This window comes from Apodemus sylvaticus, chromosome X, assembly GCF_947179515.1.
Source record: "Apodemus sylvaticus chromosome X, mApoSyl1.1, whole genome shotgun sequence".
NCBI lineage: Eukaryota > Metazoa > Chordata > Mammalia > Rodentia > Muridae > Apodemus > Apodemus sylvaticus.
The window spans coordinates 3,392,530-3,464,618 of record NC_067495.1 but is presented as its reverse complement, the minus strand read 5'-3'; the positions used below and the strand labels follow the sequence as shown (position 1 = coordinate 3,464,618).

The 72,089-nt window shown below is 41.3% G+C and overlaps 1 protein-coding gene across 1 annotated transcript; it reads right to left on the bottom strand.

The window, feature by feature from the left end:
* Positions 1–19,709: 19,709 nt before the first annotated feature.
* Positions 19,710–68,282, bottom strand: Dipk2b (divergent protein kinase domain 2B). The gene is made up of 5 exons (XM_052171577.1): positions 67,943–68,282; positions 56,502–56,766; positions 28,711–28,884; positions 25,620–25,908; positions 19,710–24,539 (listed from the first exon to the last, which is right to left on the bottom strand). The coding sequence occupies exons 1-5, from the start codon at positions 68,179–68,181 to the stop codon at positions 24,199–24,201; spliced, it is 1,308 nt and encodes a 435-aa protein (XP_052027537.1). The 5' UTR covers positions 68,182–68,282; the 3' UTR covers positions 19,710–24,198.
* Between the last annotated feature and the right edge of the window lie 3,807 nt (positions 68,283–72,089).

Below are 72,089 nucleotides of genomic sequence, written 5' to 3'. Positions count from 1 at the left end.
TGAGCTTGTGTGTAGGATGTGTGTCCTGGTTGAAGTCTGGAGTGTGACAGTAGATCTAGCTGAGTGGAGAGGTTGGATATAGTATTTGAGGGACCTTTGGCATGGGAGCAGGCAGGGTAAGTTCTACCTCAAGATCCAGCTATACTACTCCCGGGCATATACTCAATAGATGTTCCACAATCCCACAAAGACATTTGCTCAGCTATGTTCACAGCAGCCTTATTCATAATAGCAAAAAACTGGGAACAACCCAGATGTCCCTCAACTGAAGAATGAATAAAGAAAAGGTGGTACATCTATACAATGGAATACTATTCAGTTATTTAAAACCAAGACATCATAAATTTTGCAGGCAATGGATGGAACTTGAGAATATCATCCTGAGTGAAGTAACCCAGACCAAAAAGGGCACAGATGGTATGTACTCACTTATAAGTAGATATTAGCTATAAAATACAGGTACTGTGTTACACCCCAAACACCCAAAGAAGCTAAACAAGAAGGAAGTCCCAAGCGAGGAAGCTTGAATCTTGCTTAGAAGGAATAAAACAGTCATAGGAGGCAGATGGAGGGAGGGATCTGGGAGGGGGGATGGAGGCATTCAGAATCAGGTGTGGGGAAGGACAGGAAAAATGACTAGATGGCCATAAAAATTAATGGAAATCTATAACTGATGGGGGGTGAGGAGGTGGAGGCCATCTCCAGGAGAAGACAGAGACTTGAGATAAGGGAGGTGCCCAAAAATCAATGGTGATGATCTTAGTTGTGACTCACTACACTGGGGATATGGAACTCAAAGAAGCTTCATCTACTAGCCAGACAGGAACCCCAGTAGAGTGATAGAGACACCAACCCGCCCACAAAACTTTTAACTCAAATTATATCTTGTCTACAAGAAATGCAGGCACAGGGGATGGAGCAGAGATTGAGGGAACAGCCAACAGATAAAGGGCCCAAATTGAGACCCATCCCATGGACAAGTACCAATTCCTGACACTATTAATGATACTTTATTATGCTTGCAGACAGGAGTCTAGCATGGTTGTCCTTTGAGAGGCTCCACCCAGCAGCTGAATCAGACAGATACAGACACCCACAGCCCAACAGTGGTGGAGCTTGGGAACTCATGGAAGAATAAGAAGGATTGTGGCCCTGAAGTGGGTAGGAATTCCAAAGGAAGACCAACAGAGTCAACTAACCTGCACTCTTGGGGGTCTCAGAGACTGAACCACCAACCAAAGAGCATACACGGGCTGAATCTACAGATGTACAGCTTGGTCTTCATGTGGGTCCCAATTGGAACAGAGGCTATCCCAAAAGCTGTTGCCTGCCTGTAGGATATCCTCTTCTAACTGGGCTGACTTGTCTGGCCTCAATGGGAGAGGATGTGCCTAGCCTTGCAGAGACTGGGAGGCAATGAGCAGGATGAAAAGTGAATAAGTAAAAAAAAAAAATTAAATAAAAATTGCTTAGAGACACCATGTGAATGCTAGAAATCTGTCCTCTGGAAGAGCAGCCAGTGCTATTAACTGCAGAGCCATTTCTCCAGCTCTTTTAATTAGTATATGTAGGTAATTCCCTTTCTTGTGCTTTGCTAGGCCCCTGGAGGTACTTCATACTTATGCTGATTTGTTAAAAAGTCTTGAAAGAAATTCTAGGTAAATCTTTAAAACTATTGTTCTGTGTATTTCTATCTACTCTGGCACTTTCCCCTATAAACTTTTAGTTGTTTTGGATTCCTTGAAATTTCAACTGTTTCTTTCAAGGAAAGCATTGGTTTAGATTTAACTTGTCTCTTCCTGGGATGTGACCTAGAAAATCTTTGCTAGCACTAAGAAGGTACCATTCTAGGCCTCACTTCATAGATTTTTGTTTTCTTAGGGATCGCTGACTTGTGATGCTCACAAGTTTTCATTTTTAGGCATTTTAATATCTGAAAACAAGCTTTATGTATTTTGTTCAGTTTTTTTTTTTTTTTACTAGTTTCACATGAGAGGGCAAATAAATCCTTTTATCCCATGTTTGCTGGAAAGAAAAGACTACTTTATTTTGTTTTTGTTTTTAATTGTTGGGATTCAGAAATCACCCCAGACCACTTGGATACAGATCACAGCCAAACAAAGAGATTTTGTTGAACATACTCCCCGGGATTAATTGATCAAGGACACAGGTCAAACTCAGGAGCTGAGACTGAGACCCCGACTGTTTCCCAGAGGCAGTGTATTAAAAAAAAAACACAGAAGCTATTAGCAACCATAAAAGCTCATATTCAGGTGCAGGAAGCACTGCTGGATAGTTGTGGTACTTGGTTTGGGCCTACACTTATTGTAGCTAGCTATACAAAGAAGTTCTAACTGACCTTTATTGTGATTGTCTCTAAAGGATGTTGGGGGGTCTGGGGAATTTCCAAGAATGCCAAAGCATAGAACTTAACAGGATATGCATTTAATGGTTAACTTGGGCATAAAAAATGTCCTCTGTAATAATGTAAAATAGCTGAGAATAGGCATAAAACAAAATGGCTACAGAAATGTCAGAAAGTCAGCAGTTATCTAGGTCTTAACACTAATATAAACTAAATTTTAAAGTTCTTTGAATAATGAGCTAGGCATTGTGGTGCATGCTTATAGAGGTACCTCTCAGCACTAGAGAGGTAGAGGCAGGCAGAGTCTGTGAGTTCAAGGTTAGCCTGATCTATATAGTGTGTTTCAGACCAGCCAGGACTACATGGTGGGATCTTGTCTCAAAGAAACAAACCCAAACGCAAAGCAAACCCAAAGCAAAGCCATATATATGTATTATGTATGTGTATATATATAGTCTTGTAGTTCAAAAACTAGTGTCTTAGATACTTTTCTGTTGTTGATATAAAATACCCAGACAAAAACAACTTAACAAAGAAAGGATTTATTCTGGCTCACAGTTTAAGAATATAGTTTATGATGTCAAGAAAGTCATAGTAGCAGGAGCTTGAAGCAGTTTGTCATATTGCATCCATAGTCAGGGAGAAGGTAGTGATGCTCAGCTTACTTTCTTCACTTTTATATAATTCAGGATCCATCAGGAATAGTGCCACCTAGAGTAGGTTGATTTTCCTACCTCAACCTACTCAAGACATACCTAAAGGCCTATCTTCCATGTGATTCTAGATCTCATCAATTTGGTAATTGAGATTAACCATCAAACTGACATAGCATTGACAATTATCCTAAACTTGTATCAGCTATATTGTCTTATTTTGTCCTGAGATCCCGAGAAAGAAACTTAGGATGTTATGATTGCTAAGACTTTAGATTCATTTGTTTATTGTATACAGAATTCTGCTATAATTAGCTCAGGCTGTCTTTGAAAACCAAAACAATATCTGAACTTTTGTTTCAGTTTATATTATTGAGACAAAGCCTTGCTATATAAGCCTGCCAGATCTAGTACTCACTATACAACCCAGGATGACTTTTAAATATGAAGTCTTCTGTCTCTGCTTACCAAGTAATGAGATAGTGTATGTACCACGAAAACTACCTGAGCTTATTTATTTATTTGTTAGAAAATTTTACCAATATATACTGTATTAAGTTTCACTATGGCATTTTCAAGCAAATTAACTTTTTTTTTTTTTTTGGTTTTGGTTTTGGTTTTTTTTTGTTTGTTTGTTTGTTTTTTTTTTTTTTTTTTTGGATTTGGTTTTTCCGAGACAGGGTTTCTCTGTATAGCCCTGGCTGTCCTGGAACTCACTCTGTAGACCAGGCTGGCCTCGAACTCAGAAATCCAACTGCCTCTGCCACCCAAGTGCTGGGATTACAGGCGTGTGCCACCACCGCCTGGCTGCAAATTTACTTTTTATTAATTCTCTTCCTCATGCCTTCTCACTCATCACCCTTGTCTCACTTCCTCTTATGTCCTTCAACTCTCCATGCTATCTTTTACTTTTTCACATCATTCATGCCCTATTTCTTCCCTGTCTTTCTTCAGGCCCTCAATTACCCCTCTTGTGGTTTTCCCCCTAATTTTGTAGCCTATACTCACACTCAATCAACTAGTATACATATACACATACACACATGCACATATACATAAACATTACATGCTAGGATCTACGTATATGAAAGAACATGATTTTTTTGTTTCTGTGTTTGGGATAACTGAGTTTATTAATAATATATACTACAGACTAATGGTGCTTAGGGTACTATCATGGGAAAATGGTAGTAAAGGAGTATAAAGTTCAAGTTGTGCAGGATAAAGAAGTTTTAGAGATTTAAGACACAGACAGCATGGTGACACAGTTAAGGGTACTGTGGTACTGTATGTATTATCTTGTAGATTTGAAATTTTCTAAGAGATTAAATCTTAAATATCTGTATCACAAACAAAAAGTATGTGAAGTGACATGTAGGGATAATCTCCTCTGTTCTGTTTGGAAGCATCACCTGTCAATAAAAAAGGTGTTGGCCTCTTAGCATAGGCAAGAAATAGAAGGAGGAAGTTCCAATAGAGAGAGAGGATTCTGGAAGAGATTAAGGTATAGAAGGAGATTCACCCTAAACTTGGAGAAAGATGGTCACATGAAACTGCATGAAGAGAGGTAACCAACCACTGGCAGAACTTAAAATAGAATAAATGGGATAATTAAGTCACACACTAACAGGAGTGAGACAAAGCTTTTGGCCTAAGCATTTATTCATAGTAATTCAGTCTCAGAGTTGTTATTTCATGAACTTAGGTGCAGGTGGAAAAGTCCGCGATTATAGTGATGAATATGCTAATTAGCTTAAATGTGCCAGTAATCTCACAATGTACAGATATATCAAAACATTGCATTATATACTGCAACTATTTTTATATATCTTTTTTCCATAATTCTCTCTCTCTCTCTCTCTCTCTCTCTCTCTCTCTCTCTCTCTCTCTCTCTCTCTCTCTCTCTGTCAAAAACAGGGCATCAAATGAATATAACATAAAAGCCATCCTAGTACTCAAGTGAATGACTTTATTTTCAGTTTTCTACTTACAGATGGCCTTCATGAGGCTCTACTTCAATGGTGCTTTCTTTCTTCAGTACTACATTTTTAAATGCAAATGTAGAATTAAAAATGTTCTTTTTACTTATTTTCCATTATAATGAATGATCTTACTTATAAAAATCTTAGGGGCCAGTCTGGAAATTAATGAAGAAAGTCTCTTTTCAAAGTTAGATTAAATAGAATCCAGGATCCAGAAGCAGATTGTCCCCAGATTGTATGCTATTCAGCCAAAGAACTCCTAGAGAACTACCAGTCTTCCGTCTATATTGGAATCCTGAAGATGTGGGTTCTAAGACTAGTGTGAAGGAATGCCTAAACAGAATGGATGAATTTGCCAGCCAGAGTGAGGGCAAACAGGCAAAAAGCAAAAGCTGCTTTCTTCCACATCCTTTTATGTGGGCTGCTACCAGAATGTGTGGCCCAGATATAAGGTGGGTCTTCCCACTTCTAAAGATCCAACCAAGAAAATGTCTCTCAGATGGCCCAGGGGTTACATGATTATAACTGTAGTCAAGTAAACAACCAAGAACAGGAATCATGCCTCGAAACTATTAGAAATGTTAGGGAACTTTCTTGACTGAGGCAAAATGAAGCAATTTCTTTGATACTAAATCTATTAGTAAATCTCAGACTCTGCGAGACCTCTCTCCACACCCATTGTCTTGTTGCTATTTTACTTAATTTAAATTTTGTATTTACATTGACTCTCATGTAGCCCAGGCTAGCCATCCATTCACTTTATAGCCAAGAACAGCTTTGAACTCCTGAGTGCTGGGATTACAGGTGTGTGCCACATAGTGGCCTTGGACCCAGTGTTATACTGCCTTATTGCCACCTGGGAGAATGGATTGCTTAGTTGTGTAAGATGTGTGTATGTCAAAAACTTGCAGAAAAATATTCATCATAGCTTTAATCATATGCCTTCGAACTAACAACAACTCTCTATGGATGAATCAATCTGATATGATCTCTAGACAATAGAATTCTATTCAGCAATAGAAAACAAATGAACTATAGATACACAAAAGTTGTTGAGGTTTGGACTTTTGTTATGCTAAATACTGTTTGCTTATAGAGACTGCACGAAGAACCAGGTGATGCTATGTTACCTTGACCCCACAAATTATCCCTGATTGGTGAATAAAGATGCTGATAGCCAATACCTGGACAAAAGAAACATAGGCAGGATTTAGGGTTCTTGGGCTTGGGGTCAGAGGAGAACCAGGAGGGGGGAAAAAAAAGAAGGTGGAGAGAGGAGAAGGCACAGCGGTGTAAGAATCTTAATATAATGGCCATGTAGGTAGGCTAATTGTAGTTAAGAGCAGCCCAGATGAAATATGGCAAATTATATAATGGGATTCTAGTCTGGGAAATAGACATAATAGCATAGAGGGTAGATATCTGCCTAGTTCTTGGGTTGATTGAGGCTTATTGTAAATAATAAAAGTTGTATGTCTTTTATCCAGGAACTGAATAATCAAAGGCCGGGTAGAAACCCTGGATTGAGATTAAATAGTTTTGCAACATAGAGCCCTTAAAGGACATTTCATGCAATACCATTTAGATGAAGTGTAATAGCAGGTAAAACTAAGTCTTAGGTGTAGTGGCCTCCTGCATGTTAGGTAGAGCTACACCCCAAGGCTCGCTCTCTCTCTCTCTCTCTCTCTCTCTCTCTCTCTCAACATTTTATTTTGAGACAGGGTCTCAAATTGCCAAAGCTGGTCTTGAATTTGTTATGCCATCCTGAAAGGCTTTGAATGTGAGATCCTTCTGCTGTAGCCTCATGAGTAGCTAGGATTACAGGCCTAAGTTACCAGGCCTGCATGACATTTCTTGAAAAAAGGAAATAGTTTACATCATTATGATACTCGTGTGTGTGTGTGTGTGTGTGTGTGTGTGTGTGTGTGTGTGGTGTGAGAGAGATAGAGAACTTTCAGACAAAAATATTTTCAAAATGCTCTTATACTGCAACTAAAAGGAAGGAAGAAAGAAAGAAGGAAAGAAAGAAGGAAGGAAGGAAAGGAGGGAAGGAAGGAAGGAAGAATGAATGAGAAAAGAAAGAAAGAAGAAAGAAATAAATAAAGAAAAAGAAGACCAAAGAGCAGGAGTGCAGAGTGGGAAATGAAGCCATTAATATGCCCAACAAAGCCCAAAGGATGCTAGTAGGACCTGCTGTGCAGCAGTGTGTGCTAAACTGAACTGCTAAACTGAGCGGAGGCAGGCAGCTGCTCTGTGGCATCCTGTGATCCTGTGTTGGGAGTCTGTTCTGGCCCACAGGCCCTGCCTGGTTGCTTTCTGCTGATGCCTACTCTAAAGCTGGCCCAAGGCTCAGGGGAGGGAGCTGTGGCTTGCTCTTGAGGCAGGGATTGTCTTTACCAGAACACTGGCTCCTCATTCTCCAGAACCAGTTATTATCGCCTTTCTGGGAAGACAGATAATTCTGTAAAATTGATAGGAGTTTTTGCCAGCCCAATTTCAGTCTCTTAACCTCCTGGCAGCTGCTTCTGGAGCAGTGCAGAGCCGGCTGAAACAATTTCCACAGCACAACAGAGCGGGCACTAATCCCACAAAACTTTCCTGCCAAGCAGGAAAGAAAAAGAAAGAAAGGAAAAGAAAAATACAGTGTCTCCCAAAATTGCAGTTGAATTCCAAGCTGGGTGTGGAACTCTTCTGACTTTCTGACTGACAGAATAGGGAAGAAATGACTGGGATTGCAAGGTGTGTGTGTGTGTGTTGTCACACTCTTTCTCTGCCCTCTTCCTTCCCTCCATCTACCTTTCTAATTCCTAACACCATTGCCTTACTTCTGGGTCTATGGTGAGATTTCCTGCCTTTCCCCCCCTCTCCTCACCACCCCTTTCCCTTTATGAAGTGCCAGGGCATCAATGTGAAGCAGGAAGTGCTCTGCCCCAGAACTGTACTTCTGGGTTTTTTTTTTTTTTTAATCGCAGCTCTTTTACTCCCTTTTCCTCAGCCTAGAGTTGTCCTTGGTTGTCTCTGATTCCTCTGCTCCTAAGAGCATGGTGGCTTGGAGAGAGAAGTCCTTACTTCTCTCTTATTGCACAGACATCTGGGTGAATAATTATCCATAATAGAACAAAAACCAGATAGTAAGCACATGCAAAACAGATGCTCGCAGACAGGAGCCTAACTTAACTGTCCTCTGAGAGGTGCCACCCAGCAGTTGATGGAAGCAGATGCAGACATCCCCAGTCAAACATTATATGGAGCTCAGTGGAAGAGTTGGAGGAAGGATTGAGGGCCCTGAAGGGGATAGGACGTCCACAGGAAGACCAAGAGTCAACTAATCTGGACCCTTGGGGGGCTCCCAGAGACTGAATCACCAACCAAAGAGCAACCATGGGCTGGCCCTAGCTCCCCCTGCCCCTCTCTGCATATATGTACCATATGTGCAGCTTAGTCTTTATGCGGGTCTCTCAACAATTGCAGCTGGGGGTGGGGGTGGGGGTGGTGGGGGATGCTGTCTCTGTGTTTGTTGCCTGCCTGTAGCTCCTGTTCACCTATATGGGCTGCCATGTGTGACCTGAGTGGGAGAGGAGGTGCCTAGGCCTGCAGCGACTTGATGTGCCAGGGTGAAGTGATCCTTCTTTCCAGCACATGTGTTAATACTTCTGAGACTTAAAAAATAAACATGAATATTGAATCACACTTTTGGTTTCCTTTTGTTTCGAGACAAGATCTTGCAGTGTGTTCCAAGTTGACCTTAAAGATGGTTGCCTCAACCCCAACCTCAACTTCAACCTCATTACAGCAGCAGGTACGGAGCTGCTTCAGCTGCTTTGTCATACATTCAGCACCACAAAGGCACATGAACCTGTTACATCTGCTCGAAACGATCAAAATCAATGGTGATCTTGGTCCCTCTGACAGTCACGGCCATTCTCAGGCTACTTTATGCATATCAAGGAGACAATCCCATATTTAATATGGGTTTTTTTCTGGATTTCTTTTACCATTTACTTAGTCCATATTAATATTTTTCAAAATTCTACAATGAATATACCAATATTATCGGAAATATATGTGTATATGTATATGTATATGTATATGTATATGTATATGTATATATATGTATATATGTATATATACACATAGCCCTGGCTATCCTGAAACTCACATGAAACTCTCTCTGTAGACCAGGTTGTAGTAGAAAATTATTTAAACCCGGGCCAGAGTTTCTACTCCACCTTTGTTATTGGGTTCCTGGATGAAAGACATGCTTAGCCTTTATATTTTTAATAAGCCTTAATCAGCACAAGAGCTGGGCAGATAACAAGCCTCCATGCTATTAGAATCTGTCTTCCTATCAATCACGCCTGGTTATTACTTACTATGTTTCATCTGTACTACTTAGCTCCAATTGCACAGCCCTCAGGGCTACACTCTCTTGACTCTTAATCCATGGCTGCTTTCTTTCTCCTCCTACATGGTCCACTTCTATTTCTACTTCTCTGACCCTGCCTAAACCCTATTTGTCTCTTCTTCCCAGCTACTGGCTGTTGGCATCTTTATTTACCAATCACAATTAACTGGGGGCAGGGTCACTCAGCTAGCATCTAAGTGTGGACCCTCTCATCTCTGGGGCAATCAATCAGTTTGGGGGCCCCAAATTAGCACTAGACTACAAGCAGCATCAGGTCAATCCACTACACCAGGCTGGCCTCGAACTCAGAGATCCATTTGCCTCTGTCTCCTGAGTTCTGAGATCGAAGGCATACACTACCATATCTGCTTATTTATTCTTGTTATATGTGTATGAGTCTTTAGCCTGCATGTATGTCTGTGCCAAAGAAGGCAAGGAGAGAGCACTGGGTCTCATGGAACTGGAGTTATAGATGGTTGTGAGGTACCACTTTGCAGTTTTAGAAATATTTTAAAGTTCCAAATCAACACTTGTTAAAGACAGAAATATAGTTTTGCACATTCTGAATTTAACCACTGGCAATGCTTTATCTTACTTCTATTCTTTCTATGCAAAACTATTTAAAATCAAAAACTCCGATTCAAAACCCCAAAACCCAAAATACTGAAACTATCTTGCCACAAAATGCTCCAATCTGGGCCATAAGTGTTTTCTTGTGGCATAATCACTTTCTAAGCAATATTTCAGTTTACTTATATACAAAATTCTGTGGATGTATCGCAAATTTTGGAGCCATTTCCCTACTCATTTGAGCTGAAAAAACTCTGCTATTTAAAATAATATGTTATCAACTGAAACAGAGTATGTATGAAGATGCCATATGAAACCTATTGCTTTGTATGGTAATTGAAATATAATGGCGTGATTATCATTTTAATGCACACTTCTTCTATTTTTCAGTTTCAGTTAAATTGTTAGTGTTGCATTTCTAAAAACAGTATATTTTCTAGAATTGTGTAGTACTGCAGAGTTGGTTATAAAAACTAGCTGCTCGTTGTCTCCCTCTCCCTTTGCTTTGCCACATAGGCAACAACGGACAACTTTTAGCTATTTCCTCTTCCTATTGAGTGCACTTCTTTAAATACATTTTTTAATGGAAACTTCTTAGTTATGTCTGTGGCAAACATTTTCCTTTTGAAATTCCACTACAGAAAATGAAGATCCATTTCACTATATTATCTTCTCCTTAGCCCACCTCTCTCTCTCTCTCTCTCTCTCTCTCTCTCTCTGAATTGGTGGTAAATTCTTTTTTTAATTAGATATATTCTCTATTTGCATTTCAAATGTTGTCCCCTTTCTTGGTTCCCTCCTCCCTGAAAAATCCCCCAACCCATCCCCCCTCCCCCTGCTCACCAACCCACCCACTCCTGCTTTCCTGTACCAGCATTCCCCTATATTGGGGTGTCTAGCCTTCTCAGGACCAAGGACCTCTCCTCCCTTTGATGTCCAACAAGGCCATCTTCTGCTGCATATGCATCTGGAGCCATGGGTCTCTTCATGTGTACTCTTTAGTTAGTGGTTTAGTCCCTGGGAGCTCTGGGGGTACTGGTTGGTTCATATTGTGGTTCCTCCTATGGAACTGCAAACCCCTTCAGCTCCTTGGGTCCTTTCACAGGCTCCTCCATTGGGGACCCTGTGCTCAGTTCAATGGTTGATTAAGAGTGTCCTCCTCTGTATTTGTCAGGTTCTGACAGAACCTCTCAAGAGACAGCTGTAACAGGCTCTTGTCAACAAGCACTTGTTGGCATCCACAATAGTGTCTGGGTTTTGAAACTGTTTATGGGATGGATCCCTAGGAGGGGCAGTCTCTGGATGGTCTTTCCCTCAGGCTCTGCTCCATATTTTGTCTCCGTATCTCCTCCTGTGGGTATTTTGTTCCCTCTTTTAAGAAGGACCAGAGTATCCATACTTTGTTCTTCTTTTTTCTTGAACTTCATTTGGTCTGTGAATTGTATCTTGGGTATTCCAGACTTTTGTGCTAATATCCACTTATCAGTGAGTGCATTCCATGTGTGTTCTTTTGAGATTGGGTTACCTCACTCAGGATGATATTTTCTAGTTCCATCCATTTGCCTAAGAATTTCATGAATTCATTGTTTTCAATATGTGAGTAGTATTCCACTGTGTAAATATAGCACATTTTCTGTATCCATTCCTCTGTTGAGGGGTATCTGGGTTCTTTCCAGCTTCAAGCTACTATAAATAAGGCTTCTATGAATGTAGTGGAACATGTGTCCTTATTACATGCTGGAAAATCCTCTGGGTATATGCCCAGGAGTGGTATAGCAGGGTTCTCTGGTAGCATTATGCCCAATTTTCTGGGGACAACCAAACTGATTTCCAGAGGGGTTGTACCAGCTTGCAATCCCACCAGCAGTGGAGGAGTGTTCCTTTTTCTTCAGATCCTTATTAGTACTTGCTGTCTCCTGAATTTTTGATCTTAGCCATTCTGACTGGTTTGAGGTGAAATCTCAGTGTTGTTTTAATTTGCATTTCCCTGATGACTAAGGATGTTTTACACTTCTTTAGGTGCTTCTCAGCCATTCAATATTCCTTAGTTGAAAATTCTTTGTTTAGTTCTGTACCCCATCTTTAATAGGGTTATTTGGTTCTTTGGAGTCTGCTTCTTGAGTTCTTTGTATATTTTGGATATTAGCCTTCTGTCAGATGTAGGGTTGGTAAAGATCTTTTCTCAATTTGATGGTTGCCATTTTGTTCTATTGACAGTGTCCTTTGACTTACAGAAACTTTGTAATTGTATGAGGTCCCATTTGTCAATTCTTGATCTTAGAGCATAAGCTATTGGTGTTCTGTTCAGGAAAATTTCCCCTATGCCCACGTGCTCAGTGCTCTTCCCCAGTTTCTTTTCTATTAGTTTCAGTGTGTCTGGGTTTATGTGGAGGTCCTTGATCCACTTGGACTTGAACTTAGTACAAGGAGATGAGAAGGGATCGATTTGCATTCTTTTGCATGCTAACTAGCACCATTTGTTGAAAAGGCTATCTTTTTTCCACTGGATGGTTTTAGCTCCTTTGTCAAAGATCAAGTGACCATAGATGCGTGGGTTCATTTCTGGGTCTTCAATTTTATTCCATTGATTTGCCTGTTTATCACTATACCAATACCATGCAGTTTTGTTTTTTTTTATCACTATTGTTCTGTAGTACTGCTTGAGGTCCAGGATACTGATTTTCCCAGATGTTCTTTTATTCTTGAGAATAGTTTTAGCTATCCTGGAATTTTTGTTATTCCAGATGAATTTGAGAATTACTTTCTCTAACTCTATGAAGAATTGAGTTGGAATTTTGATGGGGATTTCATTGAATCGGTAGATTGCTGTTGACAAGATGGCTATTTTTACTATATTAATCCTGCCAATCCACAAGCATGGGAGATCTTTCCATCTTCTTTGATTTTTTTCTTCAGGGACTTGAAGTTCTTGTCATACAGATCTTTCACTTGTTTGGTTAGAGTCACACCAAGATATTTTATATTGTTTGTGACTATTGTGAAGGGTGTCATTTCCCTAATTTCTTTCTCAACTTGTTTATCCATTGAGTTTAAGAAGGCTACTGATTTCTTTGAGTTAATTTTATATACAGCATTGCTGAAGTTATTTATCAGCTGTAGGGGTTCTCTGGTGGAGTTTTTTGGATAGCTTAAGTATAGTATCATATCATCTGCAAATAGTGATAATTTGACTTCTTCCTTTCCAATTTGTATCCCTTTGGCCTCCTTCTGTTGTCTAATTGCTCTAGCTAGAACTTCCGAGAACTATATTGAATAGATGTGGAGATAGAGGGCAGCCTTGTCTAGTCCCTGATTTTAGTGGGATTGCTTCAAGTTTCTCTCCATTTAGTTTGATGTTGGCTACTGGTTCACTGCATATTGCTTTTACTATGTTTAGGTATGGGCCTTGAATTCTTGATCTTTCCAAGACTTTTAACTTGAAGGGGTGTTGAATTTTGTCAAATGCTTTTTCAGCATCTAATGAAATGACCATGTGGTTTTTCTTTGTTTGTTTATATATTGTATTACATTGATAGATTTTTCATATATTGAACCATCCCTGCATCACTGGGATGAAGCCTACTTGATCGTGATGAATGATTGTCTTGATGTGTTCTTGGATTCAGTTGGCAAGAATTTTACTGTGTATTTTTGCATCTATATTCATTAGGTAAATTGGTCTGAAGTTCTCTTTCTTTGTTGGATCTTTGTGTGGTTTTGGTATAAGCATAACTGTGGCTTCATAGAACAAGTTGGGTAGTGTTCCTTCTGTTTCTATTTTGTGGAATAGTTTGAAAAGTATTGGGGCTCACACCTCTCATAATGGTCTTTTCTATATTCCCAATATAGATTATACCATTACTTCAGTTAAATCAGTGTTTTTGTCTCTAAAGCATCCCATCTGCATAAATACCATTCAAAGGTCCCCCACAAGGTATACAATAGACATTTTTTATTTTTTGCATTTTTTAAAATTTTTTTCTCGGAACTTAATTGCTAAAATGCCTTTACTTGTGTTTTTCAACTATAATTACTTTTAATTTAATCTAAATTCTTCACCAGCTTAAGTTTTCTCTGAAAACAGTAGACACTTGGGTTTGTGTTTTCTGCCTGAGGGAGTACCTTTTAATTCATTTGATCTCTCCTGAGTGTGTCTATGCCTGATGCAAAGCTGACTCTAGGACCTTACTAGTGTCCTAGAATCCTTGCCCATCTGGATTCTAGCTCTCTGCCTTCCTACAACTCACATCTTCTTTATTATGACCTATTTTGCTCTTTAAGCAAAACACATCCTCTGATAGTTTCCTATGACAGGCCATTTAAAAAGAAAAACTCAGACCTTGAATACCTGGAAATATTTTGGATAGTTTGGATAGACATATACAACCAACTATTCAAAGTTGGAAATAATCTTTCTTCAGAAATTAGAAGTCATCATCTTAAGGTATCAAGTGTTCCTGACAATGCAATCACCACCTCTGAGAAAAATTTGAGCATTAAAACAAATACCAATGAACTATAACCTTTTCAATATGAACTCACTAGTCCATACATAAAATAGTAAGTAGGTGGAAAGGAAAAGTTCTTTATGTACAAAGATTGCAACCAATCAATGGAACCAGAATAAAAGAATTTGTAAGTCACAATTTGGCAACCATTATAGTGACAGATGATTTAGATAAGAGCTACTAATGGATGCTGATATTAGTAGGTGGGAAGTTTGAGGAATAGAGGCTGTTTTGATAATTTAAAAGTATTACCTCTAAAGTTATATGTTAACTTTACAGTGGAGGTTTGTGAGTAGAGGTCATCTTAACCACATGAACATCACCAATCATCTCATAAACTGATGTCATACACCCTGTGATAGGACATAGTGACAAAGTTGCAGTGTCACTTCTTACTCCAATTGCAAAACCCGAATTGAATCAGACAACCCGAACTGAATAACATTCTACAAAACAAGCAGCCTCTCCACTTTAAAGGAAGACATTGAAGTGATGAAGCACATATACACAGGTGGAGAAAGCATTTCAAGTTAAAGGAGACCAGGGACATACAACAACTATGTGCAATGTGTGGTTCAGGATTGGATCCTGAGACAGGAAAAACAAAACTCAAAAAAACAAATTTTCTTCAGGAACAGTTTGGGGGACATTTATCAAAATTGAAGACGTGCTGGAGTCAGCTAGTAGGATTCCAGTGGTACTGCTCTGGTCTGGGTCCTCAGAGTGTGGTTATAGAAGCCTTTGCTTTTAGGATATGGACTTGAGCATGTAGGGGCACATTTATAATCTCTCCAAAATTTTTCAGAAAAGAGTGTGGATATAAAAGGCGGAGCATGAGGCATCAGAGCCATCCAGGAAGGGAGACAGGGAGACAGGTGAAGAGGGCAGCGAGAGCTGACAAAGCAGGCACGGGGAAGAAAGCAACAGTGAGCGATGCAGATGTAGGATGCATGGAGGAATTTGGACTTTTCTATCAGCTTTTCTGAAGGTTTGATATAATTTCAAAATAATGTCGAGACTCAAAACCAGAAGGAAAACAAAAGTCAGAGGAAACTGAAAAAGATGACTCTGGAAAGCCCAGAGCCCTCCTGGTGGTCACCTGGTGAGTGCCTTATTCAAGGAGCTTCGGATGTCAATCTCCTGCATGAGGTTCTGGAAGCCAGATACTCCCTTATTCTCCAGCCTAGAGGTTTGAGAGAGGGTGGGGAAAATACAGTCTTCCCCACTTATTTCCCTTCCCCTGCATATAAACTTTCAGGCCCTCTTTGTGTGCACACTGTCTAGGGAAGAAGTGTTGTTGTTGTTGTTGTTGTTGTTGCTGCTGCTGCTGCTGCTGCTGCTGCTGCTGCTGCTGCTGCTGTTGCTGTTGTTAATCTTTGAGGGCCCTGACTTTGGATCTGAAAACTGGGGATGGGACAGAGATCCAATTCCTTCTAAAAAGAAGCCTTATCCAGACTCCAGCCACTTCTTGGCTCTCGTTTCTGATGTGATCTGGTACTGTCAGTCTCAAACTTTTGGAGAAAAGGGATTTTTTTTTTTTGGTATGAATTAAGCTGGTTTTCAAATTCTTTGCTGCCAGTTTAGGATCCTGTTCTCTTGGTCCTAAACTATTTGCTTTTTGGCTTCCAAATTTGTGGTTCTGTTTTCTCCTTTTCCATGTTATACTGTCTTGTAGTTTATACTTATTAAAATACCACTTATTTTCATTTAGTAGATGTCATGGATATATAATACAAGATTTCTGCAGGCAGCCTGTACATACGTTTCTCTGAATTCTTGAAGACTTCCTTTGGCTTGCATCCCAGAAGTGGAATTACTGGGTAAAATGTGCCATCCCCCTTTAGGCTCTTTCTCCCTGCTCTCACCACCACTCCCCTTTTAAGACTCTTGATAAACTTTGCCAAATTGCTTTTCAATGGGATGATATTCTTACAAAGTTTTCATGGCTTGCCTCTTTTCCTGAAACTTTGCCTGCCCTGGGTAGGATCATTACAAAAAATACATTAAAATATTTGCCATTTTGACAAGCCAAATACTACTGACTTAATTTTTGGCACAATTCCTCTTAAAGAGTAATTTTTCTTCTCAGGGAATTGTTATAGGCACAGGCAAGATTCAAACAGATAGATTTGGCCAAATGATGACTGTGGAGATGGCAGGATAGGGAGATGGGAGTGGGTTAAGCTGTGCTCGGCAGCTGCTCTCCAAGGGTCACTGTGGTTTGTGTATAACAGGGAAAGGATCTGAGATGGGCATAGGGAAGCTCCATGTGTCTGCTGTCTTCAACTGTGGTCCAGGCAGCACTGGTCTCAGGATGGATACATTCACATAAACAGATTGGATCAAAGAGATGGAGAGAAATGGCAGTAACAATGGAAATGGACTAGACAGTAATGTTTCTATCCGATGAACTCTGCCCTAGACTATACCTCCTATGGGAGACCCAAATCCTCTTGTGATGCCCGGTCAGTTTCCATGTGTTTCTCATAGTCAGGGCCATCTTGTCACACAGATAGTGTTTTGGATTTTTGAGATGTTTTTGTTTTGTACAGCACAACCCTGACATGCAAGCTAACCTCTCTACGTGGTGCTAATTAATTTCTGCTCTATGAGCTAAGGTTTAAAAATAAAATAAAATAAAACCCTTAGAGCTAGCAAGATGACTCAGAATGTAAAAGGTTCCTGCTACCAAGACTGGCAACCTGAACGAGTCACATGGTAGGAGGAAAGAATTGACATTCACGTGAATGCTGTGGCACACATAGATACACCACACATATACACATACATAAAACACACACATATGCACATACACCACACACATATACAAATATATAACACATACACACAACATACACATATACACATTCACCATAAACACAACACACACACATATACACATATACCATACACACACATACAATACACATACATACACATGTCACACACACAAACACATACACAGGGTTAACTAATGTTTTTTAAAATTCTGTCTTTATTTTTGAATAATTTTATACATATAGCAAAGCTACAAAATAGAATGCAGAATCCATTTATATTGTTCAATTAGGTGCCTCACATGTTAACACATCTTTTAACTTGAATCTTCACTGATACTCAGAAATTAACATTGATAATAGGCCTGTTTATTGACCTACAGATTCTATTTGAATTCTACCAAGTGTCCTACAGAAAAGGAGATGCAAATCCTTGAGAGGTGGCGTTGGGTTGGCAAGATAAGTTAAACCTTAGCCTCGATGTTGCCTACAGCTGGCTTTGGCCAGGACAGTACAGCCCTTGTTTTCTCCTTAGACATAAACAATTTCTCAGATTGCCAAAATCAAACAAGGCCCCTCTTTGACTAAGATGGATCAAGGCAAAACAAGGCCACTCTGTACTCTTGTCTTAACACAAACAACAACATGAACATTGTGCAGACAGAATGACCAAGCATCTCCTACTCCCACCCAAACCAAAGGCTGCCATTTTCTTAATGGAGCTCCAGGCACACTTGTCTCCTAGCCTGGACTGTGGATGCACTAAGATATACAATCAACTCATTACTTCCAATTTCTCATAGCATCTAGTTTAGAACATTTCAAGTGAGCAAGCATGTAAATAGGCTTTTACATGTCATCTTTCCTACACAAAAATTAACTCCCTCTACATACCCATGGTGTTTTTCCTTGTGTGAGTTCTTGGAGCCCTTCATCATTCCTCTGTACAGGGCATGGCATGCTGTTGTGTGGATACACTGTAGTTCATTTTGCCTCTGTTCTGTGTAGCCACCTTTTTGGTGTTTCCAACATTTTGCAATTATAGTGCATAATTATTTGTCACAAATATGTTTATTACTCAATTGCAATTAATATCATTCCCGCAAAGAATAACTTTGACGTACTGATTTTTGCAAATGACTGTAGCAGGATCCCAAAGGGTCCATGTCTTCTCCCAGAGCCAATTTTCCCTTGGGCTTGCCATGCTTGCTCTCCGGTCTTAGTCTAGGCTTGAAGCCATTCTTTGGTCACCTGAGTGGAACAGGAATGTTGTTGTTTCCTTACTGTCTTTTCAAAGTTCTAATGTATGGGTCATTGGCATAGCCTGCCTTCACTGAGCAATGCCTCCAATTTGCTTTCTTGGAGAGCTCTTGCATCAGCAAATGCTGTTGTCCCCTGCTTGGGTGTCAACCTTTTCCTGTGCTTTAAAGTTTCTTCAAGAGCTGCAAGCTGGTCAGAGAATATCCTATATTCTTGTAAGCTCAATTGGGCCAAAGTCTGTGGACAACAGGGGTAGAGTGGGTAGGGGAGCCATATCACCATGATCCAGGTGGACGCTGGTGCTCTCTGGGAGGAGATGTCCTCATTTATCTTCATATAATGAGCACAGGTAGTCTTGGCAAGGCTCCCTGTACCACATTCTCTGGAAGTTTTACTCCTGAGCCTGCTGGATGGCCAGAATATGGAGGGAGGGAGGGATGGAAGCTGCCCAGCTATCTTTCATGACTGTACCCCAAATGGCCACAGTCAGACTATCCAACAGCCAGAGGCATTGTGGGGGCTCCCTGGATTGGAATCAGTATTGAGGTTTGGTCTTGCTGTCTATTGTAGTGCTAAGTGTGAGCTCCCAAGACCTGAAGTCTGCACGTAGACCCAAGTGAGCCTGTCCCCAATTTTTTTCTGATTATTTAATAAAGATGCCAACAGCCAATGGCTAGGCAGAAGAGACATAGATGTGGATTAGGTTTCCCAGGCTTGGAGTTGGAAGAGAACCACAAGGAAGAGAAGGTGAAAGAGGAGAGAGAAGCCACCATGGGTTAGGTGAGCCATAAAAGCCTGGTCCCGTGGGCTGGCCAATTGGAGTTAAGAGCAGCCCAGATGAAACATAGTAATAACTCGGGGTTATCGAAAGGATTCTAATAGCATAGAGGGTAGATATGTGCCTAGCTCTTGTGCTGTTTAAGGCTTACTGTAAATAAAGATTGTGCATGTCTTTTATCAGGGAACTGAATGATTAAGGCAGGGTAGAAACTCCTGTTGGAATTAAAAATTTCTACAACAAATCAGGATTTCCTCCAAGATGCCATTGTGTGTCTCCATTCATGGAGACAGCCTCTGTTCTTTTCCTATGTTTGGCCTCAAATAGAGACATCACATGACTTACAGAGAACAATATTCTTCAAGAGTAAAGCTAATCCTCTGTGTGCACACAAAAAAAGCAAGTCCTGGAAAAGGTAAACAACATAGAATTTATTTTTTTCATAGCATTTATCTTAACTCCAGAGAAAATGTTCAGGTTTAGGTGTTCAAAGACCACAGGCAGGAGACTCAACAATTACCATATTTACCAAACCACTGAAACCAGCATATTCCTGTACAGTTATACTCATGGGCTGGGGTGTTGTTACACTCTCCTGAGTCTGATCTCATAGGCTGTAAGCATGTATTATATTTCACCTCTGTCCTCCACTTGCTCCCTTTGGCTGTGGAAGGTAAAGGAACCTCCAACAAATGGTAGCAACACTCAATGCCAAGTGTAAGGAGTGTATCTGCAGCCCTCGCCTACTTGGTGAGCCTGTAACCTACATGGCAAAGAGCCTCGGCTTAGCTTTGGTGTCTCTTCTTATGACTATGAACTGTTTCTGAATAGATCCATCTCACATTGCCATTTTTCTTTGGTTCCCACAAATCAAACAGCCCAGCCTACAGGCTAAAAGGTGTGGCTGATATAAACAGGCAAAATAATGCCTCCACTCAAAATCCCAGTCAGTAGAATATAACTGATTATAATTCTCTTCCGGTTGAAGTCTCTTGCATGCTGACTCACTTGTCTCTTGGCTATTGAGAAGTGGCTCTCTCTGATTGGTAGCCAGGATAGTGCATGCACAGTGTAGGGAAGGGCTGAAGAAGACAGTCATTATTCTCAGTAGGAGCATTTCCTAGCCTCTGCTTTGTGTCTAGCCCTGCCTTTTTATTGGAAAACACAAAGCTCTTCACATCACACCCCCCCAACCTCAGGAAGCTCTGAGCTGGATGGCAAGCAGGACACAGATCCTCCTGAAGCCAAACTCAAAACTCAAAGGAGGCACAAACATGTAGACCAGAATTTCAGGGACAAGGTTCAGAAAGTTCTCTCTGGTAGCTGGACTATCAAGAAAGCCTCTGAATAATCATAAGACTGAGCAGGGTCTTCATTAATGTCTAGAGTTTTGGAGGAAGGTAGTCCTCAGCTCTGGATAAGGATCCATCCTATACTTCCCCATACCAGGCCATGCTTTTGCTGTACTGGGGGATGAAACTAGGGCCCCAGTTTGCCAGGCAAGTACTCTACCATTGCAGTACATCCTTAACTCAAGTATTCCTTCCATTTGCTCACAGAGGACTGTGGGTGAATGTTGTAGGAGAAGCTCTCTGGATGCTAATATTCAGTAGACTTCAGAGTGTGTATTGGATTCCTGCAAGTGCTAAACCAAATTACTATGAAGGAGGTGGTGCAGCCCAATAGAATTGTATTCTTTCACAATTCCTGGGTCTCACTGGGTTGAAATCAGGGTATCATGAGAGCCATAGTTCCTTTGGAGGATCTGGCAGAAGGATCCCTCCCTTGCCACTTCCTGGTGACTGTTAGAGTTCCTTGCCTTATAGTAGCATTGTGCCAGTCTTGACTGACGTTTGTCTTCACATCCCTGGTTCTTCCCTCTCAAAAGTCCTCCTGCCTCCATCTTATGAGGACACTCAGGCTTCCATTTAAGACCTACCTAGACAATTCTGTACAGTCCCATGATCCTTAACCACATCTTTTCCCATATAGGCAATTGTCACAGCTTAAGATGTGATTAAGACGTGAACATGCTTTTGTGGAACAACCATCTTGGCCACTCATTGGTGCTTATTTAGTCAACACCTGTGAAAAGAATTCATAGAAAAAAGAGGGGGGCAGGGTCAGTTTGACTATGCTGCAGGCCCAGCAGAGTCTTGGTCTGATGCAAGTAGAGTTTTAGAACAAAAAATTACCCATCTGGTTTATAGCTAAGTGGGTCAAAATGGTTGAGGCAACACATTTCATTACAAGCCCAGTGACTAGGTATTGATGTGCCTTAGGACAGGAGTGGTCTCAAGTGAAGTCACAGAGTGACCAAGGCAGAGCCCAAAGGGCTGACAGTCAGTGCTGCCTGCCACCTGCACTCCTGCAGTGGAGGAAGAGGCGTCTCTTGTGGAGGGAGGCCTGGCATCTCTGTTCTGTGTCTATCACAAGGAAGGATGGGCAGAGAATCAACAGATGGCAGGGAGTGAGTAGGGAAAATATGGTTTGGAGAGAGCACCTAGGAGACAGTCTGATCTTTGATCATGATGGCAAGAAAAGGTCTGCTTTTGCCTGCAAAATGGATGGGTAAGGGACTTCTTAACCTTCTCATCTTGCAAAAGATGGGGAGCCATTTCTGGGTCACTCCAAAGTGTTAGGCTCTGCCTGAAAGGTTATGTCTTCCTTTGGCCTGAACTGAAGATAAACACTCAACTGCACAAACCCATAGCGTTTGTTTTAGTTAATACTAAAAACAATCTTCCACTCACCTCCTGGGGATATTCAGGTAGTTTTGTTCTGTGCTTGTTTCTGGGTATTTATCAAAGAGGACAAAGGATTTCTTTGTTTTGACTCAGTAGGTATCTAGGGCTGTGTTTCCTTCCTAGATTTAGCTGCTCCATGATTTTGAAGTGTAATTTTTCAGAGTCCCAGACCACTGGTATAGAGGACCCATTCCCTCCTTCTTGCCTTCCCCAGAGATATATAGTAGAGAGGTAAGAGGAGGGTTATTGTAAGTCCCATTTTTTCAACTCTGTGGAGCCTAAATCAAAGTTGCTTACAGTCTTCTGTGGAAAAGTAATGGTTCTATTGAGATAGGCTGATCCTGACATGAGGGGGTCTGATCCTGGGGGCAGTCTTATGTCCCTGTGCATCCTTGGAGAGTCTGAGGCTATAGCCCCTTCTCTGGGTTCTCTGGTCAGAAGGCTGCCTAGAATCACATATTCGAGCAAGTCAGTAGGGAGAGAAAATCATGATAATGCAGGTAGGAGATGTGGTCAAACTTCATTCTCCATAGCCAGCAGAGGACACCAGTTTTAAAGCTTCTCAGGCATGGTACCAGCTTGGTCTGTTATCCTCACTACTGTGGTAGCCATGGGACAATATCTGGAGCAGTTGTGAAAGAGCAACATTGAAAGACTATCCGGTATACCACAAGATGGGATCCTTGGGATTCAACTTTAAATGTGAATGAAAATAGAATTGTATAGTTCATGATGAGAGTCTGAGACTGGTGAATAAGGGAACTAGGGAATGGACTGGTAGGGAGAGTTTCATCAGTATCTCAGCAATCACAGCCTCCCTGGGCCTCTGTTGCTCTCTGTATGCAGTGAGGCGTGTTAAGCCAGGTATTCTGACTGCCAAGGTTCTGATTTAGAGGTAGAAGAAAGGAGGTAGACCAAACAATCCCCACAAGTAGAGGCCTTGTAGGGAGGCTGATAAAGGTCTAAGAGACCTTGTGATTGTTATGGAGGGCAGACAATATTATGCACAGAGACCCATAAGCCATGTACTTTAAAGGTACAGGAAAGTAGTTGTTGAGTAAAATGAATTCCATTGGTTGAAAACAAATGTTTTTATAATGACTTGCAAGGCCCCATTTGGATGAGAGTTCTAGGACTCATCAACTCGTGCAGAGAGAGCGAGCCCTGGTCCCAGGCTGCAGCTATAATGGCAATGGAACTTGTTTAATGCCTGCAGGCTGCTGTGTTCTCAAATCTGTTTTTGCAACTAAGCTGCAGTCACACTTACCACAGCCTATTCTGCCTAGCCCTGAACACAGGTGGACATATTCATGGGAGATATGGGGCTCCTTTGGTGTATGGCTCAGTCTTGGTCTTGTAGATGCCCAGACAGTCTTTCCTGCTTTGCCTACATTTTGCTGATGGTTAAACTGTAGCATGAGTTCACCTTTCAGCTTTTGCCTGTTTCCCTCCTTCTACCTCCCCTGTATGCATATCCTCTAAGAAAACTCAGGTAATTGGGTTTTGACCCTTGCTTTTAGAGGATCAAAGCAAGCACATTGGTCCCAGTTGTCCCCTTTCTCTTTTTACCCTTGGCTCTTTTCCATGTCCTGAGGTGACTTCTGCACATACATAAGGAGTCCCAAGTGCCCAGAGAGTTCAGGAGCTGGTGGTGGGTGAGGACAGCCTTTTGGCTAATAGTCTCTTCTCTTCACAGATGCAGGAGCGTGGGAATGGGGGGGCTTGAGTTCCAATGGCCCGAAGCCCCGCCTTCACCCTGCCTGCTACCTACACCAGCCTCCCAGCACACGGGACTTTCTCACTTGCCCTATCTGCGTATGCTTCTGGAACATGCTTTGTGGGTGACAATTGTGTTTCTGGGCTCCTTACATCTCTGTTTTCTTTAAACTTGCAAAAGTCTGGGAAAATATACAGAAAATGGAGCTTCAAAGATATTGAGTGCTCACACCTGGTCTTCCCATGACCACTTCCTGACTCAGCCATGGTGTCCTAGCCAATGAGGTCGGTCATGCAGTGTCGGAGTTTCTCCCACAAGTTTTGTGTGTTTCTTAGGAAATCAATGTCCTTAAATATTCAAAACGGAATTGCTTCTTACAATTTGGCAGTAACTCAACTGGGGACACGTGGAGCTTGCAGATCTTCCCTTCAGCCACTCAGAATCTATCATTATACTTGCAGTCTGGGTAGCGGTAGGCAAATCTAGGATCACAGGTTCTCAAAGATCTCAAGATGTCCTTCAGCCGACTGGTGGCCCCAAGAACTTCTAGGTCTGTGCTGGTATCCTTGCTACACAGGCTGAGAGCGGAGTCTATCTCCTTTTGCACAGAGGAGGGAAACTTTCCCCGAAGAAGTTGAGGCAGCAGCTGCTGACACACCAGCACAAGGCTTTGCCTCTCAGGGACGGTATCACAGGAGGAGAGCTGGACCTGGCAGCCAGAAACCAGGCAGCTAAAAATGTCTTCGTTCTCTCCGCTCCTGGCAGCTGCTTGGCTGCCTAGAAGAGAAATGGAAACTATCAGACACTGTACAAACTATTCTTGCAGGTGGGAGGTGGGGTAGGGTAGGGTGGGGCACTGACATTTAGAACTGCTGAGAGAAGTGCTTTAGTCTCCAAGAATTTTCCTATCACCAGAAGATTTAGGGCTCAGGACCACAACAGTCCCTTCAGAGAACAGCACTGAGTAACATTCTCTGACAATCAGGCTAAGGCTCAAGCGTGGGAAATCCACTGTAACCCTAGAAGCTGGGCTATAATTGTAGAAATATGAATTACTGAATTAGGGAACTAAGGATGCTATTAGGATTGGTTTCATTGCACATTTAAAATAGAAAGTTGGTGGGGCATGTCATTCAGAATATGCCTTCAGCAGATTGCATATGTTTGCATAGCCTGAATATTCTGGAATCAACCTTTTTTCTAATTTGATTATTCTTAATAAAGGTAAATCAGGAAGTGAGAAAAGGTGTTTCTTTTCTCTATCTTTGCTCTTTGAAAAAAAAAGTGTTATAAATGGGAAAAATTTCTTGTCCTATTATTGTGCTCAGCAAATTGGTCACCTTGAGAAGCTGGGGTTAATGGGCTCTAGAACACTGGCTGAGCCTTCATAAACAGTGAGAAACATAACTGTCATACACATCTCATTTGGTTCCTTGTTTTGTAATTTTCAAACTTTACTGAGTCAGTGTATCAACACTGATTGCAAAGTGTACTAGTGCAATGGGCTGACAATTATGTCTTAAATTAAGGTTAAGAACATTTAAGGAGAAAAGCTCAAGGGGAGAGGAACTCGTGACTTGTGTATGAGTAAGATACAGAACCGTTCTGGGAGGGCTCATCTACATTCATACCACAATGGACCGTGTTTCTCACAAGCAAGGAAATGAAGATGAAACTGAAATTCAAATGGGGGAGTGGGGACATTGTTTGATGACTGACAACATCCACAAAACTGGATTACTCTGTGACACACAGAGTGCAAAGGCCCAGGAGTGTGACCCCCAGGTCATTCCTCCTTAGCTTTGGTTACCCTGACAACCCTCTTGACAGCTGCTCAGCCAAACCCATGCTGAGTACCTTCCTGCTTGTCGATGATGCCTAGGGCACTGGCATCCCGGATGAACAGATGCCCATTGTCAAAGATGCCAAACATGCCTGCATCCACACGGGTGAAGTAGAAGAAATAGTTCAAATCATTGCTCCTCAAGGATTCCAGGACCCTGAGGAGTTGGTAGGCAAGGTCAGCAGCCTGCTCTGGAGAAGCATCATAAAATTCTTGCAGCGGTCTGGTGCTGGTACTGACCAGGAATCTACCACAGGAGCCCAGGTACTTGGGCATCGGCCAGCCCTCTGCTCCAGGGAAGATCTGCCAAGCCAGAAGGAACAGGCATTAGACACAGAGAAAAATCTCCCAGAGGCAGCTTGCTTTCTCCCTCTCCCTCACTGCCAGCCTGGATCTCATCATTTTATACCTTTGCCATGTGATAAGGCCCCTGCCCTTCCTCCTCTTTGGTAGTGCATTGCTAATGGAAGAAAGAATTAAGGAAGGAGGAGGCTGCTCTCCTCTGTGCTGTGGATCAGATTTCACTTTTTCCAAGTGGGACCTGAGAATGCTAACCAACCTTCAGTGATTTTCAGTGATATTCTGGATTCAGGGAATATGTTTCTTTTAAGTTGTGTCATTTAAAAAAAATATGCCTAGTCTGCAATTTCCAAGATATCATTGCTTAGTGGCCATGGGAAAAATAATACAAGATCAACTTCATGGTAACTTTAATAATAATAATAATAATAATAATAATAATAATATAACAAACTATTGCAAACAGGGTATCACATATGTATATAGTTTTAGCTTTTCAGGAGGCTGAGGTGGGTGGGTTGAGGCCAGCTGACTCAACAGAGCTCATGAATAAATAGAAGAATACAAGTACCTTGTTCTGGGCTAGGACAGGGAGCATGTAGATGGCTGTTCCTTGGATGTCCCCACTGCTAGGGTTGAGCAAGTCTGCCTGGCTCCAAAAACTACATAATCAAAGATTCTTCTCAACTGGAGGGAAGTTTCCAGATAGACAAATACTGATCTGGGGGAGTGCGCTCAGCCTGACTCCTTGGAAGTGTTCTAACCTTGTGGATTTGGGAGATGGAAAGTGGGGAGGGAATCCTACCTGGATTTTTCTTGACCAGTTTTTAAAATAGTGTTTTTTAAGCACCTTATAGATGAGCACTGCAACTCTATCACTCCCAGCCCTCCCTTCTTCCTCTAATTCCTCCTGTGTCCCCCTTCTTTCTCCAAAATCCATTATGGCTACACACAGATACACTTATTTATGAACGTATATCTTCACACATGTATATATAACCTACTGAGTCCACTTAGTGTTGCTTATATGTATATGTGACCAGAGCTGACCATTTGTTATTGGACAGTCTCTGTGGGAGTTCTTCCTGGAGGAGACTGATTTTCCTATTGGCCTCTTGTAGCTCTTCATGTCAGGGTAGGACCATGTAGAAATAGTCCATGTCTATGTTAGAATCTCAACTGTTGATCATGTTTTAATGAAGCTGTAATGAACTGATAACAAAAACTATAAATACCACATTACCCTTTGATTACCTTCTTAGAAAACAAAGTAAGTCTAGTTCATTCATCTTAGTAGCAGACTGCTTATCTGGCACACACAAGGCCCTGGGTCCCATCCCCAGCACTATAGAAAACAAAACAAAAAGTAGACTTCAAAGCCTCCTCGGCTCCCCAACATTTTTTCTGGTATCTTCTACCCATTTTAAGTCATGTTATAAAGGATTCATGCTCTTTGTTCTTTGAGTTTCACCTATCTGGGGCACCTACATACTTTGTGTCTCACAGGAGCATCCTACACCTACTGACCTTGTCTAAATGTGCAAAGCCACTCCTGGGTTCTAGCCCCCACTCTCTCAGGGTAAAGCCAAGGGTTGAGTGGAATATTTCATCTCCCTGGTCCCAGGCTAGGAATCTCAGGAACCAAGCCTTAAGGTAACTAAGGTGCCAACAAAAGTTAGAATTGTGGGTGAAAGATCTCCAAGAAGACCCCTGAGCCTGCAGGGCAAGTGGCAGCTTCTTCTCTGCCATTAGTATATTTAGGGCCAAAGCTACTGGGCAGGTTTTAGGGGAAAGAGTACAGCCTCTGTTGTCTCTGACCTTTGGTATTGTCTGACCTGTTGTCAGATACCTTTGGATTTAGGTTTCATGGCTGAAATTTTCTGAGTTCTGATGGCGATAAACACTCTGGGGGGGGGGTGTAGTGAGCTCTGACAGTGATAGCAAATCTTCAGCATAACACCTGGCATGTAGCAAGAATACAATAAGCAACACTTGCAGTTTGGCTAATTTTTAGGAACTGTCTTTGTTGTGACTCCTTTCTTCTCTACTTGCATCTAATATAGTATTGTAAAAGATGATCATATTATATCCACCATGCCTCACTTTCCTTCCTCTTTTCCTTGCCTCCCTCCCTCCCTCCCTTCTTTCCTCCCTCCCGTCCTTATTCCCCCCTCTCTCCCTCTCTTCCTCCTCTCCTCTCCTTCCCTCTTTCTCTTCTTCCACCCATTCATCTACCCTTTACTCTTTTTTCAGCCTCTTTTCTTCTGTTTTCAACCTCTGGCATCCTTCCTGTCCACTATGTAACTTATGTCCTGACCCTTGGTCAGAGGGATTTAGCCCCCCAGGTTCTATGCATGTCTCTTAATATGGTAAGTGTCTCTGTCATTTGGACTAAGCATGTCCCCAGCCCCAATACATCCTCATTTATTTGACCACTCTTCAATTATGTCACTCCCAGTTTTTCTCCTTTCCAAACATAGTTTCAGGGTGCATCTGTGGGTGGATGTTTCACCAGCCCCCGAGCTTGCTCCAATCTTACATATCTTAGTGGCAGAGATTAAATTTGCCTTCCTCCACAGCGCCCTTCTTGGCTGCCTCAGCTTGTAAAGTTGGCTGCTGTTCCCTGCTACCCACACCCTCAGCCCTGCAAGCCCATACCTATTTCCTCTACAGCTGCCAAGGCTGTCAAACATTTACCTGCTGTTGCAAAGGTACTGGCACAGCTTTGTGGCCCCAAGATATGCAGCAAGAAGGGGAGAAAAATCAACCCAGGGAGTGGAAGCTGGGGGGGGGGTCACTGAGTACCTGCAGGATGATGGGGTGTGCATTGACAGCCAGTGTGTAGAGGAGACGCAGCTTGTCACGGTCAGTGAAGTGGTCCATGAAGATGCTGCCTGCATCGACTACTTCAGCATAGCGTCGAACCACACGGTCCAAGAGTCTTTGTGAAGGGCAGCGCAGGAAGGGACTGGGCAAGCCCTGGAGACACACAAAAGAGACCCAGGACACTGAAGTGGTGCTGAATTTTTGTAAGTGATACAGACACTGCAATGGTAGCCCAGGTGAGTAGTAGAGGAGACACTCATGGGTGGTTGCGGAGAGCGCGGAGCAAGAGGGTGGAGACCCCTGGATGGGGTGCAGGGAATGGAATACTCCTGTAGGCTGGGCCAGGAGAAGGCATGGCAGGCTATGGAGGAATGGGGGCACTGGGGACATGGAGGCTCTGTTTCTTTGAAAGTTTGAAGATTACTTTTTCTTTCTATGCAACAAGGATAGCTTCAAAAGAGAATTAACAGTCCCAGCCGTACTGCTGTCAGTGTGTTTCAAGGGCAAGCTCTTTTCCCATGGCTGCCTCCTTACAGATGTAGGATAAGACTGTCTTTGTGGGATATGGAGTGTCCAGTGTACAGGCCATTCATAATGTTGTCCGGTTGGCAAAGTTAGCTCATTATCAAGATTTTCCCTGAGGATTTAGATTTAGAGATCCATCTGAGAAATAGGATATATGATAGAGCTATAAAGAAAGCAATGGATGCTATGAACAAAAGGGACTGGGGACTTAAAGAAAATTCAGAGAAAAACAACCACTACCACCGCAACAATGATCCCCACAATTACTGCATTCCCAAGCTCAGGCCTATAAGCTGCCATGCTAAATTCTGGTTCAAGGATGGTGCTATGATTTGACTTTGTCCATCAAAATTTCATCATTGGAACTTCAATTTCCAAAGTCATATGTTAATGATATTTGGAGGTGAGATCTTCAGGTGGTAATTAGGATTGGATGAAGCCAGGAGGGTATCAGAGAGGCTCAGTGGTTAAGAGCACCGACTGCCCTTCTAGAGGTCCTGAGTTCAATTCCTAGCAACTACATGGTGGCTCACAACTTTCTGTAATGGGATCTGATGCCCTCTTCTGGGGTGTCTGAAGACAGCGTCTGTGTACTCACATACATAAAATAAATACATTTTAAAAGGAAAAAAAAAAAAGAAGAGGAAAAGAGACCTAAGCTAGCATGCTTGCTCTGTCACATCATGTGATGGTTCTGACAGGTCATAATACAGCATGAAAGCCCATGCCAGATGCTAGTATCAAGTTCTTGGACTTTCCAGCCTCAAAATCCTTTAGTGAAACAAATAGCTATTCTTCAAAAATTGGCCTGTGCTGTTCATGTGTTGCAATAGAAAACAGACTAAGTTGACATCATCACAAATTCCTTTTATAGAAACTGGGCGCACTGCGCCTTTGTTCCTTGTTCCAGGGAAGCCAAGAAACTTTACCAACCCAGAGAAATGTGTCTTTACTGAGGCACTCAAGGAATAGGGAGTCCTGAACCCATTGAAACTTAACTTTGCCTCAGGAGGATAGTGGTGTCATCTCTATCACATCACAGGAATGAACCTTAAAAAATTCTTTTAAAGCCTTGAGAACCCCAGGTCCCCCCAAATCTTATTATGTTAGAGTTAATTTATATGTTAATTACCCAAGAAGTTCTGAGTAACTTTTGATGTTTTCAAAAGCAAATACTGCTTAAAAGGTGAAGATTTATCCCTGCTGAACACATCTGAATATTCACTCTGATGGAAATATAAATCTATGAAAGACAAGAACATTAGTTGTTCTTAGAAAAAAATCTTATTTTTAGAAAGAATAAGAACTTTTCACTCTAAGATTGGAAGCTGGCTTTTGTCAGTAAAGTCACCTCCAACAACTGGGTGTAGAATGTTGAATGAAATGTCCAACAAATGACATTTCACTCTGTGTGAACTTAGCTGTTCTCAAGCTTTCTTAGTTCCCAGGGGGAGAAGAGAAAACTTTAATTCTAATAAACCTACTTCCAGTTATACCCTTTAACACCTTTCATATGATTTTGCTGTTAAGTATGCTGTTAAAACAGAGCTGACGTCAATTATGCATCACAGTTAATCAATAGGCTCTCATGAAGACCTTCCTTTATCCAAAGCAGGAAACTCCTGTTTTGTTTTATTAAAAAAACAACTAAAAAAAAAAAAACAACTGACAGTTTTATGCCTACTCTAGTTTTGTTCTTTTTGGAGGGGGCTGAGATAGGGTTTCTCTATGTAACCCTGGCTGTCCTAGAACTTTCTCTATAGACTAGGTTGGCCTCGAGCTCATAGAGATCCATCTGCCTCTGCCTCTGCCTCTCGAGTGCTGGGATTAAAGGCGTGTGCCACCACCACCTGGCTAATTTTGTTCTTTTAATAAAGTCATTTTGGGCTATTTCTTTCCTCTGAAGTGCCAACACAACAGGGAGTGTTTTGATGTGTCAATTTCCATCTATAACTATCTACTAGTATAGTGATGGTTTTGAAGTAACCGCATGGATGATTTTAAACAGTTAGAAATTTGATAACAAATTTGCTACTCTCAGACAGGTGACTTTATAGGCAGAGCTCATCTTCTTAGCTCACTGTTACATGTACTGGAGGAGGGTGAATTTAATAAGTATATGGTCCCTACGCCATTTTCAATTTTGCTTTGAAATCTGTAAGTTAGGGCAGGCTTATGATAGGTCTCTTTCCCCTTAGGAAGTTGCCCTCTGCTACGTAGGTTGATCAACCCAGATTCCCTAAAATTAAGTCACTGGCACTAAGTCAACTGCAAAGAATAGATGCAGAAGAAAAAATGAGCCCCAGGGGTAATGTTAAATTTGGAGTTTGTCTTAGATCATGTTAGAGTGGATAGCATACCCAGGACAGTTGAGCAGACATTAAGGCTGCATTAAATCACCTGGATGACTTTGTGGGATGGGCTAAACAATATGGAAAGTATTCCCTGCACCACAAGTTCAGTTTCTCAAAGACCCAAGTTTCTATGTAAGAGAGGTCTTCTCACTTCAGATGGTATCTTCTCCCTAGGCAGCCTGTCTGTCTGTTTATATTCTTGGTGCTTTGCAGAGGCTCTAAGTTGAAGCCTGATGGAGTGTTCTCTGAGGAGCAGAGGGATTGAGCTTTTGTTCCATCTTGGTTGCTGGGGAGGGTTCCTAGGAGAGGAGTAATGAGCCACCTATATGTGGAGTTGCATGGGTGGCTGTATCCTTTCTCCTGCTTCTACTGGAGTCTTCTAACACAAGCTGACTGCCTGTTTCCTGTTATTCAACCTTGTACTCTGCTGACCTGAGGAGAGATTTCTGCTTGGGTGGGTAGACAACACTCACGTTAAGCTTGTCTTTCCAGAAGGCAGGATGATGAAATAGTTATACGCATATCCTTTACAGTCCAGGTGCTGGGGTTTGAATTCCAGATCTGTCCGCTTAATGTCTTAGTTAGGGTTTTACTGCTGTTAAGAGAGACCGTGACCAAACCAACTCTTATAAGGACAAAATTTAATTGGGACTGGCTTACAGGTTCAGAGTTTCAGTCCATTATGATCAAGGCAGGAACATGAGGAGCTTAGGGTTTCATTCAAAGGCAGACAGGAGGCGACTGGCTTTCAGGCAACTAGAAGGGTCTCAAAGCCTGTGCCCACAGTGATACACTTCCTCCAACATGGCCATACCTGCTCCAACAAGGCCACACCTCCTAATAGCACCACTCCCTAGGGCAAGCATATTCAAACTATCACACTTAACAACTGCATGGTTCTTTTTCTTGCATGCAACCGAGGGAATTATTAAAGGGATGATACATCTTCTGAACCAGAACTTTTTTTGAGAGTGAAAGAGATGATTTCAAAATTTGATTAATTAAAAACATATCAATATCATACCTGTATACAATGCATTGTGATTACATTCACCCCCCTCCACTGCCCTCTCTCGTCCCTCGTCTACTTCTGTTGACACCTTCTTTCCAACCAGTCTTCCTTCTACCCCATGTCCTTCCTTCCTTTCCCTTGCCCATGTGGTCAGTCACAGCTGCTGTGTGTTCATGATTACATGGTTGTGGCATATCCTGAAGACAGTGCTCCACTGCACTCCTCTCCATTAGTTCTCACATGTCCCTCCACACCCTCTTCCCCGGGTGCTCCTTGAATTTTATAGGGAGGATGTCCATTTTTCATCCAAGCACTCAGCAGTCACTTATTCTCAGCACTTTGACCAGTTATGGGTCCCTGCTTTATCCATCACCTACTCCAAAAAAAGGCTTCTCTCTGACTAGAACTGAGAGCTGCACTAGTCTGTGGGTATAAAAATAAATATTTACAAGGCAGTTTAACTACATTCCCACTTAGCAAAATATCAGTAGTAAATTATATTGTAGGACCATGACCACTCTAGTCATAGACTTTTGGTTAAGTCCACAGTGCCAAACATGATTTTCTTCCTACAAAATGGGCCTCAGAGCTAGTAAGGGGGAGAGTGGTTGGTTAGTCCCAGCATCTATGCCACTATATGCCACTGGGCATATATTGATAGGCAGTACAGCATTTTAGCATACAGGATACACAGATGGGTATGCTTGTTGATAACAAATTACCCAACAGCCTACACTGCATCTTCCAGTGCTATGAATATTAGCTAACAAGGAGGAATCTATCTCAGTTCCAGCTTGGTTTCTCTGTGTTCTGTATCCAGAATGAGTGGTGTCTTCAGTAATTGGGTCTTATGGTCTAGTTCTATTGGGTAACCAAGAACAATGGTAGAGCCTCTATTGTTTTGGGATGCTCTAGGGACTAGCTAGCTGGTTAAAATCTCATAGGGAGGTAACCTACACCTGCTGCTGGTATTTTGGTTTGAAAACCTATGACTTCTGGAGCTGGGCAAGGTAGTACAAGCCTAGAACTTGGGAGGCAGAGGGAGGTGAATCCCTGAGTTTGAGGCCAGCCTGGTTTACAGAGCAAATTCTAGGACAGCCAGGGTTACACAGAGAAAATGTCTTGACAAATAGAAAAAAGAAAGACAGAAAGAAAAGAAAAGAAAGGAAAGGAAAGGAAAGGAAAGGAAAGGGAAAGGAAAGGAAAGGAAAGGAAAGGAAAGGAAAGGAAAGGAAAGGAAAGGAAAGGAAAGGAAAGGAAAGGAAAGGAAAGAAAAGAAAAGAAAAGAAAAGAAAAGAAAAGAAAAGAAAAGAAAAGAAAAGAAAAGAAAAGACGTCCACCTCTGCCACGGCCTAGTCACCATCACACCCAGGAGGAGCCGCAGCTGTCCCCATTAGCCCCAGTCACCATCACAGCAACTTTAAGCAGGGAGGACAAGACCTAACATTCTCCTGCCATCCCAGTCTCCCAAGCCTGGCTCCACAGGCAGCGCAAGGTTAGTGGCGGCCAGGGAGGCCTCACATCGGTGGCGCCCTCTGGCGGCGACAAGAGGTCATCTCAACGAAGGTTTTGGGAACAGTAAAATGGTTCAATGTAAGGAACGGATACGGTTTCATTAACAGGAATGGCACCAAGGAAGATGTATTTGTACACCAGACTGCCAAAAGAATAACCCCAGGAAGTACCTTTGAAGTGTAGGAGATGGAGAGACTGTGGAGTTTGATGTTGTAGAAGGAGAAAAGGGTGCGGAGGCAGCAAATGTTCCAGGCCCTGGTGGAGTTCCAGTTCAAGGCAGTAAATACGCAGTAGACTGGAACTATTACAGATGCTGTCTACATCGTAGGTGTCCTCCACTCAATTACCAGCAAAATTAGCAAAATACTGAGAGTGGGGAAAAGAACAAGGGATCAGAAAGCGCTCCTGAAGGCCAGGCGAAGGTTCTCATCTTACTACATGCAGAGACCCTGTGTTTGTGGACCACAGTATTCCAATCCCCCTGTTTAAGAGGAAGAGATGGAGGGTGCTGACCGCCAGAGTGCAGGAAAGCAAGGTAGATCAGTGAGACAGAATATGTATCGGGGGTTACAGACCACGATTCCGCAGGGGCCCTCCTCGCCAAAGACAGCCTAGAGAGGATGGCAGTGAAGAGGACAAAGAAAATCAAGATGAGACCCAGGATCAGCAGCCACCACCACATCGGTACCGCTGCAACTTCAATTACCGACTCAGACGCCCAGAGAACCCTAAACCACAAGATGGCAAAGAGACAAAAGCAGCCGATCCACCAGCTGTGAATTCGTCTGCTCCCGAGGCTGAGCAGGGCGGGGCTGAGTAAATGCCTGTTTACCATCGCTACAGTCATCTGGTTTGGTCATCCAACAAGAAATGAATATGAAATTCCAGCAATAAGACATGAACAAAGATCAGAGATGAAGACCTTAAGTGCTTGCTTTTTGCTCGTTGACCAGGTAACGTTAGCATTGTCTGTATACCTTCGCAGTATGGGGTTTTTATTATTTTTACTTAAAGATATCTCTTTTTGGTAATGACAAATGTGTTTTTTAAGAGAAAAAAAAGCCCTGGTTTTTCTTAATACACCTTTAACGGTTTTTAAATTGTTTCATGTTTGGTCAAGTTGAGATTTTTAAGAACTTCATTTTCAATTTGTAATAAAGTTTACAACTTGATTTTTTTAAAAGAAGTCAACAAATGTCAAGCACCTGATAATAAATGTCTTTAATAATAATAATAATAATAATAATAATAATGATACATACCATGGGCCTCAGGAATCCATGTTAAGCTGTGTGGTAGTTTCAGTAAGAACAGACCCTCATATGCTCATATGCTTGGTGGAACTATTTGGGAAAGAGTAGGGAATGCGGCCTTATTGGAGGAGGTGTGTCACTGGGTGTGAGTTTGAGCTTTCAAAAGGCTCTTGCCTTCAACGTGATCTCTGCTTTGTTATTGCAGTTTGAGATTTGAGCGCTCAGCTGTTCTGGCTGCCATGCCTTTGCTCCACCCTCATGGACTCGAACCCTCTGAAGCTCTAAGCCCAATTAAGTGTTTTCTTATGTAAATTGCCTTGGTTATGGTGTCTGATCACAGAATTAGAAAAATAACTAATGCAGTATGAGCGAGAGGTGGGGGGAGGGAGGAAGGGAGGAAGAGAGAAACAGAGGAACAGGGACAGACACATAGAGAACTTATATAAGAAAGACTTTATTTTGGCTTAAGGTCCCAGAGGAACTTCTGTCCACAATGGTGGACACTGATGCATGAGAAGGAGAGCACGAGGCTGGAAGATCACATCCTCAGTAGCACAAAGGCCACACAGATAGGCCGCAGCAAGTGGGGGCAGGCTATAAACCCTCAGAGTCTGTTCTCAGGGACAAGCTTCCTCCAGCAGAGCTCTACCTCTGAGAGGTCCCATAGCCTCTCCATACATTACCACCAACTGGGGACTGGGTGTTCCAGTATGTGAGCCTATATACTGCTCCTTCAAACCACTGTGGTTAGCATATAAAGTAGGAGATTGCTTTGTTTTAGTTTATTCTCTCTGAACCCCAACATTTCTCTTTTCCTCCTCTTTTCCTTTATATCCCACCTACCCCAGGATTCTGCCCTTCTACTTCCACATTCCATGCATTTTCCTGTCCTCTCCTTCAGGCATCTTTCTCTCACCCCCATAAAAAAAGATGATTTTAACAACAAAATCAGTACAGTAGGCATGTGCTGAGGCCACTTCAGACAAGCATGAATAGATAGTTACCTAAAGTAAGTTACCTTTTCACAAGTGTGTTGAGTCAACTGTGTAGAAAGCTAGTAGGGGTTATACCCATTAATTTTATGAGAAGAAAAGCAGTAGCTAATATCATTGAATGCTTGTTCTGTGCTGGGGTTATGTTGCTGGGTATAATAGTGAAGGCATGGAAGCAGGATCATGAAGCACATGGCTATGTTACATCTGCAGTCAGGAATCAGAGAGAGACAGATACTGGTACTCCACAGATAGCAGACAGATAGCTGACCCCACCACCAGCACCAGCACCAGCACCAGCATCAGCACCAGCACCAGCACCACTATCAGCACCAGCACCAGCACCAGCACCAGCACCACCAGCACCAGCACCAGCACCACCAGCACCAGCACCAGCACCAGCACCAGCACCAGCACCGGCACCAGCACCAGCATCACTATCACCACCAGCACCAGCACCAGCACCAGCACCAGCACCATCACCATCACCATCACCATCACCACCAGCACCACCACTTTCTTCCCCCTCCTCTTCCTCCTCCTCCTCCTTTTTTTTTTTCTTTAGTCCATGTCTCCAGGTCATGGAATGGTGCTACCACATTGGGGGTGAATCTTTCCACCTCCATTGAACTTTTCTGGAAACACCCTTACAATAATTACCAGATGTGTGTCTCTTAGGTGAGACTTTTTGACTTTAAATAGTCTGAGCCTACTTTTTGATCCTTGTGACTAACCTAATCCTAACCTTAACCCTGATTAAGACACAAATACAAAGCTAAATGAGGTATTACACTTCTCTGATACCAGCATGGGGGAGACTGAAGTAGGAAGATGAAGTTCTAGGTCAGCACTGGCTGCAGAGTGAGATGCCATTCAAACCCACCAACACCAACACTGACACCAGCACCAGCACCAGCACCAGCACCAGCACCACCACATGAATTGTTTAGCAGACTTGCCTTGCCATGTTGAAGTAGAGGACCATCTTAACTTCCTACATTGCCATGCCTACTGTCTATGTAGCCATAACCCTAGTCAGGCTTCTTCTTCTTTATGTTTCCATGTCGATTGTTGGCAAATGGTTGACATTCAAAAATCTTACCTGGTAGTGCTCATAGGGTTGTCAACATCTTGAACTACCTGCCAGATGGAAGTCTGATCTGGTTTTTCTCTCCTACTGGGGACAGCTTTCTTTCTTTCCTCCCACCTTCAGTCCTGCATCTTCCTCTATCCCAGGGCCTCTGGGACTTCACAAATGTAGTGTTTGTGGGTTGGTCAAAGATTTTTACTATGTCAGATGCAGTCGTCACTGTGGCAAGCAAAGCAGCTGACAGCTGGGGCAGTCAGGGCAGTTGATGCATAACAAAACACATTATTTAATGGTCTGTCATTTTGATTCAAGTATGCAAAGGTGGATTTCAATTTTCCACTGGGCCACATCTTTCTTTGGGCTATTGGTTCTATTTTCTACTTCTTTTTCTAATTAAAAAAAAGAAACTAAGCATGTCTGACAACTCTGATCCGGGAGGCTCTGAGAATTCTGATTGCCAAAAACTACTCTTGCTGGCCCAGGAAAGGGGCTTTTAGGCTTTTTCTCTACCCTCTTCCTGAGCCTCTCTGGTGAGATTGTACCATGGGTATCAAACAGGGTTCAAACAGAGAGGTAGAATTATGGGACTTTTTCTTTTGGTGCTTTTCCTCTTGGAACTTGGGGCCTTGCACCTGCTATGCAAGTGTTTTATTTTGGAGCTATAGCCCCAGCCATCGTATCTTCTTTTACATTTTCTATCTTAACCCTAAGTTCTCTCTTGTTAGTGTACCCTGGGTGGCATTATATGCCTTTTTATGTTAGAAGGAAGGGCTGTGGGCAGAAAAAAAAGCAAGCAGCTTCCAGGGTATGAGATAGCAGCTCCAGAAGCACAGGCTCAGCTAAGCTCTCCTTTCCCCCAACATCCAGAAGGAAGTGCTAGCAGTCCAAAAATCACTGTGATTGTCTCTAGGCTCAACCCCAACCACTGCATTTTAGATATAATCACAAAGAATTAGAAAACTCTTCCTCCAAATCAAACAGACCACTCCAAGCAAGCACATGTGTTAAGAAACTTGTAGAAGCTCCCTCAGAGGGTACAGCTAGTCATTTATTCAACAAAACTTTGTCAAAATTTATTTGTATTACACAGTGTATGGGGTCATAAAGATAAATAACAGAGGGTCTCTACCGCTAAGCAACTGGTACTCTTGTGAACCAGAGTAACATATCTGCCACAAAGTTTCCTATGCAACAGAATGAGATGAATGATATAGGAGGGGTAAATTATGTGCAGAGAAATTGAGAAATGTGGGTGGGCTTCACAGAAGTTCATAAGAGAAAGAATAGGACCAGTAGAGCTGATGGTCCTGCACCAACAATATGACATCCTGAGGACAGGACAGGAGTTAGTTACCCGAGACTCCTGAGTGTAGCTCCAGGATTGGAGCTTGTATAAGAGAAAGGGGGAATGAGGGGCCCTAAAGGCTGTTTCCAGTCCCACACCCTATTTCTAGCTTCTTCCTCCCATCTGGCATCAAGGCTAGGCCAAGTTCCATTCTCCAGAAACTTAGAACCTTGTCCAAACCAAACCAAACCAAACCAAACCTAACCAAACCAAACCAAACCAAACCAAACCAAACCAACAAACCACCCAATCAAACAACCAGCCAACCAACCAACCAACCAACCAGCCAACCAGCCAAACAACTTATCAACCAACTAACCACCAACCAACCAACCAATCACCAACCAACCCACCAAGCAATCACCCACCCAGCCAACCAACCAACCAACCAACCAACCAACCAACCAACCAAAAAAAAAAAAAAAAAAAAAAAGCAAATCTCAAAACAACCTCAATAATTGACATTGTACAGAGGTTTTATTTTTTTTTTTAAAGAGAAAGGCTTGTTGAATAGGGTCATGGGAAGAATTTTGGTGGCCAACAAATTGAATTCTCTGCTTTGGTTTAAAGTTTGACTATCTTCTTTACCAGATGATGAGCCTTTGATCTGAAAAAGGGTAGAACAAAGTAGGCTGAGCAGGAATGAAAATCTAGCTGCACCATACAAGCTTGAATTATTCTGAACAAGTTCTCTGGCACAAAAGCCCACAGACTGTATTTCTGAACCATAGGCAGTGGATACAGAGATCAGGAAAAAAACCCTCAAAAACTTGTTTTCAATATTCAGGAGGAGCAAGGGGTAGAATAGAGAAATTGGTGACTAATAGGCTCAACCCAGATCATGGTAAATAAAATAAACTGCAGAAGCTTCTGGATTGACACTTGATATTATGGAACCACTGAGAATTCTGTTAATCAAATAATTTCTGACTGACTTTCTTCTATTTGATTTTTTTTTTATCTCAGAAATAGAATACATGGATGTAGTGAGATACTCAACAGTGATTCTTATTTTAACACTAAAGATTTTGGCTGTAAAACCAAAGATAATAATAATTGTCTTACTGGGTTTATCTAAAAGCTAATAAATAAATTTCCATGGAAAATAAGACCTTTTCTCTGGCCCTGTCTTGTGTAACAACTTTATTAACAATAGTACATAACTAAAGTTCTGTTAATTCAAACTGAAGGTGATGTGACCTTGCGATGATAGTAGTAAGAGAAAGAATCAGAATCAAGAGGCTGGACAGAATAGCTCAGCAGTTAAGAACACTTGCTGCTCTTCTAGAGGACCCGGGTTTGGTTCTCAGTGTTCACAACCATATAGATTGTAGCATATCAAAAGCATCCCTTTGGTTTCTGCAGGCAACAACACACATGTTGTGCACATATAAGATAAAAATAAATATGAATCTTTTTTTGAATCAGGATTAAGCTGATAGGCTAGAGTAGTAGATTTAATTTAAAATCAATTTTGTTCTGTTCTTATAAATGAAAATCTAGTAAGAAGAGTTTTTAGTTAAGATATTACATAGCATTAATATACTTCAATATGTGGTCAATGGGCAGATAGGAAAGAGAACTGGATTTTTAGACTAGTGATGCAACAATTTAGGAGGGAGGTTTGGGAGCAAGTGAATAGAAATAATTTATATGTATGAAAGTTACAAGAAGACAGACTAACAGTGAGTTTTCAGGGGATTTCTTCTGTCCAAAAAAGAAAACATAGATTTTTTTCTGATTCCTGTCATTGTGTAGTAAGGTAGACAATAATTTTTTTGTGTTTACCTTATTTTCTTTAATTGGTGATGTTTCAAGTATGTTTCAAGAACTTATGACAAACAGAAGTAGAGCTGCTTCCTATGCCAGCAGCTATGCCTTTTTCAGTATGATGGACTGTATCCCCTAAAACTGTGTACCCCAAATAAACCCTTCCTTTCTTTCTCAAAAACAATTAATTAATTAGTGTGTGTGTGAAAGGAGCACACATTTGAAGGTTAGAAGACAGCTTTTGAGAGTCAGTTCTCTCCTAGCACATGTGTTCCTTGGGATTGAATTCAGACTGTTAGTCTTGCTGGCAGATACTTTTACAAACTGATCCATTTTACTGGCCTTAGAGATCCATTTTAATCTTGCTCTGAGGCCTGCTGTCATATATAAACTGGGAGTAAATTTACTTCTTAATATAAACTAAAATGTTTATAAATCATGCCTTCCACAGAAGTCTAGATAATATTCAGAGAGGAGAATTAACTCAGTTTGGAAAATTATGTCTAGTGTAAGTAACTCTGAATTTGGTCGAACTAACATTCATTTTTGTATCTTTTTGTTTTCCACATCAAGATACAGCTCTGCATTGATTTCTGAATTTCCTCTGAACAGTGATCTGGCAAAGGCTAATAAATCATGTACATAGTGGTTATATGGAATTTCCCTCATTGTTATTTTATCCACATTTCAATTTCAGTTCTTTGCTCTGTGCTCTAAAGATAATACTGTTAAATCCCTGTATTTTTGTCTTTGTCTTTTTATTTTTTTATTTTTTGTCTGATGTTACTACATTTTAATGAGAGGACCTGGTCTTTAATATTTCTTGTTCCAAAAATTTATTGAGAGTTTTGTGGCCTAATAAACACTTTTTATACATAATATATAAGCTGGATCTTCAATTTATTCTTTCATGTCACTTTCTTTACAGAACATATTCTATAGTTACAATGTTTAGCCTCTGTTTTCTTCATGATATGTGAACATACATACTGAAATAGCCAGACCAGAGGACTCTGAGTCAAGTCACATTTACAGGAAAAGCATCCATTTCTTACCAGCAGGTAATTTGTTCTACACTATTCTGTACATGAGAAAAACTATATATAGCACCAATACTAAATAAACAAATTCCAAATTAATTATGTTTCTCCACATATCCAAAGAACTCTGAAAAAGTTTAATTTACAAATTATTCACAGTAAAGTATAATGATAACTAATACTAAAATACAATAAATGTGGGGCTAGGTAGGGAGTTGGCTCGGATAATAAAGTACTTTCTGTGCAAGCATGAGAACATGAGTTTGGATCCTCAGTATCCATATAAAACCCTAGGATTGTGGCATACATCTGTAACTTGAGAGTTGGGCAGTAGAGACACAGATCCTCATGGTCAGCCAGCCTAGCCAAAGTGGTTAAGTTTAGGTTCAATAAGAAACCATATCTTATAAAAAAGGAAACATAATGTCTTACTTAGGGTTTTATTACTGTGAAGAGAGCATGACCATTGGAGCTCTTATAAAGAAAAAAATTTAATTGGGGTTGGCTTATAGTTTCAGAAGTTTAGTCAATTATTATCAGGGCAGGAGACATGGCAGCATGAAGGCATGCATGGTGCTAGAGGACCTAAGAGTTCTACATCTTGATCCAAAGTCAGCAGAAGGAGACTGCGTGTCACATTGGGCATAGCTTGAGCATGGGAGACCTCAAAGCCCACCCCCACAGTGACACACTTCCTCCAACAAGGCCACACCTACACCAACAAGGCCACACCTCCTAATAGTGTCACTACCTATGGGCCAAGCATTCAAAGAGATGAGACTATGGGGCCATACCTATTCAAACCACCACACATAGAGACATGCTTAAGAGACATCCTGATGCCAATTAAATAAAAATATAATAATTTTTACAATATGCTATAGTAAGACATTTCAAAACTATGAATTGCTTATTTCTGGAATTTCTTTTTTAATATTCTGAACCATGGTTGACTGTAGGTAGTGGGAACTGTAAAATGAAATTTCAAATAAAGGAGGGGCTACTGTATATCAGAACAGAGATAGTGAGATCTCAAAGGAAGGATTTTATAGCAAAAATGGAGGATGGCTCCATGTCTTTTGAGGGGGCTTGGTTCACTAACATGCAAATGCTGGAAAAGTTCAAAGCCCTTCTCTTTAGACAAGGCTCTCTTACATGGTCTGTCTTGACTATTCGAACATTAGTCACGTGTTGAATGGGGGCCTCTTCTCATCTACATTTGAGTGCCATGTGGGCAGGCCTGTGTACCCTGGTGATCTGTCTTATGCCCAGTTTTTATCTAGTCTTCTTGCTTCCCTTTTCGGCTTAAACTTGTCCATGGTAAGCCTGGGAAAACCTTTTTACCATGTTCTATTTTCATCCATGAGGTCTGTGAAGAATGATGTAGAAGTCATTTTATTGAACTGAGTAGGTGACCTCTCTCCCTCCCTCCCTCCCTCCCTCCCTCCCTCCCTCCCTCCCTCCCTCCCTTCTTCCCCCCACCCCTCTCTCTCTGTGACTCTACAATGCAATGCAATGAGGCCCTGGAAATTAGAGGCCAAGTGTCTTAATTACTTTTCTCTTCCTGTGATAAGACACTATGACCAAGGCAACTTATAAAAGTGTTGGGTTTGGGCTGATGATTTTAGAAGGTTAGAGTAGTTGATGGTGGAGCAAAGGCATAGCAACAGGGAAAGTTGAGAGCTTACATTTTGATCTTCAAGAAGGAAGCAGAGAGAGGGGCAGTGTGAGAGAGTGAGGAAGATAGAAATAGATATAAAATAAAGAGATTATAATAGATAGATAGATAGATAGATAGATAGATAGATAGATAGATAGATAGATAGATAACTGGGATAGCAGTCTTCTGAAACCTCAAATCACCTCATTTGTCCACAGTGAAATACTTTCTCCAATAAGCCTCCTAGTCATTCTCAAACAGTTCTACCAGCTGGGGACCAAATCATCAAACATATGAGCCTATGGGGCCATTTTCATTCAAACCACCCTAGAGGTCCTCATTTCTATTCCAAACAGTTTGTCACAAATGTGATTTGTCTAAGCCTCAATGATTCCAGCACCAAACAAATCCGTTTATTTAAAATCTTAGTTCCTTCAGCTCTCAGCAATTCCATGGTTAGCAGGAGAAATCACACTGTGGAGACACTTAATCTATCCCATAGCTCCTCTCTGCTGCTCCTTCAAAACTCCTGTGGGCAACAAACAGTGTAATGGTCACTTCCAAAGGTGACCAGAAGCAAGGTCTCATGATGGAGTCACCATGGCCCTCTGATGGGGCTTTCATTTGAAAGACTGTTCAGGAAAGGGCACGGAAGAAACAAACCTGTCTCAAGTGAGACTGCCAAGACAGGTTTGGTTGCTTAACTTTTCTTGTTCACTGACAATCATTTCTTGGTTTTTGGTATTGCCCAGGCTGGCTCTCCGTTTGCCCCAGCCTCCCAAATTACAGATGTACTCCATCCAGCTGGGGTAGTCATTTCAATTTTAACTCCAATGTTAGACAAGTGTGAAAATGATGCAGCCAGTAGTGAGCTATTTTTATTTTTAGCATCAATATAGTCACCCTAATATTTAAACAAGAAAGAAACAAACAAAACCCTGTTGAATGTTTGGAGGGGTTCTTGAGCTAGTAGTGGCTTGTGAGAAATTAAAAATTTATATTTTTAAAAGTAGCCGTGAACCTAATATAAAATTGCATTTCCAGGAAAATACTTTGTCATTTCTTTTCTGGTATCAGAATGTAGGTAGTACAGTCTGTCACAACACTGAGCTGTCATCTTCCAGAGTGCAGAAAACTCATGCCCTTCCAGTGTCTTCCAAGGTCCTGTAAAAACCGAGAGTCTAGCATGGCTGTCCTCTTAGAGGCTCTACCCAGCAGTTGATTCAGACAAATGCAGACACATACAGCCAAACAGTGGATGGAACTTGGGGATTCTTATGAAAGAGTTGGGGGAAGCATTGCAGGCCCTGAAGGGGATAGGAACTCTACAGGAAGACCAACAAAGTCAACTAACCTGGACCCTTAGGGTTCTCAGAGACTGAAACACCAACCAAAGAACATACATAGGCTGAACCTAGGCCTCTTCACACATATGTAACAGATGTGCAACTTTGTTTTCATGTGGGTCCTGGACAACTGGAGCGAAGGCTATCTCAAAAGCTATTGCCTATCTATGGGATATATTCTAGCTGGGCTACCTTGTCTGGCCTCGGGGGAGAGGATGAGCCTTGCTTCACAGAGACTTGATGTGCTAGGGTGGAGAAGATAATGAGCAGGCCCCTACATGTTCAAAGGAAATGAGGAGGCGGTGAACAGAAGGGGGGGCAAAGAACGAGATGTAAAGAGGATAAAAACCCCTCCAAATCCAGGGGATTCTGGGGAATTCTATCAAATAAATTTATAAAATAGTTAACCAAACAAAACACCCCCAAAACAAAACCCTTAGATATTTTTGAATTAAATTTAAGCAAAAATGAATTTATCTTTTTCAGCAGTTACATATAAGCCTATATTTTGATTGATTAAGCTGCGTTTTGGTGAATTTGCTTATTTTCTCGAATCTATCTATTCAAAGAAATAATGGAAAATAGGAAGCAAAATTGCTAGCTGCCCAGGTTTAAACAAAGCTGTTAAAAGACTCTGCATTGCCATCTAGTGGTCAAAAAGCTCCTCGTCCATTTTCCTTGGAGATGGTATCCTGAATTGCATGTAGGATTATGTCCAGGCAGATTAGATGGTTCCTGAGAGGATGGAAGGCAGACACCATGGGCAAATATGTTTTTCCCTTTCCAACCCCTGGCTGGCTGGGGTGCTTGCTTCTTTGCACTTGGCATAATAACAGGGAAGCCTTTGTAGTTTTGCAAACAAGCATATTGTGAAAAAAAGAGTGGTGTTCTTGGCTGTGCTTCTGTTTGGGGACTAGCAATTTAGGCTGTGGGATATTTCCACCAGAACAATGTAGAAAAGTCATGGTTTTATTACAGTAAGTGCTGGGCATACACAGCCACACACCCTGGATTTTTAACTTCCTCTTGATTACTGCTTCTGCCACCATTTTTGGCAGATCCTGTTGTAGATATTCTGTGGCTCCAAAGAGTGTTCACATAACAAAGTTGGACTTGTCCCTGCAGGAGGGGAGCCCCAAACTCCAGACTCTGCCTCTGATGAGGACCACCAGGCTTTACACCCATGTCAACTTTATTAATAAACAAGAAGACACAGTGCCAGATCCAAGGCCAATGGGCAGGTGCAACACTCCTATTTACTTCTGTTTCTTTGTTTTCTCTTCTCCTCTCTGCCATGCCAATTCTCTGAACAAGGGTAGTTAGTTTATTGTGGCCTTTTCTTACTTTCCCTGAAGACATACCAATACCTACAATTGTACATTCTCTGTCTCCTTCTCTCCCTCTTTCCCTCTCTCCCTCTCTCCCTCTCTCCTTCTCCCTCCCTCTCTCTCTCTCTCTCTCTCTCTTTCTCTCTCTCTCTCTCTCTCTCTCTCTCTCTCTCTCTCTCTCTCTCTCACACACACACACACACACACACACACACACACACACACTTTTAAGGGATTTGGTCCCTGTTAGAAAGTAGCTCTTGAGAAAATGGGCTTGGGGTAGGCGGCTTAAGTCAAACACTGACAGAAAGCTGACTCTGGGCTATTTGATGTACGTTGAAAGATGAGGCACATCTCGTTCCCATCCATCCTCTAAGAGCTCCCCATTTGGTGCGTAAAACTCCCACATAAGTATAAACAGGATTTCCCAACTGTAAATAAGTCCCTATGCCTGATGGATTGCTAAAAAAAGAGGGCAGAGCTGTTCAGCCAAATTTAGGACTCAGAGATCTCAGATTATTCCAAATGAGATCAGGAACAGACACTGCTTGCTTAGAATCCTGAGAGGCCTTCTGGTTTCCATCTGACCTGGAGCTCATCCTCTGCCACAGGGCTCCATGCCCAAATTGTGCCTGGGGAGAGCTAGCATCCCAAGAGTGCAGGCAAGCCTATGAGTGCCGGCAAGACCACCACTTTTGCTCACTGGAATCTGCCTGGAACCATCAGGACATAGAAACTGAGGAGCAACCTGGGACAGGAGCCCTCCAGTTTCTGTTTGGTCTGGAGTTGATCCTCTGCCACAGGACTCCATACCCACATATCACACATCACAAGCCTGTGAGCACAGGTAAAACCACCACTGCTGCTTAGAGGGACACTCCTGGAACCCTCAGGACACAGGAACCAAGGAGCAGCCTGGGACAGGAGACTTCTCAGCCAGAGCTGATCCTGTGCCACAGTGATACATACACAAATACCACCAGTAGAGAGCTGGTCTTCCAGGAGAGCCTACACACCTGTGAGCACATGTAAGACCACCGCTTCTGTTCAAATTCCTGGCTGAAGAGGGACCCTCTGAGAGTCATTAGGGCACAGGAACCAAGAAACAGCTGGGGACCAGATTCTTCTGGTTTCTGTCTGTACCACAGAGCTGGCCCTGTACCACAGCTCTTCATACCCAAATTCTTCCTGGAGAGAGCTGGTCTCCCAGGAGTACTGACATAGAGGCTTGCTGGAGGGACAAGCCACAGTCAGAGGCAGGAAGAACAGCTAACACGAGAGATAACCAGATGGTGAAAGGCAAAGGGAAGAACATAAGCAACAGAAACCAAGGCTACTTGGCATCACCAAAACCTAGTTCTTTATATAGTGAGCCCTGGATACCCCAAGACACCAGAAAAGCAAGACTATGATTTAAACGCACATCTCATGATGATGATAGAGGACTTTAAGAGGGACATAAATGACTCCCTTAAAGAAATACAAGAGAATGCAGGGAAACAGGTAGAAGTCCTTAAAGAGTAAACACAAAAATCCCTTAAAGAATTATGGGAAAACACAAGCAAACAGGTGAAAGAATTGAACAAAACCATCCAGGATCTAAAAACGGAAATATAAACAATGAAGGAATCACAAAGGGAGACAACCCTGGAGATAGAAAGCCTAGCAAACAGATCAGGAGTCACAGAAGCAAGCATCACTAACAGATTATAAGAGATAGAAGAAAGAATCTCAGGTGCAGAAGAGACCATAGGAAACATTGACTCAACAGTCAAATAAAATGCATAATGCAAAAAGCCTGTAACTCAAAACATCCAGGAAATCTAGGACACAATGAGAAGACCAAACCTAAGGATAATAAATATAGAAGAGAGTGAAGATTTCCAAAGTAAAGGGTCAGTAAATATCTTCAACAAAATTATAGAAGAAAACTTCCCTAACCTAAAAAAAGAGATGCACATAAACATACAAGAAGCCTACAGAACTCCAAATAGATTGGAACAGAAAAGAAATTTCTCCTGTCACATAATAGTCAAAACATCAAATGCACAAATCAAAGAAGAATACTAAAATCAGTAATAGAAAAAGATCAAATTAACAAAATCAGAAATGAAAAGGTTGATATAACAATAGAAACTGAGGAAATTCAAAAATATCATCATGTCCTATTACAAAAGCCTATATTCAACAAAACTAGAAAATCTGGGTGAAATGGACATTTTTCTAGACAGATACCATATCAAAGTTAAATGAGGATCAGATAAACCATCTAAACAGTTCCACAAACCCTAAAGAAATAGAAGCAGTCATTAAAACCTTCCAACCAAAAAAAAAAAAAAAAAGCCCTGGACCAGATGAGTTTAGTACAGAATTCTATCAGACCTTCAAAGAATACTTAATACCAATACTCTTTAAAGTAGTCCTCAAACTAGAAGCAGAAGGAACACTACCCAATTCATTCTATGAAACCACAGTTACACTGACACCAAAACCTCACAAAGACCCAACAAAGAAAGAGAACTTCAGACCGATTTTCCCTTATGAATATAGATGCAAAAATACTCAATAAAATTCTTGCAAACAGAATCCAAGAACACATCAAAACTATCATTCACCACGATGAAGTAGGCTTCACCCCAGGGATGCAGGGATGGTTCAATATATGGAAACCCATCAATGTAATCCACTACATAAACAAACTAAGAGAAAAAAAACCACATGATTATTTCATTAGACGCTGAAAAAGCATTTGACAAAATTCAACATCCCTTTGTGTTAAAAGTCTTGGAAAGATCAGGAATTCAAGGCCCATACCTAAACATAGTAAAAGCAATATACAGCAAACCCGTAGCCAACATCAAACTAAATGGAGAGCAACTTGAAGCACTCCCATTAAAACCAGGGACTAGACAAGGATGCCCTCTCTCTCCCTATCCAATATAGTACTTGAAGTTCTACTTAGAGCAATTAGACAACAAAAGGAAGTCAAATGGATACAAATTGGAAAAGAAGAAGTCAAACTATCACTATTTGCAGGTGATATGATTATATACTTGTTACCCCCAAAACTCCACCAGAAAACTCCTACAGGTGATAAACAACTTCAGCAAAGTAGCCTGATATAAAATTAACTCAAACAAATCAGTAGCCTTCCTTTACGCAAATGATAATCAGGCTGAGAAAGAAACTAGGGAAACAACATGTTTTACAATAGCCACAAACAATATAAAGTATCTTGGTGTGACTCTAACCAAACAAGTGAAAGATCTGTATGGCAAGAACTTCAAGTCTCTGAAGAAAGAAATGGAAGAAGACCTCAGAAGATGGAAAGACCTCCCATTCTTGTGGATTGGCAGGATTAATATAATAAAAATGGCCATCTTGTCAAAAGCAATCTACAGATTCAATGCAATATCCACCAAAATTCCAACTCTATTCTTCATAGAGTTCAAAAAAGCAATTCTAAAATTCATCTGGAATAACAAAAAACCCAGGAGAGTGGAAACTACTCTCAACAATAAAATGACTTCTTGGGGAATCTCCATCCCTGACCTCAAGTTGTACTACAGAGCAATTGTGTTAAAAACTGCATAGTATTGGTACAGTGACAGGCAGGTACATCCATGGAATAGAATTGAAGACCCAGAAATGCACCCACACATTTTGGCCACTTGATCTTTGATAAAGGAGTTAAAACCCTCCAGTGGAAAAAAGACAGCATTTTCAGCAACTAGTGCTGGTTCAACTGGCAGTCAATTTGTAGAAAACTGCAAATTGATTCATTCTTATCTCCATGTACAAAGCTCAAGTCCAAATGGATCAAGGACCTCCACATAAAACCAAATACACTGAAACTTATAGAAGAGAAAGTGGGGAAGAGCCTCGAGCACATGGGCACAGGGACAATTTTCCTTAACAGAACACTATTGGCTTACACTCTAAGATCAAGAATCCCCAAATGGGACCTCATAAAATTACAAAGCCTCTGTAAGGCAAAGGACACTCTGAATAGGGCAAAATGGCAAGCAAGAAATTAGGAAAAGATCTTTACCAGCCTTACATCTGACAGAGGGCTAATATCCAATATATACAAAGAACTCAAGAAGTTAGACTTTAGAAAACCAAATGACCCTAATTAAAATAGGATACAGAGCTGAAAAGAGAATTCTCATTTGAGAAAGTAAGGGCAGAGAAGCACCTAAAAATGTTCAACATCCCTAGTCATGAGTGAAATGCAAATCAAAACAGTCTTGAGTTTCCACCTCATACCACTCAGAATGGCTAAGATCAAAAACTCAGGTGACAGCAGATGCTGGCAAGGATGTGGAGAAAGAGGAACACTCCTCCATTGCTGGTGGGATTGCAAGCTGGTACAACCACTCTGTAAATCATTCTGAAAATTGGACATATTACTACTTGAGGACCCAGCTATTCCACTCCTGTGCCTATACCCAAAAGATTCTCTAATATATAAAAAGACACATGTTCCACTATTTTCATAGCAGCCTTATTTATAATAGCCAGAAGCTGTAAAGAAGTCAAATGCCCTTCAACAGAGGAATGGATACTGAAAATTTGGTACATTTACACAATGGAGTTTTACTCAGCTATTAAAAACGATAAATTCATGAAGTCTTAGGCAAATGGATGAACCTAGAAAATGTCATTCTGAGTGAGATAACCCAATCACAAAAGAACACACATGGTATGCGCTCACTGATAAGTGGATATTAGCCCAGAATCTTGGAATATCCAAGATACAATTCACAGATCATATGAAGTTCAAGAAGAAGGAAGATCAAAGCATGTGTGCTTTGGTCCTTCTCAGAAAGGGGAACAAAATACTCATGGGAACAAATATGGAGACAAAGTGAAGAGCCCACCCAGAGACTGTCCCTGGGGATTCATCCCATATACAGTCACTAAACTCCAACACTATTGTGGATGCTAAGAAGGGCTTGCTGAAAGGAACCTGATAATAGCTGTCTCCTGAGAGGCCCTGCGAGAGCCTTATAGATATAAAGTCGGATGCTCGAAGCCAACCACACTGAGTGTGGGGTCCCCAATGGAGGAGTTAGAGAAAGGACTGAAGGAGCTGAAGAGATTTGCAACCCCATAGCAAGAACAATAATATCAACCAATCAGACCCTCCATAGCTCCCAGGGACTAAGCCACCAACCAAGGAGTACATGTGGCTCTGGCTGAATGTGCAGTAGAGAAACACCCTCATAGAAGCAGGGGAGGGGGAGTGGGATAGTGGGTTTTCAGGACAGGGGGAAATTGGAAAGGAGATAACATGTGAATTGTAAATAAATTAAATTACACATAAATAAATAATTAAATTAATAAAAAGATACAGAAAATGTCTACTGCCTTCCATGAAAAATCATATTCAATATGGCATACAAAGAATAAATAATAAAAAAGAATGTTTTGGTGCTATGTCTGAGTTATGTGGAAAGAATATATGGGTATGTCATTGGGTACATGGTCCTCCTCAACACTTTGTCCTTTATCGAAAGTGCTTAGTATTTTTGTAGCGTCTAGGCACATCTCCAAAATTTTAATCATTTCCAGATGACTTACAATAATGTATAACCTTCAAATAATTATGTTGTATTGTGTAGGGAAAGAGAAAAAGTATTTTTACAGTTAATACAGACTCTTTCATTTTGGAGTGTTTTTAGGGGGATTCTCACTATGTTGCATAGACTGGTTTAGAACTCTTGAATTCCAGGTATGGTTCTGCCTCAGAATTCAAAGTAGCTAGGACTACAAGTGAGTACCACAGATTATTTTGGAATACACAACATGGAGCCCACCAATACAGAAAGCTGGCAGCATTAGGAACATCTGAGATAGTTAACAAAACACCACTGTTATTGTTGTGCCAGAGAATTACACTCTTGGCTTAGTATCCAAATGTTTTCCTGGAGTGCTGGCAGTTAAATGTTTTCCATTGTTATCATTTTGGTCTAGGGTACACTAGGAGGTTAGCTGTCTGTCCCATGCCTTTAAAAGAATTGACTCACAAGATAGGCTAGTATTTTAATGACTCTTTTCTTTTTTTATTTTAATGACTCCTTTCTTTTTTTCTTGTTCAGTGCACCTTGCTCTGAGTTTTACAAGGATATAGTCATACTCAGGCACAATGTACTTTGATCACATTTGTCTCCACCATACTTCCTTTTATTACAGAGTTAAAGTTCACATAACATGAAGTTGAACACTTTAGTGATGCTTTTATTTTGATAAAATATCTCACTATGTAGTATAAATTTTTTTCAGTCTTGCCACCCTCCTACCCCAGCTTCCCAAGTTCTGGGACTGCAGGCAGACTCTACAATGCCTGGCCACTTTAGTCATTTTAAACTATACAATTTGATGGGTTTTAGTACATCATTAGTACTTAATTCTAGAATTTGTTTATACCCAAAGGAACTGCATCCCAATAATGTTCACTCTGAATTCTCTCCTTTTCTTAGATTTTGTCAACTACTAATCTATTTGTCTCTATTCATTTATCCATTGTGTCTATTTCCTATAAATAGAATTACACTTGCCCTTTCTGTCCATTTATTTTGTGGAGAATGTTTTCAAGGTTCATCTATGTGGTGGTGTGAATCAGTACGTTTTCCCTTGTTAAGGCTGACTAATAAATAGTTCATGGTTTCTTTATCACTGTACTGGCTGGTTTTGTGTGTCAACTTGACACAGGCTGGAGTTATCACAGAGAAAGGAGCTTCCCTTGAGGAAGTGCCTTCATGAGATCCAGCTGCGGGGCATTTTCTCAATTAGTGATCAAGTGGGGAGGGCCCCTTGTGGGTGGTATCACCTCTGGGTTGGTAGTCTTGGGTTCTATAAGAGAGTAGGCTGAGCAAGCCAGGGGAAGCAAGCCAGTAAGAAACATCCCTCCATGGCCTCTGCATCAGCTCCTGCTTCCTGACCTGCTTGAGTTCCAAGTCCTGACTTCCTTTGGTGATGAACAGCAATGCAGAACTGTGAGCTGAATAAACCCTTTCCTCCCCAACTTGCTTCTTGGTCATGATGTTTGTGCAGGAATAGAAACCCTGCCTAAGACAATCACCCATTTTATTTAGCCATTCATCAGCTGGTGTACATTTGGGTTGTTCTCACCATTTGGCTAATTATAAGCATCACTGTTATAAATATTTATTGCAAGATTGTTTTAAACTTTAGTCTTCAATTTTTCTGGGTGACAGTTTTTTCCTCCACTGAAAAATCTATTTGAAACTGTGTTTTGCTAAAAAGAAAAGAATGGGCATGTGGAGATCTGGGACTAGTAAAGTGTAGGAAAAATTTAAGGGCATACAGGTTGTAGATGCCAAAGGTAAAGGGTCTCTGGGAAGAAAGTATGACAAGAAAGGGAGAAGATGCTGCCAGAAAAGAATACTGATGACTTTGATCTTAATAAATAGAAAAACAATGAGGTTTGTCCAGAATTTATGAAATGCATGTTGACTTTTTTCTTTTGTTTTATAAGGGAGGAGAAAGTCTACTGGGGATGAAAAGATGGGTTAGGGGAGGGCCAAAGCAAAGTGAATATGGTTATGATATGGGCTCTCTTAGTACTGGTAAGAGATGTTGTTTAGGCAGAAAGAAGTGAAACTTGCAAGTACATGCCAAATGCAAAATGAAAAAAAATGGATGGAGAAAATATTTGCATAATAAATGAAAAAGGGGCTCATTTATTACCAAAACACCATGTGTATTTCTACAGTGATGGGCTTCTTTGAAAGCATCTCCTGTCTCTAAGCATGCTAGGATGAAGGGATCAGACAGACCAGGGAGCATGTACTGTCATTTTAGAAACAAGAAAATCCAGTGATAGTAGACTTCAGGTGTGTCTGTGAAGTAAACACAGCAGAGCCACAGAAGTCAAAGAATGTCAGAGCTTAGAGGACTTTGAGCTTACCCAGAAGCTCTCTTCCTACCTCACTCTTCAGCAGGAAGATCAAAGCAGAGTGAGGTAAGTCTAAGGCTGAAATTCAAGGCCACTGGTCAGTGAATGAAAGACTCAAGTCAGTAGTCTGTCCCTTGTCCTCATGCAACATGAAAGAGTTGATAGTTTGTGGGCTTTTCTGTCTCTACTACTAAGCCCAGTGCTCCTGGGAGAGGAGGTTGCATATGATTCATCTCTAAATCCACAGCCGAAGCACGGTTGTTGAAACTTGTTGAATGTATGAATGAGAATCAGAAGCACCCAATTCTTCCTGGGATTCTGTTTTTGTTTTGTTTTGTTTTTTTTTCATTCTGCCACAGCTTATAGTGGCAGATCTGAGATCCAAGCACAGTTTTCACATTCCATAAGTATCTTAGGGTTTTCAATGCTGTGAAGAGACACTATGACTAAGAGCTCTTGTGAAGGACAACATTTAATAGGGCTGGCTTACAGGTTCTGAGATTCAGTCCATTATCATCAAGGCAGAAAGTATAGCAGCATCCAGGCAGATGTGGGGTTGGAGAAGTTGAGAGTTCCACTTTTTGTTCCAAAGTTAGGAAAAGATTGGCTTCCAGGCATCTAGGAGGAAGGTCTCCAAGCTCAACCCCACAGTGACACACTTCCTCCAACAAGGTCACACCTACTCCAACAAGGCCACACCTCCGAATACTGCCACTTCCTGGGCCAAGTGTATTCAAACCACCACATTGAGTCTCTGGCCTACACCTTGGTGTTCACATACACTAATACAGGTCACCCTAGATGTTCCAGAAAGGTGCTTTGAACTTGTCAGGACTCACAGGATAAGTCTCAGTCTATTGTTATTATGAAAGGGTCGAGGGCACAAGGGAAATAGTTTACCTTAGTCTACAGCAGTATTTTTCATCCTGTGGGTTGAGACCCTTATAGGGTATCCTGCATATAAGATATTTACATTATAATTCATAACAGTAGCAACATTACACTTGTGAATTGACAATGAAATAATCTTATGGTTGGGGGGGCCATCACAACATGAGGAGCTTCATTAAAGAGTTGCAGCATTAGGAAGGCCAAGAACCACTAGTCTAGAGCCTATGACTGATTTAGCCTCAATGACTTTTGTAGAAGGCATGAAGGTTCTTGTGCATACAGATAAGCACTAGGGGAACAAGGAATATTAAACACATAGAGTTGTCTCTACAAAGAGAGCAATGTATAACCTGTTTTACACCCGGAAGACTGGGTGACTTTTGCATTGTTTGGGGGAGACATGAACTTGTCTCATGACCTTGTCAATCTATAGGACCTATAATTATGGAAGAGGTCACATGTACTTTACAAAGAGTATCAATGAAATCGTCTCTTGTGTACATGGGATTGAGTTATTTATCACCAGGAAGCTATTCACCAAATTTTGCTGTGCTCAAATAGGTCTAGGTCTAGGTTTCAAATAATGTCTTGAGTTCAGACTCCTGAAGTTTGAACCAACACTGGCTACTTAGTTGCATTGAATGAATTATTTTCATTACTCCCTGGAATGGGATCATCTGCTGGCTGGTGTGGTAGCCGAGATCCCCACAGACTTTGGAATTCATCTTGTATGTCAGGAAGTTCCTTCTTTTGCAATGCTTTCCAGTTTCAAGGTGGAAATAGTCTTGCCTTGGGGGATTGTGTGACTCACTATGGACTTGTTAGCAAGAAGCTGGGGAAAAGGACAGCCTTGGTAAACTCAGCTTTATCCAGTGTCCTTTAAGACCAGCACTGTATTTTCCTTGACATAAGATTTAAAAAGTTTCCACATGTACTAGTTAGGATTCCTAAAGGACCAGAACAGCAGAATTAATGGTTTGTGTGTGTGTGTGTGTGTGTGTGTGTTATAGTCTATGTGGTTTAAACTGGCCTCCAACTTGTGGCATGCTCCTCCTGTCTTTACTTCCTGACTACTGAGATTACAATCACATGCTCCCATGCCTGGCCTTTGTATGGGAGCTTCTACAGAGAGCAGCTCAACTCACCTGAGGGTTGAGAAGGCACCCAGGGGGACTATCGCAGGTGAGTTTAAGCCTGTCAGAGGAGTGGGCTGGTAAGGGCTGCTAAGGATTTGGCAACCCTCAGCTCACAGATGACAGCTAAGGACTATTTATCAAATAACCACTGAGGACCACATAGAAGAGAGTGGTGGATGATAATATGACAGAGCATTACAAGCCAATTTCGATTATTCCATTTCTTGTCACAAGCCACTCTGTTTTATGACTCTTTTGTCACTTTAGATAAACCAATACTTCTGTTTTTCTTTAGAGCAGTGGTTCTCAACCTTGCTAGTGTTGTGACCCTTTAAAACATATAGTTACTCATGGTGACCTCCCATCATAAAATCATTTTGTTGCTACTTCATAATTGTAATTTTGCTACTGTTAGAAATCATAATGCAATATCTGTGTTTTCCAATCATCCAAGGTGACTCCTGTCATTTGATTCCCCAAAGGAGTGGCAACCCTCAGGTTTGAGAGCCTCTGTGTTCTGAGGTGTGAGGTGTGATGTATGAGTGGCTATCACTTGCTACCCCTCAATCTACCCATGGCCCACACTCACCTGCACCAAGTCAGGTGTGAGGCGCTTGGCCTGCAGCCATTTCTGGAACCTCCCTGTTTTCCGAAGGATGCGTTCAATGCTGCAGGTCTTTGGTGCTGACGCAGAGGCACAGATCCTCCTGTCAGAGATCTCACTTTGGTACTTGCTGACCAGTCGAGAAATCTCCACAGGGCGCCAGGTTTTAGAGTCATCTGAGTAATTTGCAGGATAAGACTGCAAGTCCTGATGAGTCAGTCCCAGGTGGGAAGCCAGTGAGTTGTCAAACCTGCCGGAAGCACAGGGAAAAGCTGTGAGCCAGAGGTCAGCAGAGTGGACGATCAGGGAAGTGGGACGACAGCCTGTCTGATCATTTCTTTTCCTTTGATTTGTTCTAAACTCCTTTTACAAAAGGATTATCTATATTTGGCCAAACATATGATGCCAAAAGAAGTCACTCAGAAACTATCCTCTTACCCAACGTACAGAAGGGTCAACTGTGGCTCTTTGAACTTCAACTCCATTTAAAGATAATAGTTTTACATCTTTGGTTCTTTTTATATCCCTCTCTTGCCTTACAGGTATGGAAACTGAAGCATATAGAGCTTAAGTATATTGTTGAAAATCTAACACAGTGTTGACAGTCAGGGGCATAAAACCCCAAGTATTTTGCTTAACATACTCTATTTGTCCAAAACACCCATTTTTTTTTTTTGACCAATGCCTGGGTCTTGGAAACAGTTTTCTCCAAGAGGCTCTTGGCCCTGAACTTGAAAGACCACTGCTCCACTGTATCTAACTCCAAGAAGCACCATCAACATTGATTTAAGTCATCAGCACCAAGGAAATTTCAGGCAACCATGGCTGCTTCATGTCCATCAAATTTGAAACCATCTGGCTTAAGCAGGTGTATGATTGTGCACTGTGGTTTGGTCAGTTGTTAATCCTCCCCAGGGGAAAGACACTGGCCTATTATCATCTGCTGATCTCCTAGGCTCCATGATTACCCTTTCTAAAGAATCACATCTCCAGCTGTGTGCTGACATTTCTATCAGGGAAGAATGTTGAATCTCCTTTTGATTTATGTCTGAAAAAATTACTCAGAAAAAGTTTGCCTTCATTATTGTTAGCTGAAGGTCATACTGCAAGTGAAAATCAGAGTACATCAAATACTGAGCTTAAATGAGAGTTTTTACATTCTTGTTATTGAACACTATTAAATGACTTAGCAGCCCATGCTAATGGGTTTTGACTAGTATATTTTTGATGAATTAGAATTTTGATGAGCCACAAGTGTATATTGTTACATTACTTACTTATTGTTTAATTTTCTTACTCATATAATTCAGCTTTGCTTAAAGAGATGACAAGATTTCCACTAATTATTTGTTTGTTACTTGTAGCACAGGGGATGAAGCTTAAGGCCTTGTGCATGCTACCCAAATGTGCTACAACTGAATCACACTACCAGTTCATTCCTACTATTTTGATAGCAAGGCAAGTCACAGAAAAAATTTAGGTCAACAAGGGACAAGAGCTGGAGTGCTCAGGTCTCTGAGGCTCTTCCATATCAGAGCTCTAGCCTCTCAGAGTTGGTAAAGTGCTGTCAGCAAGCTACTTCTGCAGTGCAATGGTGCAAACTGTAATGGTTGCAAACACAAGGTTCTTCTCAAGAACCTTGCCATAGGAATATTGAAGAAGATGAACTTGAAGAAAAGCTGGAAAAAAGTCAGCATTACCACAAGTTTCAGGACAACTGTGGGGACTCATTTTCCCTGTAAGAAGGACAAGAAAGGGCTCAAGGCCCAGAGGTAGTCCTACTTCCAGTATCTTCTCTTCCTCATGAAGTTCCAAACCTACAAAGCTCCTGGAACTTAAGAGTTACAATGAGGTGATAATGATAGTAACACACACTTATGAAATCTTTAAGTATGTTAACTTCTTAAACACTCTGTGTATAATTAATTTGTTTAATTGTTTTTGTGAGTGATATTAAAGATTGCACCCAGGAAAACAAATATACCAGGCAAATGCTCTACTACTGAGCTACATCTCCAGCACATAATCCTTTAAATATACCTATGAGGTTGATATCATTACAGATGAAGACCCTGAGACATGGAATGACTACATAATTTTTCCAGGAATTGAAAACCAGCATTCAAGGATGCAGAACTCGAAACTTTCACTACTTTACCAATGTTTATTGCTTTATAGTCCATTTTATGAATTAGCTCATAGGAGGAGGTCAATAATACTATTAATGGCTAGAACTGGCAAGTCCTGAAAGCATATTCCATCCTTGTGCCCATTTCCATCTTGTTTTAGGGACGACAAAGGGGAAGACAGAATATGCTTCACCTTGTGACTTGTCTGAAAAAAATCACAAAATTAGTGATAAAGGGAGGTAGCTCCCAGGGCTTCCACTCAACTTGTAGAGTTGAATGGAGAGAGACTTCTTGCTCCATAGGACAAAGTCATTGTTCTTTTTGTCTTTTGTCATTTTTTTGAGGAGGCTCTGATGAGATGTCATGGTAGGTGTTCTGCAGGTTCATCAATGGCTGAGGAAATTCCATAATGAATTTGAGAGAAAAACAAACAGGTTCTCACCCATTCAAAGTGGTGTGGCTTTTACTACTGCAAAGGAGAAATGTGTATATATCTCTCAGTATCAATGTCTGCTTCCTTCACTGACTAGAAGAATGAAAATGAAAATATGGACCCTGCTATTCATTCACTAAACTGTCAAAAATTCCAAGTTTAGAAAACCAAAAAAAGCAAACAAATGAAACCAACAAACAAAAAACAAAACAAAACCCAAAAACTAAAACAGAAAACTTTCTACTTTTTTGTTTTTTTGAATTAAGATCGTGGCCATGATTGAGGTGAGGTTGGACAATTTCTTACTGCAGGACCATACTTCCTCAGACTGGAGAGAAACATTAAGGTGAGTAGGGCAGGTATGTGTTTGGTAGTAATGGTGGGGATTGGGGAGACTAAAATAGAATTAGAATGAAATTTTCTCTTCTACTGTGTTACACATGTCTTAATTATTTCTTGTCTTTTTTCTCTTACCATTCCTCACCTCTATATTGAACCCTAAAACCATCTGTCTTTTTTCTAAAACTCTCAGGACACAGGCATAGTCATTAGCACAGTCCACAATGCTCTTCAAAGGCTCATTATCTGCCGTTCATTCTCCGTATGAGCTTGGGTTGTTTTCCTTAAACTACTAACTACTCTTGAATCATTGCATCCTTTTAAGCCCCTGATATGCCCTTCCCTTTCTCTGAAATACTTTCTTCTTCTTTCTTCTCTGGATAATACCTACTTAACCTTTCAAATCTTAGACAAGTACTGTTCCTTCTGATCTTCATTCGTTTTACTCTTTATTAAGATAGCTTTCTTTCTACATGGTTTGATGACCCTCTGCATTGAACATTTTCTATATTGCACTTTGACCATAAATTTACTTTGTTTTCTCAATATCCAGATCCTCTAGGGCAAAGTTATGGTCTCTTCTTTCAACGTTATAGCTCAAGAGTTTAGCAGAGTGCTTTTTACCAAGTTAGTACTCAATACCTTGTAGTTGGATGAGTGAATGCTTGAATGTGTAGATGGGAAATGGTGAATATTTGGATGTAAGATGGGCATGTGAGGAGAGAGATGCTGAAAGAATAGGGTCATAGAACAGGTAAAATGACAGTGGGGGGGGGTGGAAGAATGCATGGAGAACTTCCTGGATGTGTGAGCAGTTGGACAGTAGATGAATGGGCATGTGGAAGAATTGATGAATGATAGATTATATAGGTTCTAGAACTGCCAAGGCTTCTGAATTGGGGTCAGAAAATGAATTAAAGCATTAATTACTGCCTGCTTTGGTGAGAGTTAATTTTCATTGCCAACTTAAATGGATTCTGAATTACCTGAGACATACCTCTTGGGTATGCCTTTTAGGGGCTGTCTAGAGAGGTTGGACCCATCCTGAATGTAGGTGGCACTATTCCATGTACCAGGGCTCTGGACTAAGTAAAAGGGGAAAAGGGAAGAGGAAGCCAGCTGAACACCAACATATGCCTCTTTCTGCTTTTTGACTGCCAATGCTATGCAGCCAGCTGCCCCTCCTGCTGCCCCTCCTGTGGCCATAGAGCTGCCAAGTCTTCCCTGGCATACCTTCCCTGCTATGATGGATTGGATTGCTCTTAATCTATAGGGTATGATAAACCTTGCCTCCATTAATGTCCTGCTTTTGTTTGTTTGTTTTTGATGTTTGTGTTGTCATTTATTTGGTCATAGAGACAAGAAAAGTAATGACCAGATCTTTTGTGAAGAATATAAAGAAAAGATAAGGGAAAAGGGAAGGCAAAAAACTAGCCAACCAAACCAAGCACAACTTAATAATTTGCTCTCTGGCAAGCCCTTCACTAATCAGTAGGAAATATTTGAACATTTTTTAAGGTTAAGGGATTGGGGATGTTTGGCCAATCATACGTAGTCAGCAAGATGAGGTAATAAATCAGCCCTAGTAAGGGCCCAAGAATCCCTAGGAACCCTTATGGCCATCCATGCCTCCCAGAATACTTCTTGTCTCTCTTCTCTCTTTTACATGTCTTTGCACCACAGTGAGCCCTTAAACCATCCAACATCTTTCCAAAACTTTTATGTTATTGAAGACAGTTCACTCTGAACTTTCTATGCCCACTATCTGCTATTCCCCTTATAAAGTTGCTATGGTCCTACAAAGTCATTCTTGACCCTTGCACAAATTACATTTTGGGACCCCTGCCAGCATTTCTAAAACATTCACTAAGTACCCCTTCCCCATGCATACACAAATGGATCAAGAAGATCCTGGTGGATCCTCCTGGTTGATGGGACAATTTAGAGTTTTTTGTCTAAATATATTTTCAGTAGAAGGAATAGGTTGGTCAGGCAACCTAATTTCTCAGTTTTGTGTGTGTGTGTGTGTGTTTAATTTAGGGTGCAAAAGTCAACACAAATTACATAGCAAAACTGATCATAATACATTCCAATCCTTTTTTGTCAATACATGGTTTCTCTGTGTAGCCCTGACTGTCCTGTAACTTACTCTGTAGATATGACTGGCCTCAAACTCAGAGATCCACCTGTCTCTATGCCTCTTGAGTTCTGGGATTAAAGGTGTGCACCACCACTGAGGGGCCATATTCCAATTTTCAGTTGCCAGAGTAAAGTCCCTGGTGTATCAGTAGTATCCTTACAAAGGACAGATAAAGATGGCGAAGTACATTCATTTGCCAATTGTAAAACTTCAACTTACCCAGATAACCTGGGAAGCTTGTCTGTCATATGCATCCAAGCCTTGTTCAGTCCTGAACGAGGACCAGGGCTGGAATGGACATACAAGGACCAAGCTAGAGAATTGCAGTCATATTTTGAGAGCCTGAGATGGGCTTTCTCCTGAGGCACAATGAGAATATTTTTAAAAACAAAGAAATGTTTGGAGAGGAGATAAACAGGACTGAGATGAATAACTGTACCATTAATGAGAGGCAAAGGGACTGGACAAAATGTTTTGAGATAGAGTATGTGCTGAACATGCCAAGACCCCTGGTCCCATTGTCAGCATCAAAACAAACAAGCAAGAAAGAGAGGGAGGAACGAAGAGAGAGATAGAAGGGAGGGAAAAAGGGGAGTAAAGGACAGAGGGAGAGGGAGAGAGAAAGAAAGAATAAAGGATGCACACGTATAGTTTAACAAACAAGAAATATAAACACCAGTAAACCAGAAAAAAAATATAGCTAGAAAAATGGAGAGAAACTTAAAGCAATCCCACTAAAATCAGGGACAAGGCAAGGCTGCCCACTCTCTTCCTCTCTATTCAATATAGTATTTGAAGTCCTACCTAGAGCAATTAGACACCAAAACAAAATCAAGGAGATACAAATTGGAAAGGAAGAAGTCAAAGTTTCAATATTTACAAATCACATGATAGTATACATAAGTGACCTCAAAAATTCTACCAGAGAATTAGCAAAGTGAAGAAATCAGTAACCCTCCTTTATACAAATATAAATGGGCTGAGAAAAAATTAGGACAACAGGACCCTCACAATAGCCATAAATAATATAAAACATCTTGGTGTAAGTCTAACCAAGCAAGTGAAAGAACTCTATGACAAGAACTTCAAATCCCTGAAGAAAGAAAGATCTCCCATGTTCATCAATTGATAGGATTAACATAGAGAAAATGGTCATCTTACCAAATGCAATCTACAGATTCAATGCAATACCCATCAAAATTCCAATACAATTCTTCACAGATATGGAAAGAACAACTCTCAATTTAATATGGAAAAATAAAAAACCCAGGATAGTTAAAACAATCCTGAACAATTAAAGAACCCCTGGAAGAATCAGCATCCCTGAAGCTGTACTACAGAGCAGTAGTGATAAAAAGTGCATGGTATTGGTACAGAGACAGACAGGTTGATCAATGGAATAGAATTGAAAACCCAGAAATAAGCCCACACATTTATGGTCACTTGATCTTTGACAAAGACTCCAAAACAATATAATGGAAAAAAGAACGCATCTTCAATTGGTGCTGGTCTAATTGGTGGTCTGTATGTAGGAGAATGAAAATAGATCCATAATTATTTCCCTGCACAAAACTCAAGTTCAAGAGAATCAAGGACCTCAATATAAAGCCAGATACACTGAATCTAATAGAAGAGAAGGTGGGAAACAGCCTTTAACCCACTGGCATAGGAGATAATTTCATAAACAGAACACCAATAGCTTAGGCTCTAAGATCAACAATTAATAAATGGGACCTCATGAAACTGCAATACTTCCGTAAGGCAAAGGATACTGTCAATTGAACAAAAGGGTAACTTATAGATCAGGAAAAGATCTTCACCAACTATACATCTGAAAGAGGGCTAATATCCAAAATATATAAAGAACTCAAAAAGTTAGACTTCAGCAAACCACATAACCCAATTTAAAAATGGTGTACAGAGCTAAACAGAGAAATCTCGCCAGAGGAATGTAGAATGGCTGAGAAACACTTAGAGAAATGTTCAACATCTTTAGTCATCAGGGAAATGCAAATCAAAATGACTCTGAGATTCCACCTCATACCCATCAGAATGGCTAAGATCAAAACCTCAGGTGTTTGGGTGCTGCTCCATCCCCGCATTTCTTTTAGATAGGACAAAGTTGGGTTGAACTACCAACCAAAGAGCATACATGTGCTGGTCCCACCTCCCCAGGCACATATACAGCAGAGGGCTGCCTTAGCTGGCCTCAGTGGGAAAGGATGTGCCTAATCCTGTAAAGACTTGGTGCCCCATGGTAGGAGGCACCCTCTCAGAGGCGAAGTGGGGGGATGAAGTGAGGAACCCTGTGAGGGGGGACTGGGAGGAGTAGCATTTGAGATGTAAATAAATAAATAAATAAATATTGGGAGCACCTGAGAAAGATACCTGACATCAACCTCTATACATACAAACCAGATCATTTGCATTCAAATACACATGTCTATAAAGGCACACACAGCATATTCATGCACTTGTGAAACTGCACAAAGATACAATCATTCTTATGTACTCTTTAAAGACTTTAATAGTATATAAAGAACACTGCTTCTCATTATTAAATATTCTTTCCCCAAATCTGATTTTTTTAATGGTTTCATGATATTCAGTTATATCAACCAGCTATAATAAACTTAACTAACCCACCACTATAAGACAGCATGAGTATTTTTTCACTTTTCAATATTATAAACAGTGATGTATCACACATTCCTGCAGTAAGATTCTGTACATCTCCATTATTAATTCCCTGTGACAAACTCTTAAAAAATAATATATTTGGATGAATATACTTAGCCAAGATGCCTAACAGTGGGGACATGGAAGCAGAAGAGGCCACTTCCTGTAGCCAGGCAGGACTCCAGTGGAGTGATAAGGACATCAACCCATCTATCAAAACTTTCAACCCAACTTTGTCTTATCTAAAAGAAATGCAGGGATGGAGCAGAGACTGAAGGAATGACCAACTGCTAACTGGCCCAACTGGAAACCCATCCCATTGGCAAGCACCAAGCCCTAACACTATTAATGATACTCTGTTATGCTTGCAGCCAGGATCCTAGCATAACTGTCCTCTGAGAGGCTCCACCCAGCATCAGACTGAAACTGATGAAGATACCCACAGCCAAACATTGGATAGGGATCCCCACAGGAAAACAGGGTCTATGAGCCTGGACCTCTGGGAGCTCTCAGAGACCAAGCCACCAACCAAAGAATACACAGGGGTTGGAATGAGGCTACCATTTTCTTTTTCAAGAAAAATTCTCTCACAGGACCTAGAGCTCTCTGGTTCAGCTAGCCTGCCTGGTCAGTGAGCTGCAGGATCTTGCCTGTCTCTGCCTTCCCAACTCTAAGATCATGTTTGTTTGTTTGTTTGTTTGTTTGCTTGAACAGTGTTTCTGGGGGGTCCATCTATTTCCACTTCCCAGTTCTGGAGTTAAAAGTCTATGTAGCCATGTTCATTTTTGATGTATATATTGGGGATCCAGGTTCACAGCAAACACTTTCCCCACGGATTCATCTCTCTAGCCCACTTCAGAATAAATTCTATATTATTTTTATTTTGAATTTTTCCTAATCAACATTCCTAAAATAAGTGACTACTATGCTTATAATAAAAGAAAATTATTTAGAAGCTATCAGGAAAGATGAGAAGCAGGTCCATACCCGCAGAGCCTCTGTCTCTCTATGTTGTGCTTCAGTATTCTCAGCATACAGTGCTGTTACCCCATGAACCTGCCCTGTCTGACGTTTTCCTGCATGCTTCCTCTTCAGGTGCACATGGGATAGCTTGAACTCTAATACAACAGTGTTTCAAGGAAAGCCTCTTGAAGTTAATGAAGGAGATGGGAGCCTAGAGCTCTTCATTGGAATCCTACAGTTTTTTTTCTCCCACCTTAAGCTATATCCATATCCTCTTTGCTGCTTTCTGAGAAATCAGCACACTTCACTATATTCTCAGTTCTCTGCATCCCACTTCCTAGGTAGAAAGCCCTGAGTTCAAATTCAACATCTCCATATTTCTATCACTTCTTTTCATATTCTGTCACTCAACAAAAAGAACACACAGTTGAATCCAGGAGTATCCTTTCTGCCCTTCTTTGTGAGAAGCAACCTCTCTTCTGGTTATTCAGTCCCTGACAGCAACCCCATACCACCCTACTTAGAGTTTTCTATGAGATGCCCCCTGAAACATAGATTTTTATCCCTCAGCTTAACAGACTCTCTGTTGTCTGCAACAGACTAGTCTTAATTAGGGATCCTTCACAACCTTCACAAAGAGTTTACAAAAGGATTGTTAGTGAGGGCTGGAGATGTAGCTCAATGGTAGGATGCTTGGCTAGCACTTGAGATGCCCTGCCTGAGGTTTCATTTCATCACCAGGAAGAACAAAAGAGAAACCAAACATCCCTCATAGTAAATGTCCACATAAACTCCATAAAACATTTAGAAACCATAAAAAACATTTTAATAGATCTAGAAAGAGAGCTCACTAGTTAAGAGCACTCTTCTTGACGACCCAGGTTGGATTGCCAGCACCCAAATGGTATCTCACAATTATCATTACCTCTAGTCCCAGGGGATCTGATACAATCTTTTGGCTTCCTTAAGATCAGCCATACATTTAATGCATAGACATACATGCAGGCAAAACACCCATGCACACGAAATAGAATAAAATGAAGTAAAATAAAATAAAATGAAGTTTACTATTTTCTGTGAGACACACACAGACACACAGACACACACACACATGCACACATACAAATGGAGTTTAATCAGCCATATAGAATGACAAAAGTATGTCATTTTTTAGGAAAATTGATGGAATTAAAGATCATCATATTAGATGAAATGAGAGACTCAGAAAAACAAAAAACACATTTTTCTCATATGTGGAATACACATTTTTTAAATACATGAAATGAAAATAAACAGGGACTAGTTGAGAAAAGGAAAGGTATTGAGAAAAGAGAGACAAGAAAAAATAAGATAAATATCATTACAGCATATAATATATATGCATAATATTGTCATAATGAAGCCCATCATTTTGTACAATGAATATGTAGCAAAAAAAAAAAAAACCAAAAAAACAAAAAAAGTTTAATGTTTTTGATTGGGTTTTTCTATTTGTTTCTTTTTTAGTACTTTAATGGAATAGTCACAGGTATCTTTATCTCATAGAGAGGCTGCTTATCATTGCTTATGCCTTTTGTTTGGTCACAGAACCTTGCAGGCATAATGCTAGGTTTTGGTGGAGGACGAAGAAACAGTATTGATCAAAGGTCTTCAGTGCTGAAAAGAAAAATTGGGTATCACTGGTTCACAGGCTAAGCTCCTTGTTTCTTAGCCCAGTATTCAAGAGCCTGTGCCTCATATGTGCCCCCCGCCCCCCAGTCTTCTCCTCTATCCATAGCCACCTATGCCTAGGGTTTCGGGCACCAGCACCTCTCACCTCTTCCCTTGCTGCTGTCCTTGCGTAAACTGCTTCTTCTGTCTTAATCCTTCCCCTCCCCAAATTTTTCAGTTCATCCTGTATGACCATGTTCAGAAGAAATCCTGTTCCCATATAATCTCTCCCTGGAGCCAGGGTCTCCTGTCTGTGGCACTCCTATACTCAGGCATGCATCGGACCAAAGCTCACATTATTTGTTATTTTGTTCTTATTTTTTCTGTCCACCTAGAAGGTAAGAAGAGAATTGTGGTGGCTGTTCCCACTTGGTCCCTGCTGGTTCTTAGCCTTGTTAAATGCTCCATGACTCTGTGTCATAGGCCACCTTTCTTTCTTCCTTCCTTTCTTTCTCTTTCTTTCTTTCTTTCTTTCTTTCTTTCTTTCTTTCTTTCTTTCTTTCTTTCTTTCTTTCTTTCTTTCTTTCTTTCTGTGAGAGCCACATGCATTTTGGTGAACTAAACTTTGATTTTTCCTCAGATAAACATCACAAGACAGAGAAGAGGCTATGAAATGTTGGAGAAAACTGTCTTTGTTTGTATCCCAGGTCTGCCTTGGGCCAGTCCCTTAACCCACCATGTTTGGTTACTGTCTGAATGATGGGTACAAACTGTCAACATGTGGAATAGTTTAAAATGTCTGCCACATAGTAGCTTTCTGTATATTTCATTCCTCCCAATATGAGAAATGAATGGGAAAACTCAACAGTCACAGGCTACTCCAGTCATAGAAAATAATGTTCACCTTTCGGTTTCAAAAGGAACATGTGAATTTAGCATTTAGGGCACCAATTTGGTTTCCACCCCTGCCCTCCTATGTCAACCCATTGCCACTTTTAAATGCCCTTGTCTCAGCTCCCACCCAAAAATTAGACATCTTCACATTAAGAGAAGCTCAATTTGCTCCTTGGAGTTATTTGATGGCGATTCTGACCTTATTTCTTCTTTAAAGAACTTCTTACAAATGGATGTCCCGATGCAGGCATTGCATTTATCAAGGCCGAGGAATGTCTTTCCCAGAGTGAAGCTGCTTCTGACTCGGGGTACCAGAGAAGGAGGGAGAGAAGCTGGCAAGGAGAAAGAACAGCTTAGGGTTAAGACCCACAGCAGCAGCCAAGCTAGCCAGCATTGGTGGAAGGCAGTAGCTGTAGTCCCGGGCCGTCGGGGCTCCATCGTGCGCTGTGCTGCAGCCGTGGTGGTCAGAGGAGCACTCAGCTGCACAGAGGTTAGGCCTGACTAAAAAGGAAGCTGCCAAAAGCAGCTGGCTGCAGGATTCTGACCCCTGTCCAAGCCTCTGAGGTTTCTGTCTGAGGATGCTGAGGAGCTAGCAGCTAATGGGGCTGGGCAGGAGGTGAGGAAGTCCATGGAGGATGCTGATAACGCATTTCCAAAGTCACTCTTCCTCTGCTTGGGGCGGCTGCCTCAGTCTGGGGAGGGGCACATTGGCAAATTTCGGAAAGGACAATGGTTATGGCTTCCCCGTGTAGTCCTTTTGACAAACACAGGATATCCCAGCTGGGCAGGAAAGGTCCATGCCGCAGGATGTGTGTTGAACCTAGGTTCCACCTGGGAGTTTCAAAGAATCCTGAAGGCCTCCACCCTCCACTGTTTTCATTCTGGGTACATCTGTCCCTGTGGAACACACACACACACACACACACACACACACACTCATACACACACACACTCATACACACACCACTTACACACCTCCTGTGGCATACCATCCCACCCCACTCCATCATACATCATATGTACATATCTCTCATCACATATATGCACTCTATATATACACCTCACAAAATGAACCCCATAACAAAATACACAAATACACATAAACACACAGAGTCTAATACACACACACACACACACACACACACACCACAAATCCCTATCCCACAACTCCTACAACAGACATTCATACCACCCCACATTTCACACACTCCTCACAACACATATACATACACAACACAATACATATATACACACATAACAAAACTCCATAATGCACACATTGAACACATATACACACTCTTTCTCTGCCATACACACACATATACACAGTCTAACACACACACATTTACAGCACATATACTTGACAACATACATGGACACTGACAGTCACACACACATGGACACTGACAGTCACACACACATATACACCGAGTCTAACACACACAAGACATACTATCATATATCACAACACATACACACAAACCTCACACAATATAAACATGTACCCCATAACACAGACATAATGCCTCAAAATGCAAATTCCACAACATACACATAAATACAGAGTTTAACACACACACCATACTCCTATTCCCACCCTCCATAAGACATGTACACTCACATATAAACATACATACCATGCACATCACATAAGCATCTCACAGCACATATACTTCATAACAAACCGTAACAAACATACATAATACATAGAATCTATCATACACATACATACAGAACCTAACACATACACACACACACACACACACACACACACACACACACACTATTCCCCTATTCTCATCCTCCATAATACACACAGATAACACACCGCCTCATATCTCTCTTTCTCACATTCATACACACACACATACATACACACACACACACACACACAGACACATACTTCATACCACATATATATGTACCCCATAACAGAAATCCCATAACATACACACAGACTCTAACACATACATAGAGACTCTAAAACACACACACACACACACACACACACACACACACACACATTCTAACACATACACACACACAGACTCTAACACATACACACACACCACCACCACCACCACCACCGCGCACCAACTTTCCCCTTCTCTGCTCTGGATAATCTGTTCTGCATGTAACCATCCATACTCCCTGACTTTCACCAAATTCCATCATATAATAAGTAGAGGTTATTTTGCTGGCCATTAAGCAACGTATTTAACACTGCTTAAGGAGTAGAAAACTCCAGATTAGTCCATTTTTGGTGATCTGAGATCAAGAGAGGGGAGAGAAGCTAGTGGCCTCTGCAGCTTGATGAAAGCAGCGGCAGAAGAAACCCTGCTGTACACAGCTGTGCCCAACCCTCGTTGGAGGCCTGAAAGCCCCTGTTTTCTTCACCACCCTGCCTCATTTCTCAGCACGGCCCAACTTGGAAGAGTTTAAGTGCTCAGGATTGGCTTCCTCTGGATACTAAGATGAGGTTCACAGCATGGAGTAGATGGGAATAGTCGTTGAGGGAGGACCAAATTAGGTTGTCTGACTTTGAGCAAGGGTTGGGAATACCTTGCTAGGCTACTGTGCACAGGAGGACAGGGCTGGGGGGGAGAGGAAAAGGAAGATGAGAGGCTATGGGAATGCTGTCAGGAATCTGATGTTTGGTTAAATAGTAATGAGCAGAGCGGGCTGAGGGCAGCTCTCTGGGGATTAAGCTTGTACTTATTATCTTTGTGTTCTTGGTGATGTAGTTGATCATTTGTTACTGTTGATTTATAAAGTGCATTCATTTATTTTTGTGTATGTGTACAAGGAGTGACTGCAGAAGTCAGGGAACAGTTTTGGGAGTTGGTCCTCTTTTTCTCTCTTGTTTCTGCCATACCTCCTATTCTAGACTAGCTAGCCTCTGAGGTTTAGGAGATTCCCATGGCTCTACCTCCCATTCTCTGGATGAGTACTGGGATCACAAACAAGTGCTAATGTGTCCGGCTTTCACATGAGATCCAGAGGTCTGTACCCAGGCCTTCTTGTGCGGCAAGTGCTGTTTTTATCCACAGCTGACTCATCTCCCTGTTCTTACTATTAAATTTTGAGACTTCAAAAACATATTCTAGATCTCATGTCTTCTGTGGCTATGTGGTACTACAGTTTGGACCTAGAATGTCCTCCACAGACAGATGTGTTAAAGGCTAGTTCTCCAGCCTGTGGTGCTGTTGGAAAGTTATGGAAACTTTAAGAGGTGGGACCTAGTGGGAGATCCCTCTAGGCCTAGTCCTTGATGGAAACTGTAGGCCATGGGTCTCTTCATCATTCTTCTTGGCTTCCCAACTATACTTTATTCTTCTTCTTAGTGCTCTCCACTGTGATGTGCTACCTCACCACATGCCCCAGATGAGTCTTTTAATTATATACTGCAACATAGAAGCAATCCTTTTTTCCTTTATAAATTGGTTTTCTTATGTATTTGTCACAGGAAAGCTCTTTGTATATATTTGCTTGTATGTATGTATGTATGTATGTATGTATGTATGTATGTATGAATTTCTTATGTATTTGTCACATGGAAAGCTCTTTGGCTTGTGAATATTTTCTCAGTTATTCCTTACAAGTTAATTGGTGGCTCGGATTGCTACCTACTTCCTTCCCCTCTCTGCCACTCCATTCCTCCATCCCTCCCTCAATCCCCCTCCCTTCCTTTTTGAAATTGGGTTTCACTGTACAGTCCAGGCTGGTCTGGAACTTACAGTCTTCCTGCCTTCTAAATCCAGGGATCACAGCAAGACTATTAAGTGCTACATCTCAGGAAGAGAGGAAGAAATTGCATGTAACTTCCTATTACATGATTGCTACCATGTAAATAAGGTAGCTCTAATTGTGATAGCCCACTGAAGTTAACCTTTGGCCAACTATTCTCCTGCTTCATGTTTCCAGTCTGAGTGGATAGATATTTTAGGGATGCTTTCTGAACCAGCTTTCTGTTGGGAACCCTTTTCCTTTCTAATCTCTTAATAATTGCCTTTCTTCCACAATGTATATCTTAGCTCTCTTGATTTAGTCATTTCTCAGTCATTTCAAGCTAATGATGTATGAAGAAGTCTTATTAAAATCCAGAGGCTTTAAAAATAATTTTTAGGTATAATATATTTAAAAAGAGGGTTTGAACAGAGCTATCCTGCATAGGTAGACAATGCTGTTCCTAGAAGACATATGGGATATCTCTTTATGAATTATTAGCAGGGAGGCCCACAAGACTACCCAAACAACATTGACTTTTGTTATTGATCTTGGTTACTCACTGTAACTAAATGATAAGACTGTATTTCTGAAGACACTTGGTTTACAGAGCATAGAAA

Excerpts from the sequence above, each read along its gene's own strand:
- Dipk2b (XM_052171577.1), bottom strand. The coding sequence starts at position 68,181 with ATGGAGCCCCGACGGCCCGGGACTACAGCTACTGCCTTCCACCAATGC. Across the intron at positions 56,767-67,942 it reads TTCTTTAAAGAAGAAATAAG|GTTTGACAACTCACTGGCTT; the intron begins GTCAGAATCGCC and ends TGCTTCCGGCAG. Across the intron at positions 28,885-56,501 it reads TCACACCTGACTTGGTGCAG|GGCTTGCCCAGTCCCTTCCT; the intron begins GTGAGTGTGGGC and ends GTGTGTCTCCAG.